The sequence below is a fragment of the Juglans regia genome, chromosome 8 (genome assembly GCF_001411555.2).
Source record: "Juglans regia cultivar Chandler chromosome 8, Walnut 2.0, whole genome shotgun sequence".
NCBI classification, from domain to species: domain Eukaryota; kingdom Viridiplantae; phylum Streptophyta; class Magnoliopsida; order Fagales; family Juglandaceae; genus Juglans; species Juglans regia.
Genome location: NC_049908.1, coordinates 8,272,781 through 8,344,869, shown reverse-complemented (window position 1 = coordinate 8,344,869; position 72,089 = coordinate 8,272,781). Strand labels below are relative to the sequence as shown.

The following is a 72,089-nucleotide window of genomic DNA, read 5'->3' as shown; positions in this document are numbered from 1 at the left end:
GAGAATCAAATTCAACTTTTACTGTATTCAATTTTTTATTATCAGCTGTTTTCCTTGTCTTGATTGCAACTTTCTATCTTCATTTTAGGTATGACCATTGAGTGAAATCTTTGCTGCACAAGTGTACATGCTGTTAACTATTTACATTGTTTACTATTTAGTGTTTATGTAGTTATCTCTAAGTCAGTGTTTAGTGTCGTAATAAACGGGACTGTTATAACTTATGGCTACATATTATTTAGTTTTTGAACTATTATATTTAAGTTTTTTCACTATTTACTCAATATTTTTCTTACAAGTTCGGAATTGGGCTTTGGTGAGCCCAGAAGTCGAAAAAGGGCCTTCAGTTAGCCCAATAAACGATTAGAGCTTCGACCTCTGATTGGGGTCATCTGGAGTCAGAGCGACAATTTTCCTCCGACTCCAACAGGAAATGACTACTTTGAAGTGAAGTACAAAGGCCAGCTGCGAGGGTAGCCACCCTCAACAGATTCTTCTCGAGATCAACCGACAAATGCCTACCTTTCTTCAAAGTCTTGTGGAAAGTGAAGACATGTGGTGACGAGTGCGACCAGGCGTTTGAAGCCCTTAAAAAGTTGCTCACGAGCTTGCCGCTCCTCAGCCAACCCCGATGCAGAGAAACGTTGACCCTGTACTTGGTTGTCTCCCCCCAGGCAGCTTCTACAACATTGGTACGTGAAGAGGAGAGGGGGTCCAAAAGCCAGTTTACTACACCAGCCGGCCATATCGAGGCGCCGAGGCCCGGTACCCCTGCATGGAGCAGTTAACTTTTGCATTAGTGGTAACTACGCACAAGCTGTGCCCATACTTCCAGGCTCACCCAGTACGAGTCCTCACAGAGACTCCCCTAAAGAAAGTATTGCAATGACTGAACGCCTTAGGCACACTTATGAATTGGGCAGTGGAGCTGAGTGAGTTCAATATTGATTACGCACCGTGATACACCATAAAGGGGCAGGTATTAGTGGATTTCATTGCTGAGTTCACCAGTTTCCCGGTAGAGAACGATGATGCAAGTCTTGTACAGCTCTGGCAAGTATTTGTTGACGGCTCATCTTGCTAGGCTGGAGGAGCAGTGGGAGTGCATATTGTGGCATTCAAGGGAGAGAAGTACAATTATGCCATTAAGTTGGCATTCAAAACAACGATTAAGAAGGTAGAGTACAAAGTGCTACTTTCAGGATTACAAGTAGCCAGAGTTCTAGGAGCCACCGAAATCAAAGTATGGGCCGATTCTCAAGTGGTGGTGAATCAAGTGCGAGGGGATTTTGTTGTAAAGAGCGAGAAGTTGAAGAGATATCTAGCATTGGTAGAGGTTGAACGCTCTCATTTCAAATACTTCCAGATCCAGCGAATGCCGAGGATAGAAAATCTGAAAGCAAAAAGTTGGCGCATGCCACGTCCGGACAAGAGAACTCCCCCCACCCTCGCCAAAAAAGATAGTGACTAGGACAATGGAAGTACCCACTGTCGGAATTGAAGTAATGGAAGTACGGCCCAGAGCCCCATATTGGGCAGGGAACATGATCAGGTACTTGGAAACCAACGAGGTACCAATAGACCGACATGAGGCAAGAAAGATCAGAAATAGAGCGGCACACTACACAATAATCGAGGGAGTCCTATATCTGGAAGGTCACTCAGCGTCTCTTTTAAGGTGCATCTCCCAAAAGAAGCACAATACGTGTTAGCAGAAATACACGAGGGAATTTGCAGGAATCATTCAGGACGACAAGCGCTAGCCGGAAAAGTGATGAGAATAGGTTATTACTAGCCACAAGCCCTGTGAGACGCCAAGGATTAAGCATGGAAGTGTCAGAAGTGCCAGGAGTACACCATAGTTCCCCATTGCCCGCCATAGAAGTTGATGTCGATCACATTGCCTTGGCCGTTTGCTGAGTGGGGATTCGATTTGGTTGGACCACTTCCCCTGGACAAAGGAGGAGTGAAGTTCGTGGTGGCAGCCGTGGAGTACTTCACCAATTGGGTCGAAGCTGAGGCCTTAGCTACTATCAATGCGAGCAATATCTCGTAGTTCCTATGGAGGTTAGTAGTTTGCAGATTTGACGTCCTGCATAGCATCATCTCAGATAACAGAAGACAGTTTGATTATGACCATTACTGAAATTAGTGCCAAGAGTTGGGAGTCGAGTTTCGATACTCGTACCAAGGACATCCTCAATCCAATGGACAAGTCGAGGCGACCAACAAGATGCTGATAGGAATGCTCAAAAAGAGACTTGAAGACAGAAAGGGATCGTGGGCAAAAGAGCTTCTCGTAGGGCTGTGGGCATACCTGGCCACGGTGAAAACGCCGACCAGGGAAACTCCCTTCACACTCACATACTGGCACGAGGCAATGCCTCTAGTAGAGATCAGAATCCCCACGTACAGAGTTCAGCACTGAACAAGAATCTAATGATAAAAGGCTAGAAGAACAGCTAGACTTGCTAGAAGAGGTCCGACTAGAAGCCGAGATAAGGACTGCAACCAACAAAAGAAGAGCCGAGAGGTGCTATGAGAAGCGTGTGCGGCCGATGACGTTTAAAGTCAAAGATCTAGTACCAAAAAAAGGGAATTACAACGCGACACAAGGGAAAGCTAGGCCCCTGGTGGGAAGGCCCTTACATTGATTTCTCGGACCCATCTGAAGCAGGATAAGCATAAAATTTCCATCAACGACGAAGATACCACCAAGAATTAGAACATCTCAGGGTTGATTTCTACGTTGAGAACCGCTTACCAAACGAAGGTCATTCACCACTGCAACCAAGCTTGATCGAATTATACTTTCGTGCGAGCAAGAAGCAGAGATCCCCACCACTAAAATATGTCAATAATGCCCGAAGTTACCTCGAAACATCGACATGGATGTAATGAGGCAACTAATTGAGTCGTATGATGATGGCATCATCCGGAAAACTCCCGAGATCGCCCACCGACTGTGGAGAATGGTTTCGAAGTCCAGCCCCGTAAGCAAAAGGGTGAGAAAGAGTAAGGCACAACAAGCAAAATTGCGAGAATGAGAACAAGGGGTCAGGGACCCAGATAGTGAAGGATTAACAAGGAGATCTGCCCAAAAGATCGCCCTCAACAGGCAAGTTCATTCCCCGCAAGGCCATCACCAAGGTTGCTTAGAATCAGACTTTTCCCAAGAATATCCCATTGCCATAGGGACTCCTCGTGCGGAGAAAAATCTCTCATGCTCATAACCTAAGGTCACACTAGGGGTTCTTAAGAATGAAAGTCTTCATCTGCACCAAGCCTTCTGTATAGCCGAAGTCCCACGCTTCGTCTCGTACACCACGGACGTAAGACAACTCCTCCTGCAGGCCTCGATGGTTAAATTCGCAGTCTTTTAAAACTAGCATGTTCACTTCCAGGGCATCCTCATGTCGTTGCCTTTCCTCCTCCAGGGTTTTCCTCCTCCTCGTCACTAACTCGTAAAAATTTTGAACTTGAGTCTCGAGCCAATTGATCGACTGACCATCTATGTCCCGCTGCTGATGCAACTCCCAGATATCGACCTACAACCGCTCAAGCTCTAACTGGCACTTGTCAAGGGATTGCTACAACATGTCCTTCACCTCGCAAGCGAAGGAGGTCTCAATGTGGAGCTCGCCAACTTCCCCCTTGGATTTTATCAAGTTGGCGAGGGGTTCCTCAGCCACCTATTTCTTCTTTCGTTCCAAGGCCGCGCAGTCCAAGGCCACTTGAGCCAGCAAACGAAAGTCCCGGTTCTCTTTCCTCAATTCCACTTGGCTGTCCACAATGAAGGTCACCAGATGCTCCAATCCCTATCACAGAAAAGCCAAGTCAAGACAAAAGGAAAGGAACAAAAGAAAAGTCTAAGGAATTTGCAAGTGAAGTTTTACCCCCGCGAGTGGCCTTTGGAGTCTACCCTCCATCTCGTGGAGTCGGTCAGCATAACCGGGGAAAGCGGTCGTCCAAAGATCCAGCATGACTTCTTCAATGGCTTTCTTGCCATCCCCTTCGTCAGGCACCAGGTGTCGTGACTCCTTTCGCCAGAAAGTCAGTCTCCACTATCTCGACACTGCCCAGGAGGGTGGCTTTGGTCATAGGGGCAACATCAACCGCGACTCTTTGGATCAAGAATGCGGCGTGAGGATGGCTCTCTATCGGCACCACCTTTTCAAGCACTCTTAGGGTTGTTGGGATAAAAAGCACTAGGATAGACAACCCCCCAGAAGGGATGGGGACATTATTAGAGTCGGCAGAGGCAGGTGAGATCCTCCGGGGTTTCTTCCCCCTTCCCTCAGTCGGCGGATTAGGAGAACCGCTATGAGCAAATGGCGTGACGAAGTTCATTGGAATACCTGCATTAGAGTGCAGGTTGGCAGGAGGAGCCAGGTACCGGCGAAGGCTGTCCTTCATCAGCAAAACCTCAGAAGAAACATCGCCTAGATGCGCCTTCACTCAGGGTCAAACGATCCCAAGCCTCCAAGGTCTTTCGGGACGACTGCTTGAGTCGTCGTCTACGGTGCCCCAGTTGTCGCGCCCATAAAATATGTGTTTAAAGGTCTGCCCAGCTGGAACTCCCATCCATCACCCGACAAGAAGAAGAATCTGCAGGTATATCCCTTCACGACCATATGTCGCGCCTCCACCCGGGCCAATTCCTGAACCGGCTAGTAACTATAAATGTGCCGGCCTTTCCGCACAATGTTGTGAGTAATGAAGAACTCGTAGCCATGAGATTAGGGAAGTATGATCCAGCCTCTTCCAAAGCGCAACGCTAGATGATACAGCACAAGACTAAAATCCTCCATGCTAGGGGAGGAAGTTGAGCAGACGCCAACTTAAAGAAGCCCAGTACTTCTCGCACTAGTGGCAAAATGGCAACCTAAGGTCGCAAGAGAACATGGCGGGGTTCACCGCCACCTTGGTGCCATAGCCCTTAGAATCCATTGGTCCATTGGTGGTGGAAGGCACCACGAGCTCCATCTTCGAAGGGATCTTATAAGTCGTCCTCAACTTCTCCAATTCGACAAAGGTCATTACCGATCTCCATGAATACCCTGCAAAATCATCTAGCTAGACGTGAAGATTTCTTCAGAGCCATGAAAGATGGAAGGAAATGCAAAGGAACTTCGAAAGAAAAACAAAGAAGGAACTACAAACTCAAGGAGCAAGAGTCACATAATGAAGGAGAAATGACAAAAGAATGACAAAGTGAGTATAATGGGTTTCTCAAAGTGGCGGGGGTCCTTATATAGGCAGGATTGACGTTTGACCTCTTGAGGGGCCATAACTCCACAAATCAACACGCGTCCCTCCCAAGTACCAAAATCCCTCGATTATGTTGCAGAGTATATTCTTATGTGTGAAATTAATGGCTGCATAACACGAGGTCATGACGTAGAAATAGAAGGATCACCATTCAATGCAAAAACGTAACTGACGTTGTATTGCCACTTGGGTGTAATGCGAACGGTTGCTTGACACATAGCAAAGAGGGCTGGCGGATTTAGAAAAACAAGGGGTTGAAAAATAAAAAAGGAATTGGCTGGGTAACTATAAGGAGATTTTCCCCACTGGGCAAGGCCCAAAACCCGGCCCAAGGGTTTCCATTCCAGCTTAGGGAGCAGAACGTCTACCAAGAAGGGGCGCCAAATAGTTGACAAGACAGATAAGCCTGACATCCTACGGCCATCTTCAAAACTCAGGGACCTGCACAGAGAGCAGCAGGAAATGCGGAGGGCCCTCAATCCATCAACATCATATCATCTACGGCTCGTATAGACCAAACGCGGGGATAGAGAACCACACCGCATTAATGACACTACTGCTAAATTACACGCCACATTTATAATGTCAACGCAGAGCCACGCCGCATTAAAGAAGGTCTGACAGCAGATACTAAAAAGAATGCACAAACTTTATGGAGAAAAAGACTGTTCACACCCTCCCCCAGACCACGATATAAATAGACAGCTCCAAGTACCCAAAAAGCTCTCTCTAATCCCTAGACTCCTGTATTTATTTACAAATTTCCAAGAATATTGGCTAACTTTGGCATTGGTGGTTACCTGGCCGCTAGGCCACCCTCTCAGAGTCGCACTTCTCTCCATCTTTTGCAGGCTCACTATCGAACACCTGAGTTGTCGGAACTTAGCTCAAAGGTGTGCGAAACACGACATTAACACTCTCTATAGCTCATATTTGCAAGGAGGATTGATGATCATGCCCATCTACTTCCTTAATTCATTTTCACACCGTATTAAACTGTTATTTTTCATTATTTTAGATAAGTGAGTGTGGCCCTAAAGTAAGAAGAGATTTAAACCATTGACCTCAGCCTGACAAGTGTGACAAAAGCCAGTTGTGCTTCCTGTAGAAGTTATATATAAAACTTTCCATTTCTCTAAAAAAAAAATTTGATAAAGATAATATCATGTGCTTGGCCCTAATTACACCCAAAGCTAGCCATCTTTACAACAACTTAACCATACCTATATAGTACCAAAAATTTCGTGTATAGATGTTTTATATTCTACAAATAGTTCATATTCAGATCCAAATTTAAATGAGTTAGCACCGTCAACAGTTGTTTCCATTATTGCTCTTTTATCATTTTCTTGGTAAAACTTGGACTCGCACCTCTTGGCATGGCCACATGAGCCACTGTTCTGGCAGTCTCTATGATGCCATGTAAAGCATCCAGTCATCACAAAATTCCTATTTCATCATAGTATAGTGAATTGCATGACGAAAACCAATGAACTGTGGATACTTGTCCCCAACAACTACTAACAGAGAAATGCATTTTAATCAGAAACTTTACATCGTTCAAAACAATGCCGTAAGCTAACACATGCCTTCAGAATGCTCATGCATATATGCTCTGAGCGAGAATGTGTAATACTATGACACCAAATACTCATTCTTATCATTAGAACCGTGAGCGCATCTGATGTAAGCAGAGAGCAAATACATAACTTTTGAGTTTCGTTTGGCCAAGCAGAAAGCATATAAACCCCATCTCCACAACTCGTGGCTTTATTTCTTATTCCCTTGTATATTTTATAAAACAATAAAGATCAACTCGGCAAATGCTCTCCAGAACTCAATCAAAGCATTAATATATAAAGGGAAGCCAAAAAGGGATATTTTATACCGTATTGCATCCTAGAAAAAAAAAATCAAATTAATAATGCACCAACAATCTTAAAGACCCAAATTGTGATATCCTATTCTGATAAACTATAATAGTAGGTGGTATATGGTATATGAGATCCCACATTGCTTGGTGATGAGAAGCTTTTGCCCTTTATAATGTTCCAATGGGGCTCTAACTGTACCATTGACCAGTGTTTTTGGAGTATAGGTCATGTGGCTTGGATCTTCCATTGGGGCGGGGCGTTACAAATAGGGGTGTAAATCAGTTAAGTTTGTTCCGGGGGATGATGGACCAAAATTTTCGGTCCATCATTTTTCCCGGACCAGACCAGTAGTTATCGGTCCGGTTGGTCCGTTCGGTCTGGCCCAATTATTTTTTTTTCTTCTTTTTTTTTTCAAATAAATTAATAAAAAGATTAATTTAAATTACTAAATTAAAATAAGTGAATTATTAATTTATATTATGTAACTAACTCATTAAAAAAATACTTTATATGATCAATGAGAATAAATTAGATGAAAATTACATCATTAACTTATATAATTACTATATAAAAATAACATATTAAATTTTTAAAATATATATAAGAGTTCGGTCCAGTACAGAATTTATAGACACCGGGACCGGATCGAATTTTCTCGATCCATAATTTATGGGACCAAAACCAACGGATCTGGAGGTCGTTCTTGTCCGGTCGGGATTGACCGGCTTATAGCCCTAGTTACAAATGGTATCAGAGCATATTCCAACCAGAAATATGAAACTAGAGCCGTGTTCATTGACTAATCCTTTTGGAATATAGGCAATGTGGCTAACTTATGATCAAATTAACCACAACCCCACAAAGCTAACTTACAAGTATATGATACCTTTCATTCCTCCTTTCTACGAGTTACTTTATTTTTGTTGTAGTATATCAAGCTAGTTTACAAAAAAACAGTTTCCCAATCGAATGAAATTAGGGACTAAGGGCATGTTTGGATGTAAGATAAGCTGAGAAATTGTAAAATGACTATATCAGTCAATTAATCACTGGAACGGTGTTGTGTGGTTGGAACAGATGCGGTGTCGTTTGAAGAAGGAAGAATAAAACAATGTGTTTTGTTATTTTAGTTAAGCTGTGCACTTCACCTTAAGTGATGTGTTTTGTGTCTGTCATTTAGTCTTTATCATTTCAGGTTACTTTAACTTATGTTATTTCGGTTAAATGATTATGTGGTGGTTCTGAGAGGGTATATGGCACAGAGAGATGAAGGAAAGGGGATATCTGAAAAATTATCAATAGTTTTGATCTGTAAGGAGGTTGGGTTCCCTCGAAGAATCTCTTATCAATATACGTGTGACTCTCTTTAGCATTTTCACAAGAGAGCTACTAAAGACATAAATGAATCCCACAAAGAGATTTCACACACTGATGTGGCGCACTACCAATGTACCACGTCTCTCTTTTCTTTCTCTTTTTCTTTTTCTTTTCCTCCCCCTTCTCCCCTTTTCCTCGCCAACAATGTCTACCCCCCAGGGTGGTTCCCGACCACCCCAACCTACAGACAACGACAGTTGGCCACGCAAGCCATGACCTCCCTAGCCAAGACACAGTGGACCACGACACAATGCACAAAATGTGCACGGCAAGCTCATGGCACTGCTTGCCATGTCTTTGTCAGCGGTGCCGCTTGGACCGATAGAGGCACCTGCCCACCCTGAGGTGATCCCCGACCACCATGGCGGGCACAGGGAGTGGGGAGAAAGAGAGGGAAAAGGGAAGGAGGGGAGGGGAGAGGCATAGGGAGAGGCATAGGGAGAGGGGGGAAAAAAAAGGTGGGGGAGAGAGACGTGGCACATTGCACACTAGTGTGTGTGATCCCTTTATAGGATTCCTTTGTGTCTATAGTGTTTTTCTTTTCATAAACACCATTCAACCATCTCTTATTTCCATTATAGCACCCATTATTATAGCTCCATTCTTTTCCTTTGTTACATCACGACAATCACAATAGGTTCTTTATAATTGGTATCTAGAGCCAACGATTCTTCATGGATGAGGTAAGTTTCAACAAACAACAAGCAAATTTGTTGTGGATGGAAAAGATTTTGGACAAAGTGCTAGAGATTAGAGAAATACTCAATCGAATGTTGGTAAATTGTAAAAGGATGCAGCAAAGTTGCAAGGGGATGCAGCAGGCTCTCATGGAGTGGCAAGACGAAGAAGATTCCGTAGATAGGGAGGAAAAAGAGGAAATGAACGACTCTACCCATCTAGTTTCTCTACGTGAAATTGCGAAAGACTTCAACGACATTTCCAACGAAAATGCAGTGGAGGTGGAAGAGATTAGATTTTATCCCAACGATATTCCCATTTTTTCTTTCCATGACCAGATTCTAATAACCCTGGAATAATCCTCCCCAAAGGCAAGAACTGTATATGCCACATTCACGTTCACAAAACCATTTCCGATGATCTAATCCCATTCATTCAATTTTATGAGCCCCCTTGTCTTCCAAGAACCTCCCTAGTCACATAGCCCTCCTCATACTCAACAGCCTTACTCCCACTCTTGGTAGAATTAGTTATTGGGTGGTGGATTTTTTACCAGAGCATTCACACTCTCAACCTCGGCCCCACTCACATCCATGAGCATGTTGATGATTTCTACCAAGACCTTTTTTACGATCTCTCCAAATATGGCCACATCGAGAGTTTGAACATCTACGACAATTTGGTCGATCACATGTTGCGCAATGTGTACGTTCAATTTGGGGGGGGAAGGACAACTCACTTCGAAATTTGACTAGAAGTTTTTACTCTGGGCGCCCCATTATTATGGACTTCTCTTTGGTCACTGATTTTTGTGAAGCTACATGTAGACAATATGAGGAACATGTTTGAAATCGGGGGTGCTACTGCAACTTCATGCATCTAAAGGAAATTAGCAAGGATTTTAGGAGAAAATGGTTTGGGATAAAAAAGGACGACATAGCCACAATCGAAGCATGAATCGCAGTCTTGTTAGGTACCGTGGTTATGAGAAACATCCTCATGGCGGTTATGGTTTTGGTAGAGTTGGAGGACGTGGTTATTACAATTGGGATAGAGTTGCGACATCCATGGAAGTTGATGCCAACGGGATTCTACTTCCATGGATGCCGCAACTCAATCCCCTGCCTCTAGAAGGTCTTTGAAAGTCATATATGATTCTACTAACTCTGTCGCTGCCAATCTAGGAGAGATTGCAAAGGCCTTCAAAGCTACCATCGTGGAAGACGTGAGGCCTACAATTGTGGGCGAGACCCTTCTTCCTCTGGAGAGTCTTTGTTCATGCATGCTAAGATCGACTAGAAGGAGACCCTGACCACTCAAATCTTCAAGGCAGATGTGTCGAGATTAAAGATGGAATATGTGAAGGTGGTGGTTGAGGTCGATGACAAACGGGAACTCCAAATCAGCAACGGAAGCGTTAGTGAGAACGACACCCACAACTACTATGATGACAGCGTCGATATCGTGGGCTTCAGTGACACCCACTCATTCAAGCGAAAGCCATCTGTCATTGTCATTGGCAGGGGTATGGTTGAAAGTGCAATTACGCGAGCTCTTCATGACGCCTCATTTCAAGTTCTCCTGTTGGAATCATGGGATAGGATTGGTGGCCATGTTTGTACAGTTTACTCCATTGGATTCCCAATTGACTTGGGTGCATCATGCTTGCATGAAGAATGCAACGAGAATCCCTTGGCACCATTGATTAGGAGACTGGGGCTACTAGGGGTGTAAATTTAAACTGAAAAATTGAAAAATCGGCCTGGACCAAACCGAACCGAACCAGTTGGTCTGGTTTTGAACCGATCCGGTCAAAACCGGTTCCTATATTGTGAAAACCGGCCAAACCCAGTCCGGTTTCAGTTCCGTAGTTTCCGGGATCGGACCGGTTGGAAATATATATAAGTTAATTTTATATATTATACAAAATATTTATATATATAAGTTCTATATATAATATATAATTATATATTAAATTTTTTTATATAATGTATATAATTATATATCATATATGAAATAGTTTCATATTATAATTTATAAATTATAACATAAAATGTTAATCTTAAATATGAACATTTGTAATTTATTTGATCATATGTTATTAATATAATTATATATAAGATAATATTATTATAATTTATAAAATAAAAGTTTAATCTTAAATATGAGAATTTAATTGATCATATGCTTTAAACATAATATATATATAATTATTAATAACATTTTATCATAAGAAGTAATACTTTATTATATATTTTTTATATTTTAAAAAAAATCGAAAAACTGGACTGGACCGGACCGAAAACACGTAAAACTGGAGGTACCGTTTTAGGAGGGTAACCGGAGCGTAATTGATTTTGAAAAATGTAAAACCGGTACATATCAGTTCGGTCCTAGATTTTGTCCAAAACAGGACCTGTTACACCCCTAGGGGCTACCATTATTTCGTACCAATAGTGATAACTCTGTTTTAGATGATCATGATTTGGAAAGCTATGCCCTCTTTGATATGGATGGGAGTCGAGTATCAGGATTTAGTAATCGCAGTTGGTAAGCATATTTCCCTTATTTCCAATTCTAGTTTTTATCGAGATTCAAGTGCAAAGTATATAATTGAAGGTATGTTTGATATATTTGAATCCCTTTACACTTCTATTGTAATATTTGGTGAAGGGCAATGGGAAATTCTCATAGGGTTGCAAGTTTTGACATATAAGAACTTTGCTGCTCTATTGCTTGATATATTGCCACTTAGGGGTGCTTTTGGGTGGTATAAGGTAAAATTGCTACAACTTTGGGAATACTGATTGATGGAAGAACAAATACTGTGGCCCTTTGATAGAGGAAGGGAAAAATAAATGGGGGAGAAGGCATTTCTTATGCTTCACTATGCCATAGTGGGTTATGTAGGTGGAATGAGATTCGGTATGTTGGCTTTAATGTTGTTTGATACAAACGGGTCCGATCTTATTTTCCAGATAGCAATCATTCCTCTTGCTCTTGTTCTCCTGGTGGGCACAAAGTTGCAGCATATTAGTAAAACCTGGGCATTAGAAAACACGTAATGCAAGGAAGCCTTTACAAGGCAAAAAAATTGAGAGCATGTGTGCTCAGTGTGCCAAGCTCACAGCAGCTGATATTTCTCATTATCACAGGGTGGCAAATAAATGAATTTCAGAGCTAGGCTACACTCAACTTGTCTAGGATTTAGCTGCATGTAGATAGGGATGCTTTTTATGCCCCTATAGAAACATTAAGTAATCCATAGTTAAAGGGCAAACTAATGGCTATTAAGAGCATGTCTATGATCTCTACAGCCAATTATGAGGCACAGAGAGTTGGGGTTCATGCAGCAATGCCAAGTTTCATTGGACGTAAATTATGTCCAGAGTTAATTTTTGTTCCCACAGATTTAAAGGAATATACTTATTTCAGCGATTTATCTAGAAAGGTCTTCCATAGATATGATCCCAACTTCATGGCTACTAGTTTGAATGAACCAGTCTTGGATATAACTGATATCTATAAAGAAAGGGGCATAAACCATGGAGAAATTGTTGAATAACTCCGAACCACTTCTTATGAAGAGACTGGTCTTACATGTAGTGCTAGGGTGGGACCAAACCGCTTACTAAGGTTTGCTCATATCTAAACAAGCCGAGTGGACAATTTGTTTTACCAAATGACCTTGGGTTTTGGGTTTTGCTATTGTGCCTAAGGCTGGTCTTGGGGTTTGCTAGACAGTTTTTAGGCGGCTAGAACAACCTTGTATGGTCTAGAGGATGAGACAATGGTAGAGTGGACTTGCTACAATAGCCATCAATTCACAAGCTATGTTTTAGTTCCTTTATGATAATTGCGGAGTGGATTTGTGTTGAATGGAAAGAGCAGACCCTCAAGTTGTATTAATGCTCTAAAGTTCTAAATTTTGAGGACAATTTTCTTTAAAGGGAGGGAATTTGTTATGAACCTCACTGGAACAGTGTCGTGTGGTTGGAACAGATGTGGTGTCATTTGAAGAGAGAAGAATAATACGATGTGTTTTGTTATTTTAGTGAAGTTGAGCGCTTTAGTGATGCATTTTGTGTCTGTAATTTATGCTTGGATTTGAAAAGTCTTTCATCTCAACTAATCTTATCATTACAATTTTTTAAAATTTTCACACAAAATATAATAAACAATTCAACTTTTTTCAAATTCCAATTTAATTATTTTAAATCTCAAAACAATAATAATATTAAAAAATAAAATTCTAACAATATTTTTTTCAACTTTCATCTAAAACCATCTCATCTCATCTCTGAATCCAATCCAGCCCGTCTTTATCATTTCAAGTTACTTTATCTTATGTTCTTTCGGTTAGACGGTTATGCGGCATGGTTCTGAGCAAGTATATGACAGAGAGAGAGGAAGGAATGGGGGATTTTTGGAAAATTATCAACAGCTTTGATCTGTAAGGAGGTTGGGTTCCCTCAAAGAATCCCTTATCAATATACATGTGACTCTCTTTAGCATTTTTACAAATACATTTTAGCCATCTCTTATTTCCATTACAACACCCATTGTTATTGCCCCATTCTTTTCCTTAGTTACATCTCAACAATCACAGCAGGTTCCTTACGTTATGCCACATTCAGATATTTTTTATCTGAGGGTTGGGAATTTGTTTTTGCTTCTCAACGTAGCGATAAGGATCCTCCAAAGCTGCAAACACTATCGTTTCCTGCAACCAAAGAATACACTAATTGATCATCCACCGAAACGAAAAGAAAACGAAACTGATGTATATGAATGGAGATCAAGAACGGAAAAATGAAACTGTTATAAGTTTATCTTACACTTGATCTAATGAAAACTTATGTATCTTATGCAACGTGAGATGCGTAATACATACATAACTATAATATGTAGAACGAAACGTGATCATGAATTAAAATGAATGATGTGTTTGCAGATATCATGACATGTGTGGTACAGAAATATTGGCTTCCAAATAACTAATTTTAATAATAATATATGTAACTAACTAACGTATGTTAATCCTAATTTATGATCAAGTTACTTACCTTGTAGAACTAATTCAATATTTTTGACACAATCAATCACCTATAAAATAGATACGTAATTTGCATAAATTTTTAATTAAACACTTACTTTGTAATTAAAGACTGAAATACGAAATTAATCTATTTTTCCTAAAATCTGGAATTCTCATTTTAACCCTAAAAATAGGCTAATCTTTTGTGGGCCTGAACCATCATAAATCCATATAACCCATTAACATATCTGCAAGCACATGGTCCATTTCAATTGCTTGGCCCATTACAATTTACTATACCAGCCCGTAACTGAGGGAAATAACTAACTAACGTGAGAGAGTGAGAGAGAAGTGCAAGAAACAGACAGATCGAGAGAGAGAGAGAGAACGTGAGTGAGAGGGAGAGAGAAAGAGTGTAACGTAAGAGAGCAAAAGTGAGAGAAGGCTTAATGTCGGGAGAAGAGAGAGAGATTATCAGGAGAGCTTGAGGGCTACGTACGACGATGGAGGCTTATGGTGCAACAACGACCAAACAGGTCAGTGGGTGTGGCAGCTTCCGTCGTCGGCAGTGGAGGTGTAATGGCTGGTTTAGATGCTCTGTTTTTTTTAGGCTAAAACAGAGACTTGTTCCGTGTAGAAGTGGGTTTGGTTTTACAGCATAAGGGTTGCTATACGGTGCAACCTTGGTGGCTCAAACGTGGAGGAGTGAGGGCGGTTTAGGATGGTTCGAGGCAACTTTGCTCTTGGTTGGGTTACGGTGTATCAACTCGTTTTGCAACGGGAAGGGGGACTTGTGTGTAGAAGGGCCGCTGGACGTGCTATAGGGGCTGAGGGGAGGTGGCTTGTGACACGATTGTGGGAGGGCTACTGGTTCTCGGCGGCATGAAGGGGAGAGGTGGTTTCGCGGTCATGGGGATTGGTCGCGCTTCATGGTGGGGGAGAGGAGGCATGAAGGAGGCTGCGACTGGGAGTAAATCTTTTGTGAAAAATGTGTGGGCGCAGCGCGGCAACCCTATTTCATAGAAGGAATAAGGCTCTGGTTTAACGTGTACGAGGAAGGCTCACAATTGGTTTATAGTGGTTTACGGGTCTGAGTATATAGAAGAGTTCATGGGCCTGGACTTCGTAAATAAACCGAGCCTTACTTCTCATGGATTTGAGTCTAAGGTTACGTTTAGATAGTGAGAATATTTAAAAAATATTTATAAATAGTTATGAGTAGAAGTTGAAGTAAGTTTATGGGTCTTATTGAGAATATTTTGAGTTATTTAGATGTGTAAAATATGTTGAGTTGTTGACTTTTAGATAAATAGTTAAAAAATATATAGATTCTATAAATATTATAATGATTTTATTTTTAGTAATAAATATTATAATGATTTTATTATAGTGATTTTTTAATATTAATAAATATTGTAGTGATTTTATTTTATTTTTATATATAATTATGATAAATATTATAATGATTTTATTTTTATATATATAATAGTGATAAATATTATAGTATTGTTATTTTTTATTTATATATTATAGTGATTTTATTTTTTATTTATATTTAATAGTGATAAATATTGTAGTGATTTTATTTTTTATTTATATTTAATAGCGATAAATATTATAGTGATTTTATTTTTTATGTATATATAATAGTGATAAATATTATATTGATTTTATTTTTTATTTATATATAATAGTGATAAATATTATAGTGATTTCATTTTTTATTTATATTTAATAGTGATAAATATTATTAATTTTATTTTTTATTTATATTTAATAATAATAAATATTATAGAATGTTTGTGAATAGTTATGAATAGAGATTGAAGTGGATTTGTAGGTCCCATTTAGAATATTTTAAGTTGTTTGGCATGTGGAGTATTTTCAATAGTATGAGAATACTTAAAAAATACTTAGGTATGTTGATTATCCAAACGCAGTCTAAGACTTTTGACCCATGATCTATTTAAATTGTATGTTTATATATATATATATATATATACACATGTATATATAATATATATATGTGTGTGTGTGTGTGAGCCTTACTAGATACAAGGGAGTTCATACATCAAATCGCATACCGAAGTTTAGATAAATTTTTTTATTGAAAATAAAAATAAAAGAGGAAAAATTTTGAGAGAAGAAAGAGATAATCTATTTAGAAAAAATTATTTCTATCTTGAATTCGTACTGTTTCATTAAACAAATACCTTATATGTCAACATCGATATAATGCGCGAATTGGTGCAAGAAATCCCTTTCAAGAAGATTTTTCTTATATATATATATATATTATTTTTTTATAAATATTTTTATTTTTTATTATATATTAACTACATATGGGCTAAAACATACTGAGGGAAAAAAAAAAACAGCTATTAGTCAATCCTAAGCTTTAACAGCCCAACGTTGGTCAGACCGCGCCAGTGGGAGACGATCCAATCGGCCGACAGTGGCTGGTCGGTTTGGTCGGTTTCTGATTGCGTGTGAGAAAAATACAGAGGAAGAGATGACGACTAAACTGGAAAAATAAAAAAATAAAAGTGTTATAAATAAATTTATATAATTTTATATAATATGTTAAATTTATTTTACAATATAAATAATTTTATAATCTAATATATTACATTAAATTAATAGATTTAATATAAATAATTTTATAATTTAATATATCAAATTAAATTTTATCAATTTATAAATTTATTGTAACTATTTTCCTCTTTCATATAATCTTGTTTAAGGTATTCCTTGTTAATTTTAAAGTCTTCTTTATTCAAGTAGTAAAAATTATTCAACAGTAATTAAAATAACAATATAACAGGTAGTAAAAATAAAATATATTTCATATATCTCTCCTGTATTATTTACTTCCTCATGCATATGGTCGGTTAAACCACCTACTCTATCTGTTATCATGCATATGACCGGTTATACCGTCTATTATCATTACTATTAATACTATCTGTTTATCTATTTCTATCGATTATCATTTATAAATTGACAAAATGTACAGCAATTTATATTTATATTAATAGATTTAATATAAATAATTTTATAATTTAATGTATCACATCAAATTTTATTAATTTATAAATTTATTGTGATGTAATTTGCTTGTGACTAAAACATTTATTCAAAAGAAAACAAAACAAAAGCGAGGAAATTCAAAGATTCACAGCAAATTCACAATCAAACAACATATCTACGATTAAACAAATGAATACGCGCGAGAGAGATAATGAGTGTGTAACGAGAGATCGAGAAAACTTGGCAACGTTGTTCGTGTTTAATTTTTTGGAAAATGACAGTGCGAAGGTAATGGAAAAAAAATTAATTATGATATTATATCTCCCGAGTTTGTTTCTCAATTTTATTGTTTATGTATTTTATTTTATTTTTTAATTTAATAATTAAAAAAGTAACAATTAATATATTATTATTTTTTAAAAAAATGTTTAAATATATTTAAAATAAAAATAAATAAATAAAATAAACGTATAATTTGGCATACCAAGTAGGCAAACTAATTGTAGAGATAATTATACAACATAAACATTTTTTTACAATTGTATTTTAAATTGATAGCATTGATATAAATCTTGAAGTACTTAAAGTTGGGAACTCAAAACAATGCGTTTTTAAAAAGTGATACATCACATTGACTTATGGTTAAACATTTATATATACATTATCGCTATATCTAACCCTCTCCAAAAATACTTAGAGCACACGTAGAAAAGCATAAACTTACGATCCAATGAGCCAACTAAGCTACATTTTTAAGACGAGAAATGTTTAGTTTACAAATAAATTTTATAAAGTAAATTTATAAATTGATATGACATAATTTATCGCATTAAAAATTTAAATCATCTTTAAAAAAATAAAAAATAACAAAAGAATCCTGACTCAAGGGATAAATAGCAAAGTCTGTTTCGGTGGTCATTTCAATTAAGGCATTGAAATGAAATATTTCGATACCAGTACTATTTCAGATATCGAATAATCTATATATAATAAATTAATTAAATATTTCATAATTATAAATATCATTTTTTCATATTTTTTTTAAGGTATTATACCAAGTTATATCATTTTGAATTATTGAGCGAATGAAGTTGTGAGAGCATTTATATTGGGTTCCCTATAAAATTTCCTATAATTTAGTTAAAAAGTAAATTTTCTAAAAGTTTTTCTTAAATTTTACTCATCTTTTAAAAACTTTCTACATCTCATTCCCTATTAATTTCCTATTCTATTAAAATAATATTTCTCTATTCTTTTTTTTATTAATTTTTTCTCACTTTCATTTATAAATTTAACTACTCAATAATTTTTTTTATGTTTTGAATTATTACTCTAGTGAAGATTTTAAATAAAAATTTAAATTATTTTTAATATTTTTAAAATTATTATTTTTTTATATTTTCGTAACTATTTAAATTATATTTAAAAATATTATTTAAAATTATAATAAATATGAGTATGAAAGAAAGTATAGATAATTGAAAGAAGAATTAATTTAATTGAAATGAATAAAATATTGATAAAAATGATTTAGGAAATGAATAATAATTCTTTATATTTAAGAAATTACTATTCATTTTCTAAATTTTTTCTCTAAAATAAAGATCTAGATGGTGGGAGGTTTTTAGAATATTCTCTCAAATATTCCTCAAATTATAAGAAAATAATGATTTTAAGAAAGTCAATGGGAATGCTTTGATGCAATAGGAGCTGGCAGTGGAGACGAGCACTTGTAATCTTGGCCCATGATAAAATAGTTTAAGAGCATTTCACAAAGGAAAGTAATGATTCGGTGTCCGGACTGACCTTGCATCATCCAAAGTGAGGGTCCCTTTCCTGACTAAATACTTACGTGGACGTCTCCTTCCGCTTTATCCAACTCCGGGTTTGGATTCTCAAAAAATCTACTCAACCTCCTACTATTCACACAACCTTTACACTTCACATTATTTTTAATTTTTATTATTTTTTTCTTTTATTAAATATTTATTATATGAATAATAAATAAAAAATTTGAAATAATTTAAAAAGAATAAACTCAAAAAAAAATTTAAAAAAAATATTAAAAATTTAAAAAATTTAAAAAAGTGTGGAGTGTAGAGTGTGGTGGAGGTTGTGTAGCAAAGCTCTTTGATTCTCCTTCAAAAATTACCCTACAACTATTATTATATACACAATCGATATTATTAAAAATGATTTACTAACAACTCTTCTATAATTCTTTATTAAATAAATAATCATTTTGTAAAATAACTTATCTATTTATATTAATTTATTATAAAATAAATTATAAATATTTCATTATTATTTTCTTTTATAATAGTCTCGCATTCTCTAAAATAAATAGATACACCATTTAAAAGGTATTTAAAATGATTTAAAAAAAATTCAGAAAAAATATATATATAAAATAAAAAAAAGTTACATTTTACACTTATCGATCGAAACTCTCGGGACCCCTCTCGATGGCCCTAATAGTCATCTTCAAATAAATAAAGATGGATGAAGATTCTATGAATTCGTGAAACTATTAAGTAAATCAATCCTAATAATTTTGTGGATTTAAATTCTCAACCATAGATCCAATAGTTATTAAAGATCGTGTGTGTGGTACCATTCGATGAAAATGCTGTTGGTCTATGAATTCATGATTTTCTTTTTGATGAATACTATGAATTTTATTATACAAGGAAAATGATAGTTAATATTTTATTCGGAAACAAAAATTCGAAGGTAGGAAGAAGGTTGTGAGAAAGGAAAGCCGGCAAGATATGATTACAGTGTTAGGTCGGTGCCGGTGTAGAATGTAGGTGGTGGACACCATTTTATCAGTACGTGCAAAAGCAAAAGCCCTCTGATTATTATTAGTTTGAGATGGGAGACAGAGACAGAGACAGAGAGGATAACCCATTTTACAAAGGTTTTTGTTTTTTTTTTTTTTTTCCAAGGTTAGGGGCAAAACCAAAAAGCATGAATGGGTCCCACATTCTGCAGCCTCTCCCGAGCTGTTGTCGGCTAATGTTTTAAGACATAAGTGGGTCCTACCTTCCCCCTTCTCTTTCCTTTTCCCTTTCCTTTTTCTCTTTCAGTGCAAGATCAAATCACTATCTTCCTTCGCCAACGATGAGAAAACCGAAAGAAAAAAGTAGGAGAAAATCAGAATCCATCGTTCTTCTCAGTTCTCCCACTTCTCACTGTCTCTCCTCCTTCCACAGTACCAATACTTCGCTACTGCTACTGCTACTGCTACTGCTACGGCTACGGCTAGTATTACTGATACTCTAAAAAGATTCTTTTACAGTTTTTTTTTTTTTTTCCTATATAGTTTCAACAGAGCCCAGCCCATGCTGTTTCTATGTTCCACCATCCAATCCCACCACCGACCTCTTGGCCCATCATCCCCACCTCTTCTATTCTAGGGTTTCGTTTTTATGTTTTTTCCTTTCTTTTCACTTTTATTTATTTATTTTTGTAATTTCTTTTATCATTGATTTTTTAGGGTTTATTCCCTCCATTACTGTGCTGTCCGATCATTTCCTTCTCATTTAAGCTTAGCCCCGTGTTCTGTTTCTTGGATTCTTTAAAAAGTTCTATATGGATTCTTAGGATATCTCGTCGTCAACATCTAGGGTTTTTCTAGGGTTTTTCCTTTGATATGCGGCTTCGCGTTTCCTGGGTCGACTGTAGTATCACTTAAATATATCGTCTTTTACTCTCGGTCTCTTTTTTCTCTGTGAATTTGAAGTGGTGCTCTCTCTCTCTCTCTCTCTCTCTCTGAGTTGAAAATCTTCATTCATGGCGTACCAGCCGATTACGGGTCCTACTTCGGGTTCCGGCTTTCAGTTCATGAACTCCCCTTTTGGTGATACGACCTTCACCAAGGTCTTTGTTGGGGGACTTGCCTGGGAGACACAGAGCGAAACTATGCGGCGGTATTTCGAGCAGTTCGGTGAGATTCTAGAGGCCGTCGTGATCACTGATAAGAATACTGGTCGATCAAAAGGCTATGGTTTTGTGAGTATTTATTCTTTTCAATTTCTGTGTTTTTCGTTATCTTATATATATATATATATATATATATATTATCTTTCATTTAGAAAAAAAGGAGTATCATGTTATTGTAGAGATGTCAATTATAATCGTTCTTCTTTGATGTTCTTAGAATTGATTAGAACGGTCTGTTTGCTATCAATATGTGTATGATTGAGTTTATTGGTGTTTTGCATCATTTACATTGAGCCATCTAAATGGGGAGAGTACTTTTTTGACTATTGAAATGACTTGGTTTTCGCTCATATTTACATGGAGGGTTTAGGTGACTTTTCGTGAACCCGAGGCTGCTAGGAGAGCCTGCATTGATCCGACTCCAATTATTGATGGCAGGCGGGCAAATTGTAATTTGGCTTCACTCGGGCGGCCTCGGTCTTCTATGCCTTATGGTATGAAATTTTTGCCTGAACTTATCTAATAATTTTCCTGTTCGTGCTTTCATTCTATATATATTTTCTGAAGATTATTCACTATATGTTATGTGGTATGCTCAAAACATCACAAAACTGATTGCTTTTGTGCCAAAGCCGCCTGTGACCTCTCTGTTACGCTCAGCTTAAGTTATAATTTGTTACCGTGGTTTCATTTCTGTGTATCACCTGCTGAGATACTGCTCTCCAGAAATATGATTTTTTTGCCGATAATTCATTTTTGCATAGCTGTTAATGTTAATTTACACTTTTTATTCAAAGAAGCTATGCAGGTGGGTTCTTTCTTTTTTGGTATTGGTGAGCCGATTGATGTGTTGTTGGGAGAACGAATATTACATGCAATTTGTTTTGCCTTGTTAAAGGTGGACTCTGTCCATGTTAACCTTAAGCCACTTTCTAAGCTGCTTATATGTGCAATAAGTAGCAGTTAGTAGTGTGATAATATTGCTCTCCATATTCCTTTGTCTTTTTCTTTTGGTAAAAAATGAATTCACTGAGAAACATGTGAAACTAATGCCTAATTTTTTTTTTATAAGTGAACTAATGCCTAAAATTTAATATAATTGAGCTAGTCTTATTAGTAAAATTCTTATTTACTGATAAAAAGTTAATATAATTGAGCGAGTTTGACTGTTATTATAGGACGTTTGAGACCAGCAACTCCATATTCTGGAAGTGTGCAAGTTGCCCGGGGAGCTTATGTTGGAAATTTTGGCTACCAGCATCCACTTTCTTATAGCTACCAACATGGATTGATGTATCCTTCATATGGGTAAGATGTGAATTTCAAAGCAAATAGTCAACTCAGTGGGTAGTTGTAGTTTCAAATCCAAACTCTTAATTCGGAGATAAAGTATCATTTTTTATTTTTGATTTTTTTCTTTTTATAGAAGGTTAAGGCCTTGTTTTCGCAGATGAGTTGAGATTAAACTTAAAAGTTGATAAAATATTATTAGAATATATATTTTTTAATATTATTTTTGTTTTGGGATTTGAAAAAGTTTAATTTTTTATTTTATTTTGTGTGGAAATTTGGGAAAGTTGTAATGATTAGATGAGATGAGTTGTGAAAACAAACGAGGCCTAAGTGAAATTTAAATTTTAAATTGCATTAGTTGATATTTGAACAAAAATGCTTTGGTTAATAGTTACATGGATTTTTTATTCCCCTCCCCCAAGTAACCTTGCTCAGATGTCTCATTGGAATAGAAAAAGTAAATAAGTTGGGACAGCTCTGGAAAGTGCTGTATTTTCTTTTTTTGGCTAGTTTTGTGAGGTGTGTTTAGTAAACGTAATACTTCACTCATCTTGCGTAGTTGCTCACATAGGTTATGTGCATATGCACTCACAGTTATCACTAATTATAGAATGAGGTGATTGCCCTTGGATTAATTTGCCCAAGAAGCTGAATGTTTTCGACTTGTGCTGAATATATGCTTGTTAGCCCACATTTGTGGTTCAGCAACCTTAAAATAATTTGTCACCACTTTGCTCAATTAAGTACATCCCCTTTGCAAGTGCTTAATGTTTTGTGATTCCTTTTGTGTGCTACATACCAATCACAACATGTGACCTTACTTATGAGTGGAAATAAGAATACAGCCATTCCTTTGTACATAAGGGTTGATTTTGTCCAGTGTGCAGTAATATGCCATGATTGGTAATTGAAGTAATGCAAATTGTGGTAGCTGCAGATAATGTGTTCCAGCCCATTGTTTATTTGACAGGCTAGACATGATAGGGGTTGCTTCTCAAGGACCTCATACTGGGGTTGTTTGTCTCAATATGTTATTGATTTATCCCTCAGGCCTGCCTGAGATGGCTCTTGATAGGACAGGGCTTTAACCTTTTATTTTCTTGGGAGACCTGGGCCATTTCAATCTCGTCATTGGTGTTGTATGTTGGTTGTCTGTTATTCAGCTGGAAGGGTCCTAGCTGCATCATTCATTTGTATCAAGATTTTTGCATGCAGAACCCTGGTCTAGTGCTAATTTTAGAAATTCAATGTTGGTTTTATCCTGCAGGTATCAAACATATGGACCTGAATACGTCTACCCACAGGTCAGCATTGCTCTGAAATTGTGGCAGTAATCAAAACCTGCATGTAATGACGGTTACACCGCCCGATTTCACCACGACTTTTTTGTAATAATTTCTTGTGTTCTATTTCTTCCTGCAGGGTGTTTACAACCCTTATGCTGGTCAGCATTACCTTCAGATATATGGAGTACCTGGGACGGTTAACACTGCTGTTTATCCTTATGGACAATTGGGTCAAACTCTTCCCGGTGGTCATGGTTATACGGCAGTGCCCAGTTATCCTGTACCGGGTGCTCAGGTAGTACAGTTTGGTGGACCAAGTGTTAGTGCAATGGCAACTTCGCCTATGCCTACAATTCAGTCACCATATCCCACAGGTAGTTTCTGTCCTCAAAACTATGGCTTACAACATCAATAGCCACTTGCACCTGGAAAATAGGATTGTACTATGACTTTATGCACTGAATGTTCTAGAAAGAACACCTTTGGACTTTTTTCTTTGCAAAGAAATTGTTTACCGATAGTTCCAACAATTATATGTTAGACGAGCCTTCTTGAACGACCTAACAGTTATAAAGTCCAGCTTTTAACGTTTAATTTGGCATTCTACCCTAGAAACCAAACAGCTCAACAAATATATTCAAAACAAGCTAGAACATATCTTGTATTGTAGTGTATGTATCAGTACCAGCCCATAAGATTGGCAAATGAGCATGGAAAAAGTAGTGAAACACCTGAATTGAGATTTTTTGTCATCTTGAGAGTCTGCTTGGAATCTGTTTCGGAAGACTCGGGATAAAGTTGTGTTTCTGAGTAAATGATGATGGAACCACTCTAATTAGACTTAATATGAATAGATGCTTGTTGAGAAGAATGAATGATTAAAAGGGTATATGGTTAGTTACATCTGGGAAAGGAGTGTACCTTTTATTTTATCTTTTAAGTTGAAAGTGTTTGCTAAAAACAATGCCACGAAGCAAGTCTTCCACTCACACATAAAGGGAGAGAGACACTCAACATAAAACCTGCTTAGTAAATTTCTCATCGAGATCAATGCAACTTGGGAAGTACATTTGTTTTGTCAGGTATGGCAGCACCTGTTGCACCACAACCACAATTTATGGTTCCTGCTCCTTCTCCTCAGTACATGCAAGGTAGCGGTTCTGACCAAACGGCTGGGTGAGGATTGATCAAGGTGAGTGCCACATTATGCGGTTGGTACTGCACCTGAGCTTGCCTATCTTTGCCACCTGTATGATATTATTGTTGGAGACTCTTGTTCTCCTTCAGGTATCCTTAGATTGCAGCAGGACTAAGAGCAGCGGAACTGCTACTTGAGTGGCGGGCTTCGGATCTAGCCTTGCAAATTATATATTTTGCATTCTAGAGGTACAAATTTCAATTTTATTTTTGTTAATTTTTTCTTCGACATGAAATAAATTATAATGGAGAAATAGAATGTATGACTTGGGGGTGGTGGATTTGGTTGCGCCTTTTCTAATTAGATTCTGATTTTGGTTTTCTGGTTCATACCTTGATTTGAAGGAGGTTCTCTCAGCCCAATTGCAGTTTGAGACTACAAGAATTCATATCTCATATTATTTCTAATTTAAGTATTTATGGCTCAGGGTGGTCTTATATCAATTTCATGCTGTGCAGGTTATACGTAGTCATGCTCACCAGAGAAATCATTTGTCTTGAGTCGCTCCAGATGGTGGAGAATGGGGGGATGTGGAAGATGCGGACTGCTCTTCCTTTGGGATCTTTACCCTAGTGTACTTAAAACCTGGTATAGCCTCTGCTCGGGATGAGTAGCAGGCAATCATGGATTGATGGGTTCTGGAATCGGTTTCTAGCAGCCATGTAGGAATAAACCTGTGTAAAAATCTTCACTTAGAATCAACATATGATTCTTTTGTAGTCTAGTCCCTGCATTTTGGGTGTATAGATAGTCTCTGGTGTTCTGTTTGTTGTTGGGTCCATTGTATTAAATGTGATTTTGAGTTTTGTGCATATTAGTTCTAGGTTTTTTTTCTGAAAATTCAACACCTGCATCTTGGATAATATTGAAAGCCTGGCTTCAAAACAAGACCTGCAGGTATCTATCTTATTTGAGAAGAAACATTTGTGTTTCCTAATACCCATTTCTTGCTCTTATCTGAAAGCCAGCTCTGAAGCAAGATCTTCTATATACTAAAGTAATGGTCATGCGATGGTACCTTTTAATGATCATATTTTTTTTTTTCCCAATTGAGCGAAGTTTACTTGAGCCCGCCTGGTTAATTGACTGCCAGTAAAGTTGCCACTGGTGAAGCATCAGGGTTCTGATTCGAGGTCTGTATTGGCCTGTCATATAAAAGCATAAAGATAGGACTTGTATTTTTCTTATGGGCCTGTGTCTAGATTGATAGTCTTTAAACTTCTCTTGTACCGGTGGCCTTACATTGCTGTAGAAGTCCCTTTTAACGAGGGATGTGAAGTTGTGTCCCATATTTCTTCCCTTTGTTTACTATATTTGGGGATTTTTGTTCAGGCGCTTCATTGCCTTGTTTAACAAGTTCCTCATTACTTCTCTGTCCTCTTAAGAGGCATTGGAGATCATGCATATCTTCCCTTGAATTTGCACCAGTGTCTTGGTGATTTTATGTAATAGCCCGGATTGAGTATAAAAATGTACTGAATGAGATCTCATATTCTTTGGTCTGAAATTTTTTGCCCTTTCTAATGTATCAAAGGGGCTTAACTGTAAATTGGGTCATTACATTATTATCGTATAAAGTTTGATACTTTACAATATGTTATGGACACTTCATAAACGTGCTTGAGAACAGATTACTCTACACTGTTATTCTGCAACAGACTAGCTGTACTTGGTGAATTTTGTACAGGCGGCATCATTACTCTGCACCCAAACTGAAGAACACACAAATGGGACAAGAGAACATGAGAACAGAGTGATGTTTCATGATTCATGATTGCGTCTATTAGTTGGCAATAGAGCCTGCCAATCTTTCAGAATCGAATTCATTTGATTTTGAAGAAGTTGAAATATTTCTCTTCTTTTTTTTTTCTTTTATTATGTCAGAAAACCTCTCCAAGGAGGGCCTACTAGGGTTGGCAAAGTTTCAACCGCCTGAAAAGTGGAAACAAAACCAACTAGAGATGCATTTCATTAGTTGATGAATCTACTGAATCTAAATGCTTAGAACTTTATGGACCCAATATTTGAGAACATCTTAGCTTCAAACCCGTTTGGCATCCACCTTTTTTTGTCTTTCATTTTTCAAAATTCAATAACTCAAAATATCTCAATATTATTTACAAATCATCTTATTACTATTCTTTAAGATGTTACATACTATTCTCAATTTATCTCATTTCTAAGCATCTCCTTAAAATCTTGCATTAATGTGAGCACACGTGTGTCGAGGCGTGGTCTTTTAAGACCATTAGCCAGAAGTAGTGTGACACATAAACTAACCTTTTAGATTGGAACTAAAGGGATCCCAACTTTAGTTTTTATCAAAAGGATTGGAAATTGTTAGGGGCCGCTCAGCATGTATCCTTCGACACGGGCGTGTCCCTAATGCATTTCAACTTTTTAAATTTTTTTGAAAAATATTTTTTTAACATCCTTAACTAAAAAAAAATAATAATAATAACATAATTTCACTAATACTAATAGTCATTTCTTTCATTATTAAAAATAAATAAAATATTCGAACCGTAATTTTGAAAGGTAAAGTATCATTTTCATTTTAACAATTACCGTTTGCAGCTTTAGCCAAAGAACATCACGGGGATAAAGAATATGGAAAATAAGGGTCCGTTTGGATACAGAGGTGACATCATCTCATCTCATTTAATTTCAACTAATAATTTAATTATTAATCACATATAATCTCAATTTATTTCATCTCACTATCCAAAAGGGTCATAAGTTTGCCTATTTTACGTCATAAGTGACTTGTTTTTAATACACAATGGTATACTGATCACAGACTTGGACCTTTGATTCTCATGAGTTTATTTTGGTCCAGGTTTGGTTTTTTCCTACTTTGAGCTTTAGATTGAACACATAGTTCATATTAGACAATAATATTGTTCTTATGTCATGAGTGATAAATTATTATTTAAGGCTAATGATACTCTTACTACTTTCTATTATCCCTTTACCATTCAAACATACGTGGCTTTATTTTTTTTTCTTCTCCCTTCTGCTTTGCACTGTCTTTTGCTTTGCTCTATCCAAGATTTAACATGAAGTTGCCTGTCAGAAGCTTTCCTAGTTCAAGATTGAAATTGAAGCTTAAGCAACATGCCCCACATTTTTCCCTCTTGCCCAAAATAACCCACCTTAGCTTAGCGCGAACTCCCCTCCCCGTTGACGGCGCGCTACTATAAATGGCACCCTCTACTCTAGCACACGAACTCTCTCTCTCTCTCTCTCTCTCTCTCTCTCACACACACACACACACAAGCCCCCTTTGGGTCACTTTCTTTTTTTGGTGGCTCGAGTGATCATCGCCAATAGTACCAAAATATATGAAGGATCAAAGTTAGAAATCAAGATTGTTTATCTGGAGTGAGATTGTGGTTTTGAATTTCAAAAAGAAAAAACGAATGAGTCTTTTAGAGTCTCAACTGTCAAAAACTCGAGGACATTCAAATCCAAATTTGGGAGCCAATCCTGGAGGCCTCTGCTAACTTCTATCCAATGTATTAACCTGTTGAGAGACAAAATTCTAAATGGATGGATCCTTCATAAAGTCTAGAGTAATGTTTTGAATATCGTACCGGTGATCGTTTCAGTCGAGGCATTGAAACGAGATATTTCGGTACTGATACAGTTTTGAAATAGTCTATATATGAATAAATTATATTCTAAAATAATAGTTTATATATGAATAAATTATATATATAAATTATAAATAGTCTAATCTGAATTGGGGGTCAAAAAATGAGCTTGCAATTTGAAGAAAAAAAAAGTAAAGGCCAAAATGTCGGCTGAAATATTGGTTGGTACAAATCGAAACTGCCAAAATTCTGACCGGTATGAAACTATACCCTTTTCTGTATCGACTACACCATAGAAACAAAATATTTCGACCATATCGACTGATACGGTATGAAATTCAAAACCTTAGTCTAGAGGCCTCCTCTGGGTAGAAACCTGTCATTGATTTAAATCCTTTAGGCTCTCAAGCACCAACTTGCCATTCTACATAGAAAATTAAGTCATTTACCACTATGCTAAAATTTATTGTGATTGCATTAACAATCGAATGTTTTACCATTTTGTCTATTTTGTTTTAATTTCATTTGGATTTATATTTCTATATTATTATTTTATTTATTTCTAATATTTAGTCTAGAATGGATTAAATATACTAGGCCTAAAGTAGTTTCCAAGGCCCATTCCAATGGGAGATCTCATCAAGAAGGAAGTGAGAAAGGAAAGAGGAAGAAACAAAAGGCTGAGAAATGTCTTAGGGACCCTTGTGTGGACGTAGGTTTTACGCCGAATCAAGTAAATCTGTGTCTCTATCTTTGTATTTTCTATGCATTTATTTACTGCTTATCGCCATGTATGTACGCACTGACGCCATACAATCACATAGAACCATCGCCGAGGGCTCCATATAACACCGATCGAGGTCCGGACAACTTCAGCGGGCCGGGAATTGATCTTCCTCCCCTTTTAGCTTGTTGCGTTATTTTTAAGCGTTAACACAATGTTGAGATCCAACTTCTATAAAATTCACTTCATACTAATTTAAGAGATGAAAAATTATTCTAATCAGTCACTATTCACCATCCCACACCCTGCACCTTATAAAAAATTATAGGTGTGGTATGTAATGTGAACAGTAGTTAATTTATAGTAAAACTCTTTAGGAGATACCACCGCAGTTTTGGAGTGAGACACCACCCTTCATTTTTTTTTTCCTTTCAATTTAGACATTTTTATCTGTAGATTTGATTTAATAATCCATCAATAATCTCGTTATCTTGTTGCTAGGATCAGACCATCACATTCACTTCTCGCCACTCTTTAAGGTGGCTAGACCATTCCACTGTCGGAATAAGATGTCAACCTTGTGTTTATTTTTTTTCTTAGTTTAGACAGTTTTATTTTTATTTTTGTAGATTTGATTTATTCTCATTTAGTTATATAAATGAAATGAGATTATATAAAATGATATGAGATAAAAAAATCTGTTAATAATAATGAGATAATTTGTAAATGATAGTAAAATAATTTGAATTAAGATTTTTATGAAATTTTGATAAATAAAATAGGAAAAATTTAATAAACTTAAAAGAAAATTATAATATAATTTTTATTTTAAAATTTAAAAAAATTGAATTGAATTTTATGTTTGTTTTCTCAACTTCATCAATAAAAGGCTGATTTTTCAGTCTTGACTGAAGCGTGCAAATAAATTAATTTTTATGAGGTCTAATGATTTTTTTTTTTTTTTTTTAAAAAAAAAAAACCACATTTCCTACCAAAAGTAGAGTCAAGCCGAAAGAATAATTAAAAGTGATTTGTCCATTACTTGTGTCTTTTTCTTGTCAAATAAAAAGATTCGACAGTAATGATGGCATAAACAAAATAAAATAATGTAGCCGACCAGAATTGTGGTCGAAATTGTGACCTCGCATTCATGCTTAAAGTTTGTTCAACTCGTATTAATTGCAGGATAATATCACTTTATTTTATCCCTCCATTTTATCGTTTTGATTTTTGATTTTTTTTATTTAATAATTAAAAAAATATTTTTTTATACTATTATAATATTTTTTTATTTTTTTTAAAATATTATAAAATACATATATAAAAAAGCAAAAAAAAAAAAAATTCCTATAACTAACGGTAGCCGGAAGCAGTGACTGTAAGAGTGAGCTTGGATCCCAAACTCATCTCAATTCATTATTACAATTTTTTTAAATTCTAATATAAAATGTAATAAACAATTCAACTTTTTCAAAATTTAAAATAATAATAATATTAAAAAATAATATTCTAACAATATTTTATCATCTCAACTCAATTCAATTCAACTTACTTCAACATCCAAACACAATCTAACAATCTTTAATTGAACTTCCACAATAAATGCATTTTCAAAAACATTTACTTCTAAGTTTGATTTACGCTTTATTTTAATAGTAAAAATATCTTATTTTATTATTATAATTTTTTAAAATTTTTAACTAAAATATATCAAATAATTTATTATTTTTAAAATTTTAAATAATAATAATATTAAAAAATAATATTTTATTCAACTTTTAATTTTTATTTAAAATCATTCAATTTCATTTCATAATCCAAAACGCACATAAAAAAAAAAAAAAAGTAGGAGTAGAAGTTGGGTCAAAACTTCAAAGACTTTACGTGTGTCAGAAATATAGTAATTAGGATTATTTATCTTTGATGAGGATTGTACTTGTACCGCATCCGCTTCCGTTCCATTTTAGACGTATTTTGAAATTAACCCGATGTAAATCAGTTTTAAAAATCTAATAATTGATACGTATTGATTCATAATCGAAATTAAAATATAAGTTTTGTTAGGAATAAGTAAGTTTGCGTATCCATTTATGTATTAATATTATTGTCTTAAGGAGACGTTTAGATTTAAAGATGACTTGAGATGAGTTGAGATGAGTTGAGATGAATTGTGAATAATAAAGAGATGAGTTGTGAATAGTAGTGAAATTTGTGAGTTAAGGTTGCTGAATAATAATGAATAGTAATGAAATGAGTTGAGATGAGCTGAGATGACTTGCGAATTAGTGCGTATAATCACTTACAATTAGATTTTCCCTTGAAGTATGAGTTTTGTTATGTACAAGCAAGTTTGCATATCAATTTGTGTACTAATGTTACTGCCTTGATATTCTAAATTCAAATTAACATTGTTTTCAATAAAATCTATTTTTTGACCAATCATATTTAGTAGGTGCGCGTATTAGTGCGCATAATCGCTTACAATTAGATATATAATTTTCATCTCATCCAATTTTATCATTATAATTTTTTTAAACTCTCACATAAAATATCATAAACAATTCAACTTTTTCAAATCTCAATTAAATTTTTTCAAATTCTAAAATAATAATAATATTTTAAATTTTCATCTAAAACAAAAAATTATCATCTCACTCTCCAAACTATTTGGTTTTGATCTAGTTCGGTTTGGTTTAACCGATTTTTCTCAATTTTTTTACTCTTTATTAGTGTTTAATTTATTTTTATACTAGATTTATATTATAGTATCTAATAACATGTTATTATATTAGTATCTAATTTATTTTTATACTTGATTGTGTATAGTAATAATATTATGATATTTTTATACACACTAAATTATTAGTCTATTTATATGATAGTATAAGCATATTATTTTATAATAATTAACACGAGTTTAACTATAGTTTATATAAGTTATAGACTTTTATAAGAGTATATATCATCAAATGTGTAAAAATGTATTTATAAATATATATTATAATTTATTATATCATAAATGTATTTTTTCTTAATATATATATCAAAAGTAAGTTTATATTAATAACTTAATATTAATATTCATTTTATATTAATGTTATATTATAAAATTAATAGACATAAATAATAAAATTAAAATTTAATGTTATATTAATTAATATATAATATACATATATATAATATAATATAAAAAGTTAGTACATATATAAATATTCCGATTTAGTTCGGTCCAAATCAATTTTCAAAAGAACTAAATCGGAATATACCATTTGAGTTCAAACGATACTCAATGTTATGTTTTAATTCCATATACAAACTTGAGCAATGATCCAATAATTTTTTTTTCACCCCTACCTTTCATGGTATGTTATTCTTTTAAGTTAAAAAAATAGATAGGCATACCATTCGAGTTCAAACCATACTTAATGCCCCTACCTTTCATGGTAATCTTATTCTTTTAGGTTAGAAAATAGATAGATATACCACTTGAGTCCAAACAATAGATACGCTTTGTGCATATATTTGTCTCTTGTTATATATATATATATATATATATATATATATATATATATAAGAAGATTATAATAACAAAAAAGTTAATTTTATAATTCTTAACAAAATAAAGAATGAATTATTTGTAGATAACCCTAGATGCTAATGCAAGTATGCAGTCTCGTTTGTTTTCAGAAGAGATCTCATCTTATCATTATAGCTTTTTCAAATTTTCACACAAAATAAAATAAACAATTCAATTTTTTCAAATCTTAAAATAAAAATAATATTAAAAAATATATTTTAACAATATTTTCTTCAACTTTTTAACTTTAATCTTAACTCATCTCATTTTATCTCTAAAAACAATCGAGTCGTGCCGGGTTTATTTTGGTTTTTAAGATTTTCAACTGAATTTCAGTATTTATAATTGCTAGAGTGAATTATTCTAAAGAATTTATTATGTATTAGTCACCAGTTACTATTCACTCTTATGATAAATAATAGTTGATGAGAATAATTTTTTTTATTATAATAATATTAAATAATAATAAAATAACTTATGTTTGAAAAATTATTAAATAACTACAAGCAAAAATATTTTTTTTATAATTGGAAAACTTGAAGGAAAAGAAAAATAAATTGACAGAAATCACCAATTATTATAATTTAAGTAAATGGGATTAATAATTATTATGATAACTTAAAAGGAAAAGCAGAACAACTCAGAGAAAAGAAAAAAGATGTACAAGAGTCAAATAGAAACCACGACACAACATCTACTAAAACGTTAGAACTCGCTCGGATTGGATGACACGTACAGTTTTATATAGTAGTTAGAACTTATCCAATACGTGGATTTGGATAAAAGCGAGTATCGGAAAGGAATAACCGATCTCGAAGGTGAAAGAAGGGTTGGAGTAAAATGAATTTTTCGTAGAACAAAATAGAGACTGCTTTTTACCTGCCCGTTTTAAATAGAAATGATATGAGCGAGGCTAAGACATGAAAATGAAAAAATAAATTCAAATAAATAAATAAATATTCAGAATTCTAGCATTTCCTTTTAGAAAAAGCCCTCCGGTGCTCCTCCTCTTCGTTTCCGTTCCGAAACCCTGGGATTTTATGCTCTCTGTAATTTTCGATCCGGTGCCAGTTTATTTTTCTCCGAATTATTGGTGAGTTTCAGTGATTTTTTCCCGTGATTTTTCGATTTATTATTAATTTTCGCTGTATTTTCTGGACTCTTTTACTCGGAATTTGGAAAATAGTGTTTTTTTCTTTTTTTTTTCGTTTTCGTTTTCTATTTCTCTGAAAATAGCTTCTTCGCTTATAATGTTCAGCTTTTCTTTGCTTTAATCTTTAATTAAAAATTAAATTTTCCCGATCCATGTCGAAGAAACTCGGTTTTTCATGGTGTTTCTAAGATTCTGTTCCAGGGCTTTGATGCGAAGCTCACCTTCAACTTTCAAGCTCGAAATTCTTAATCTTACAATTAAAGATCAGTGTTTTAACTTCCCAAACGAATTTCCCTACTTCAAATTCACTCATAGAAGTGTGAATTTTGTTTATTTTCTTTTTCTTATTAATATTCTTATTATTATTATTATCAGTGTGACTCCTCCTTCTCAGTGGCTTTGGGCTTGTTTGATAATCTAAATATAATCTGTGAAGTTCTTCCATTTTTCTTTGTTTTGTAGATTAGTGTTTGCAGACATTGTTGTATGGAAAGATGTCAGGTTCAGAGGCCGGAGTGATGACGAGTAGGGATGCTTTCAACTTGGGGCTTCGGCAGAATACTCAGCCGCTCGCCCAGAACATGCGCTTGGCTTTTAGCACCGATGCCGCCGCTTTCAACCCCTCCGGCGCCGCCACTTCAGCCTCACCCTCAGTCTCAGTCTCAGCCTCGACCTCGCCTGCTTACCAACCCTCCTCCGGGAACGGTGGCTCCACCACTGCTGGTGGGGCCATGTTGAGTGTGAACGTGAGCAGCATGGTTGGGAGTGGTGAGCCCGTGAAGAGGAAGAGAGGGAGGCCCAGGAAGTACGGGCCAGATGGCACCATGTCAATGAGTGTCGCCCCTGCGCCTCAATCTGTCGCCGGAAACCAGTCAAGCGGAGGCTTTTCTCCTCTTTCTACTCCACCTCTGTCTGCCTCACCCGCTTCGTTCAAGAAAGTTAGGGGTAGACCGCCTGGTTCTAGCAAGAAGAAACAACTGGATGCTCTGGGTATGCTTTATTTTACCTTCAATCCCTTTAAGGCTTCTGCTTTAAAGTTATATGCAGGATTGCTGGGTATGCTTTCTTTTGCAATATGTTGGTCTGTCACGTGGTCGTGTTTACTTGTTACTTAATTTTATTATCTGAGAGTGGAATGAAATGGGTGCTGTTATTTTATAAAAGTTATACGACTCTAGAAAAAAGAATAGGATTCCGATTTGGTTGGAGCTTTGGATCCGTTCGATCTGCGTTTTTAGATACTTAATTCCAAAATTACTTATCTGCCCCTTTTGTTATGTGCATTTGCTACCCTGGCCTTGGCTATTGGAGATTTCTTGATTTTCCTGTTAATTTTCAAGTATATATGTGAAATATTTAGTTATATGGATCTTTTACATAGTAAAATAACTTGTATTTAATAAAATCTTCGATTACTTATAAAAAAATTGTTCTTTTGATTGCAAACTTTTCTGTTAGATCATTTCTTTGATTGTCTTTAAACATGTTCAACGTATTGAGTTCAATCTGAATTTTCTTCTCTGAAAATCTTCTTTCTCCAATGAAATGGAAAACTTTTTATCACATAAGCAAGTACCCCCAGCCCCATTACCCAACCATAATAATAATAATAATAATAATAATGAAGTAAAAAAATTAAGATGACATCTAATACTTAGACAGGAATGTACTATAAAAAAGAAAGGAATCTCTATCTAAAAAAAAAAGAAAGAAAGAAAGAAAGGGATCTTTGTCCAATTGGTTCTTTCGTTCAATTTATTGGAATTCCTCTTTATTGCCTTCCTATTTATAGCAATGTAGTTTTCATGTACTATTGGGCTGTTATATTATGGTATCATATTAATTATTTTACAGCGGTTTCTGTTTGCAGGATCAGCAGGTGTTGGGTTTACACCCCATGTTATCAATGTGAAAGCTGGAGAGGTCTAATTACTTACTTTAATCTTTCCTACGTTTTCATTGATCTTTACTGTTTTTTTCTGTCTCATTTGAGCATCACTAAAGTTTGGTCTTCAATAATTCTTATCTTGCATTGGTGCATATATCTTTGTTGCAAGGGTAATTATTTTTACATCTCAAAAGGTATTATGTGCCATCTAAATAACTTTTATATGCATGTTGGGATGTCTTCTATCAGCTGTGTCATATAAATTACACGATGGATGATATCTTCAACCTCCGAGTTGTAGTCTTCCTTCACTTTATGTGGATGGTGTCTTTATTTATTTATTTATTATTTGAATTTCTGATAAAAAAAAAATACTTATTTATTTTTTTATTTGAATTAACGAGAATTATATACAAACAAGGTATTGTGGTTAATTGTTTACTTCTTGTTGTCTTATATAAGACAGTGGGTGAGGTTGTGAGGATGATGGTATTTCTGTGGAACTGAGTCAATTTGCTTTGTCCAAGTACCAAAACAAAAAAAATTAAGGAAACAATTTTAAAAAATACTGGAACACCTAATAATCTAATGTATTTAGGGATAATGCAATTTCAGTGTATATTTCATCTCTTCTTTAACGAAAGGATTCGAAGTCAGACTTGTCTAATTTGACCCTTTTGTATATATAGCTTTTATAGACTAGGTATGCTATATACTGCACTCTTTTCCCACTCTGATCACACTTTGCTGATGAGGCATAGGCCATCAACCACTAGATGGACTCTTGTTTCTTAAAATTAATAAATCCAAGAGTTAATGGACAATACTATATCAATACAGTACGACAGGAGTTGGATGATGGTATAGTACATTAATTTTTTATTTTTTATTTATAAATATGTGATTACCCAGGTTGGGATGGTTGAAAAGTTAGATCGATTAAGGAAAGATGTATCTTTGGAAAATTCTTTCACATGCGAAGAGGCATCTGTATCACCAAATATCCACCCAACTAATGGTCAAAGAATTATAATGAAGAAGCTGCTACAAGTCATGTTACGAGCACTAAACTTTCCTAAGCAAGCTAACATCTTTACCCTTTTCGTATATTTATGATAAAGGGGGCTTTGAGTTTGTTCAATAACAACTTTTCCACAAGAAAATAAAGTTTGTTCACTCACAGGCTTCTATCCTTATACATGAAGTGCTTTATTTATGTTTGTTATTTGATGGTCTACATTGAAGATATAGTTATGAATCTTTCACAAGATGCCAAGTGTGTGGATTAGGTTTGTTTCTGAAGTGGGTACAAAATTCTTTCTAATCCTAAAGTTCATGGAGCGTAATCCCCAATATATCATATTCTTACCTGGATAGGACTTTTTTCTCTGGGAAACATGTCTTATGAGACTAATCAAGCAAATCTTAAACTTAAACTCGTATTAGTAATTTTTAATTGACTTGCCAAAAGTAGAAGGTAAATCATAGACAAATAATCAATTGTAAAAAATCTAGGATTGATTTCCTGGAATTATAAGATATTTACCAGGTAGAATTCTCTAAAATCCCAACCGCTACTTCCCAATTAAATGGCTGGGAGTTTGCCACATTTGTCATTTTTAAGAATTTTTAAGATAATAGGTCTACTAAGGGATCGTTAGGATCTTCAGCTGAGATAAGAAATCACCTCTCATCTCATCTCAATGTCCAAACATCATTCAAACATAAATACTTTTCAATTTCAAATCTTCAATTTTTTCATCTAATCATTACAACTTTTCCAAACTTCCAAACAAAATACAAAAAATAATTAAACCTTTTCAAATTTCAAAAAATAATATAAAAAAATTATATTCTAATAATATTTTAACTTTATAATATTTTTATTCAACTTTTTCTCTCTCATTTTCCAAAACTCAATAACACATCTTAACTCAAAATATTTCATTACTATTCACAAGTCATTTCACTACTATTCACAGATTTAATTCTTTTTTATTGTAAAGTAGTCAGTTGTAAGCTTGCTTTTTGCAACTTCACTTTGTGGGTATGGTAACTAATAAGATGATAAATGTTTGGCATGTAGAAGTATTAAATGCTGATGTGGCAAAAGCCCTGATTTGAACGAATAATTCTACAAGTCTGGGTTACGCACGCCTTCATATAATTGAATTTTTTATGGGACCCACCTGTGGGTATAGCCCAAGTGGTAAGGGTGAACTTTTCTGCATGAGCCCATGTCACAGGTTCGATTCCCCCTAGGATCAAACTGCGATTTAAGTAGGAGGCCATGGCGGTGGGTTGTTGTGCTAGTCTCCCCGGAGGTTTAGATTCCATGGATGAGTGCTAAGGGCTCTGCCGTGGGGTAGTTCCCCCATCATAAAAAAAACAAAAAGTTAATATTTAAGTATTCTGTATGGTATTATCCCAAAGACTACTATCATTTTTCCTACCAATAAGGGCATGGTCTTTGCGATGTGATAGCATGATCTCGGTGACAATTTCTGTGGTATAAGTTCTAGGTGCTAGATATTAATGGATTTCCCCTATTATGTTATTCTTCTTAAATTGTTGTTGATAGTGGGGTACATTTAAGAAATTCTGTACTTTTAATTTCGTATGCTGTTGAAGTCAATCATGATCATACTTCCTTATTTATTCCGACTTTTATGGTGCTTGCATTTTGTGGATCTGTATATGAAAGATTAGTCAATTAGGGAATTATACGTTTCTTTCTTTTTTTGTCTCCAGGATGTATCATCGAGAATAATGTCATTTTCTCAGCATGGTCGAAGGGCTATCTGCATCCTGTCAGCAATTGGAGCCATATCCAATGTGACTCTACGCCAACCAGCCACTTCAGGTGGAACTGTAACTTATGAGGTTTGTGAGATGTATTTAACAACTTTTCCTCTGGCCTTGCCCTTAATACGGGGTGAACTTGTAATTTATGAGGTGTCAGCATCTAGCAACTATTTTCTGAAGTGTCATAAATTGTTTTTTTTTTTTTTTTTTTTGGGGGGGGGGGGGGGGGTGATAACTCACTTGGTACTTGAGATGAGAGGAGATGGTTATAGATATAATACATCTTTAAGGGCAGTTGTATTATCAAGACCGTTGCTTCTATAAACAAGCATGTCTTATCTGGTAACAATTCTTTGAAATACCTTTTTATGTGTGTGCCATGTATATTAATATGAAAAAGAATTAAGAACAAATACAATTACATGGTAAAGGAAACTCCTTGAGTGCTGCAGTGTTGGAAAAGTTCATGATACATGTAGATTTTCTGGAAAGTCTTGAATACCGTTAAAATGTAAATAGAGAACCAACTTTTTTCTTTGTTTTCTTTCCCCCTCAAAAGATTTTTTCCTTCATTTTTGGGTCTTTCTAGTCCAGGGAAATACTGTATTGGGTCATAGAATTTTTGCATAGATGGGTTTAAATGCTGTATGTTGAGCTGAACATACCTGTATGTTTAGGCCAAAAGTAGGATTAATATTTAGCTTTTATGCCCCTTGTCCTTGGCATAGCTTTTTTTCTTTTTCTTTTTTTGACAAGAAAAAAAACTATATTCCCTTGGCTTAGCTTCACATGGATATTGCCCTTCTGGTCAGTGGTCACATGACCTATTTGTCACCATATGCAGTTATGATGGGGTTTTTGGACTCATTGTATGTATATGGCAACATGTATTGCTTCCCTTCTCTTGAATATGCTATTTTGTGTTATGCAGGGAAGATTTGACATTCTGGCGCTTTCTGGTTCTTTCCAGCTATCTGAAAATGGTAGTCAGCAGAGCAGAACTGGTTGTTTAAGTCTATCTTTAGCTGGCCCTGATGGGCGTGTTTTGGGTGGTGGTGTGGCAGGCGTTCTTACAGCTGCATCCCCTGTTCAGGTTATTTTTTTATGTTTTTGTTTTCAATTCTGCTACATAGCGTCACTTTTGCGTACTCTTTGCGCCCTCCACTGATATGGCAGAACTCAGCATTTATTTTATATTAAAAAAAAAGTGACGCAGCCAATCAGATCAGCGGAGTATGCAAAGAATATGTAAAAGTGACTGCACATAGAGTTTTTGATATTCTTAATCTCCTCTTGCAAATTATGTGAAACACCAATAAGGTAGAGTTGTTTTTATGTTCTAGTATTTTGAACAATTCGTACCAAGAATATTTTCAGTAGGAGAATGTTTAATAATTCTCAGAATACACATCAATCACAGCATTTAAATGTTTGCTGTTTTTCTTCTCCCTTTGCTTTGTGTGGATTTTTTTTTTTCCTGGAAAAGGAAAAAGCAACTCAGTCAGATTTTTAATATAGCCCAGTTTGCCCTGTGTTCACCTGTGGCTCCATTCTTTTGAAAAAAATGAATAAACATGGGATCCACATGAAAAAATTAATTTTTTAATGGTGGACCCTATTATTTTTCTAAAGGAGTGTGCGGCGCTTGCACATTCTATCACTGCAAATATCATTTCGCAATATTTAGCCTTCTTTATTTACTGCACTTGCAATTATAACTTAATTATAACTTATTATTAAATAATCTGCTCCAATTTACCTTATTTTTTCAAGAAGCCTTTGATTTTTTGAAATCCATAGGGGAGAATACTTGAGATTCCTCTCTCCGTGCTATTGGGTAGTTTAAGCCTACTCATTCAATATACTGGAACCAATGATCTTGATCCATTCTCATTGCAGGTAGTTGTGGCGAGTTTTATAGCAGATGGTCGCAAGGAATCAAAATCGTCATACCGGATGGAACCCTCAACTGCCCCACCAAAGCTTGCCCCTGGTGGTGGGCCTGCAGGGGTCAGCGGCCCACCGTCACGTGGAACTCTTAGTGACTCCTCAGGCGGACCCGGTACGGCCGGTAGCCCTCATAACCATAGTACAGGAGCTTGCAATAACAGTAACCCACAAGGGATGCCATGGCATTAAAGCCCCTTGTAAGTGTAGTCTTTTGACTGATTTGTGTTGTGGGAATGCACTCTAATGTTGTGTTTTATTTTCTTTTAGGCCTTTCAAGTCTTTTATCATTTCTAATTCAGGGCCTTTGTATAAGTTCAGTAGAATAAAGGACTACAGGATTGTTTCCAGCTTGGCAATATTGGCTCTTGCCAGTGCCAACCAATTAGTGACAGGTGCCCGCTGCACTTTGAGGTTGTAACTTAGAAATTAGAAGGAAGCTTCTGCTTTTAGGAAATTCTAAGTCAAGATAGGCTTACAGCTTGTTATGTACTGGCTTACTGTAATAGCTGCTTCTTGTTGGCCATCCGATTCCGGTATGCTAGACTTTCACCTTGTTTCGTTATTGATTTTAAGTTGGAAAACAGTTCTGAAGTTGCCATGGACTGCTTTGCCTGTTTTTTGTTTGTGGGTGGGGCATGCTTGACACGTGAGATGCCTCCATCTCCTTACAGAAAATTCCGTTTTATTTTGTCGTAAATAAAATCAAGACCCGTGAGAGAATTCAAACCTACGTGCAGCAGCTATTTGAGGATAACTTCTGTTTCCATTATCCTTAAAACTAGAGGTACTCCGCGAGGCACGGCCATGATTTGGGCGCTTCATAAAAGATCACGTGGGGAGGGCCATGTAAAAGTCTTCAGTGAAGAGCTAAGAGATAAGCACTTGGAAAAAAACTCGAGGTTGGAGATAGGAAAGAAGCAATGAATTGAAATGACATGACAGGTTGGAATGAATGAGAGAGACGGGGAAAGTCGGGCGAATATGTGTGTTGTTGTAAGTAAAATACGTTGATTGTGATTATCAAAAGCTAAGCCATAAAATGGAGACAAAATCATGATATGGCAAGACGAAAGCTTTAGATACAAGATAATGACTATAGGCTGACAAAACATAAGACTAGGAGACGTTTGGATTTGAAGATGATTTGAGATGAGTTGAAATGGATTGTGAATAGTAATGAGATGAGCTGTGAATAGTAGTGAGATTTGTGAGTTAAAGTTACTGAATAGTAATGAATAGTAGTGAGATGAGTTGAGATGAGCTGAGATGACTTGCGAATCCAAACAACCCCTAAAGGGAGAGAGGCCAGCTTGAAAAGGGTAACAACAAGAGATAGGAGAGAGAGAGAGAGAGACTATGAAATTATAACAGATTTCACCTCTAAGACTCTAGACATAGACATTTTATATTTTAATGACGAACCGTGTAAATCATTGTTTTTTCCTCTCTATTAATATTTCGCGCATTTATTTTTTTTTCACGACCAAAGTACATTGGAACCATCAAAGAACAACTGAGTTATGCGACCATACTATTTCAAGGATAGGTTTAGCAAGTGGGATGAGATACAAAATTTTCATCTCATCTCATCATTATAATTTTTTTAAATTTTCAAACAAAATATAATAAAAAATTCAACTTTTTCAAATTTCAAAATAATAATAATAATATTCAAAAATAATATTTTAAACTTCTATCTAAAAAAAAAAATTCTCTTTTCACCGTCTAAACCTATCTCGACATCCTGAAAAATGCATCAACATGTTTGGAGCAGAGAGGACAAAAGAAGTTAAACTAAACGTCAAGTTTGGTATAATGGCACAAGTTTGCAGATTATGTATTCAATTTAAATTTAAACATGTGACCAACCATAGGAAGGGGTGGTGGCGCAGTTGGCTAGCGCGTAGGTCTCATAGCTTTCTGAGTAATCCTGAGGTCGAGAGTTCGAGCCTCTCTCACCCCACCTTTATTATTTTTCAGTCATTTTTACAAGAAGAGTTGCTGCTACCACTCTCGACCAGAATTGCGACCAAATTATGTCATTTCCAGCTCAGAAAAGATGCATCGATAGGTCCCGACGAAGATTGACCAAAATCCCCAGTTCTGTTAACAAATCAGAGCAGAAATCTCAAATCATCAAGTTCAATTACATTTTCATACGAATATTGGTAGAGAATACATCGAAATACCTCAAGCTAACACAACTTATTGAGTTGCTCTATAAGTTTATTAAACTTGAACAAATAATCCAACAAGTCTCAAGTGTCTCATCTTGATGGTGAAGTATACTACGTAGAATAAATTAGAATAATACTCAACAAATTTACAGTCTAAATACTTTCATAAGAGAACGAAAAGAGAGAGATTATGTATTTTTTGTAAAATTTTTTGATAACCATTTGTGGGGGGTTACATATAGCCTTTCCTATGCATCTCATACGACCGACTTTTAAGCCATACAATAGAGTGGCCTAACGGCCACTTTAATTCTTAAGCATGTAAAGCATGGCCATGCTGGCGCATAAGGGATTTGCCCATGTGGGTTCCCCTCCATCTTACAACCACTTTTTAGCAACTTTTTTAGACCCATTGAGGTGATCATTGCACAAAATACCATAGTCTTGTAGCAATTTTATAGGACCACTTGATAATCAGGGAGTTTAGTCAATATTTGGTTGGAAATTTGACAGTTTTAAGACATAATAAACTCAACTTCTGCAGTTGAAGAATCCGTAAATTTCTCAAACTCAACATGATTTCAAAGGAGTAGGAAATTTTAGGAGGCGCCAAACATCTCATTGTCCTGTTAGTAAATTGACTCAATGCTACTGGACAGAGATTTTGTAGGAAAATAGGTAACAAACACAAGCACATGATGTTGAAGTTCAATTCAACAAAGACGGCAACGCATAAGGATCACATTCTCTTTCCGAAGACGAACAAAAAAAAAAATAAAAATAAAAATAAAAAAAAAGTTTTGTCCTTTGTACGGTAAGTTGACATTCCTTCCCATTCTTTTGTTTATAAACCAATTTTTTAACCCATCCTTTCTCGTATGTAATCTAGAAAGTATAATAAATAATTTAATTTTTTTAAATTTTAAAATAATAATAATATTAAAAAATAATATTTAATAATATTTTATCATCTCAACTCAATTTAACTCAGTCTAATATTCAAATACAATTTTATATACTTTAAAATTATATTTAAATTATTATTTATGAAACTTTTAAAACTTTTTTTCTCTTTATAAAAAGTATTCAACCACCATAAAAAAGGGTTATTAATAAAAGTAGGGAGTGCGTCCCTCTTGTTAAAAAAATATATCATTATCCCCATTAGGGAGAGAGACGGCACATCAACATTCTATCATTCATGTATTCTATCATACAAGATGCCGTGACGACCTAAGATTTAGGGTGCGTTTGGAACTTAAAATACTCTCAACTCATCTCAACTCATCATTACAATTTTTTTCAAATTTCAACACAAAATATAATAAATAATTCAACTTTTTCAAATTTTAAAATAATAATAATATTAAAAAATAATATTCTAACAATATTTTATCATCTCAACTCAACTCAACTCACTTCAACATCCAAACACAATCTTAGAATTTACTGAGAATTATTCGTGTCACCCTACGAACTTCCAACCCTTTCAACAAATAGAAGCAAAGCATGTACTACAAGCGACATGATCTACCATAATAAATACACACACACAAAAAAAAGATATTTTTATTTTCGGAATGATATACGAGGATACTGTTGAAAGTCCATAGTCCACGCCCCCATCGCCATCGACGAAACTACCCCAACACGATCATCATCTTATTCCAACATTGAATTTTTCTTCCATGCATGCATCGTATAATATTATTGTCCACAAGCACCCCCCACGCAGGAATTTTCAGCAGCCTCTTGCGTCATTTTTTTGTTGTTTTTCTGGCACTCTCTTACTAATTAAAAAAATAATAATCAAATATTATTTATATATATAAAGGATAAAAAAATGATGGATGCAATCGGCCTAAAGAACTCCCGCAGCATCGCGTCTAATGTGGCATTAATAAAAAACGATGTCGTTTCGGTTTTGTTTGAAAGTATAAAGGCCTCTATCCCACGAGTCTTTGTCTGTACTCTTTTTGAAATTCTCCATTGATGAAAGCAACGCCCTCACGTTTGTCAAAGACGATGACGTTTGAGGTTTCTCTCCATATTGTCCATACACTAACTCCTCCACACGTTGCCTCCACCAAGAACACAAAAAATCACCGCAATTCGACACCTGTATTCACATCTCCTCGAAGTTCAATTCGGTGAAAGTTTGAGCTCGGATTTGAGCTAACTCCCAGTGAAAAATGGAAGATGAGCTCCGCAAAAGACTCCACTTCAAAGAAAACTATGAGCAACGGCAGTGAAAAAGGCTAAGTTTTTGGAAGCAAATTGATTTTTATTTTTCTTTTGTTCTGTGCATGTGGCAGAGAAAAAATAAATAAAACGGGAAAAATCCTCAGCACCGACGAGATCTATGAGCCTCCACCTCCACCCTTCTTGAAGCACCGAATCTGATAGTAGAATCTCAGGAACCGAGTGTGAATCTCAAGAACCGAGTAGAATCTCAAAAGAAGAATCAAAAGATGACCCAAAGCTCTGATTTGTCTCCTACCCACGAACAAGCACAGAGTTGAGACCCACGAAGATGACCCCTATGCTAATTTCATTTGGGCATCCGTTGGTCTTCTTCATGTCCATTTGCTTTTTTCTTTTTACATTTTTGCAGCTTTTTAACTTCTTTTTTTTTTTTTTTTTTTCACATAAGTTTTGCCACGTACAACCGGTTGCCTCCCGTTTGCGCAAGTCGGTTGTCCGTAGCAAAATTGATAAATGATATATGGAGAAGGATTGCCCCTCCCACACCAGAAAGCCTCAACATATATCCAAGCATAGGGGTCGTGGGGTCCCCCCGACCTCTCGACAGATGTGAAAGGTCGAGGGCAGTGCCCCTCCTTAATAAACGGTGGTGCGGCACCTTGAAGAGAGTTGAGGGTGTTGGAAATATTTTCAAAATAATATATATTATATTTATTACTTATAATATGTTGGGATTTATTTTTGGAAGTTATGAATTATTTTAGAAAGAGAGAAGTAAGGAAATTTTTGGTTATAATAAAGTGGGTCCTTATGTATAACACAAGTCATTCACCGATTAGTGGTATTGACTATTGATGGCTTTGGTTAACCAAATGATGGACTCTCCACACAGACTAGGGCGTCCAGTGTTTAGCCCAAGGCGAAGGCCAACCGCAGCCCCATAGGGCGTGCGGCCCACGAGCCCAAGCGTTCCAGGAAAATGATGTAAAAATTGTTACCGAAGGAGCACATTTGCTGGGACTCGAACCGGTGTTAGCCAGTTGGTGGAGAACGTGGTGACCATTGGACTTAATGTTTGTGTCACTTGGTAACGAGCACGATAAATATACCTGTTCGTATCAGGTTACAAAAAAATGAAAAGTTACAACTTTTCATTCACATCCTTTAATCCTCTATAAATAGACTCATTGACCTACAAATTTGATGTGATAATGATGGAGTTCAAGAAGACAATTTCGAAATTCTTTCTCTCCCAAAAGTTTTCATTTCTTCAAAACTTGTTATTAGGATCTGTTAATTCTGCAGATAACATATTTCTAATCTTTTGGTTGAATAGCAAAATCTGATGGTATTCGGGTTCTAATTTCGTGTGTGTATAACGTAGTTAGAAAAATAGACTTGTTATGAGTTTCATTGTATATTGGAGGCAAGTTCGCTTGTAACCCTTGTGCATACCGTTATTGGTGGAGGCGAATATTATCTTAAGGAAAGCGACATTGTAACAGGTTTTGAAGCAAACTTTTCTCTTACTATTTTCTGTTTTGCAGCCCCTTTGTACCAACAGAGGGGGCGACGCTCGTACGTGTTTTGACTCTTTCCAATTTTTAAAGTAACTTCCTCTTTATACGGTGGATGTGTCATCCCATGTAGGGCGGGATAATAAATATAATTTTTCATAATATATTTATAATTTTTTATAATATACAAAATTAAAAATAGTGGTGCGTCTCCTTTAGGAGAGTTTGGGGGTGACGCCCGTGACTTGACCTTTTCTAATTTTTGGAATAATTTTTCCTTTATACTAGTGGCTTTGTCGTTCCTTTTGGTTGTAGAGCAAACTCGGATATAGGGCGAGATAATGATATACGTACAATTCTTTTACAATAATTATGATATTTCATTAAAAAAATAATTTTAATTTTACATAATTATATTACCTTCATTCTAAGTAGAGTGATAAAATAATTGTAAGAGGTTTATCATTTTCTTGCAGGGCTACCCCCTCTCAACTCGGTCCAAGTAGATTGTGATGTGTACACCATTTTGTTGCATGAAATACCAACTTTGAGATACATTGTAAGTCTATATCCACCATTTTCTTATAGGGAAAAACTCAAGGTCGGTCGAGTATAAAACTCATTTTCACATCAACCAATAACTATTGGCCACGTAGGAGGTGCAGCCTCCAAACACCTACACTCGACCCTTCAGAATCATTCATTTCCCCTTCCATTTGCAACCACCTTTTGAAGAGTTCTCCCCTTCAATTCGCAGCCCCAACCCGTTTTCTAAGCTTTCTCCCATTCTCAACCCCCTTTCGTTTGTCATCCAATACGATTTCGACGAAATCAACTCATCTCACGTAGCGGATCAAGTCATCTCACGCAACCAATTTCCTCACCCCGTCCCTCTCACGCATCGCCTTTTCCCCACCCCTCCCTCTCGCATAGCACCTTTTCCCCACCCTCTCCCTTTCTCGCAGCACCTATTTCACCACCCCCTCCTTCTTGCAATGCCGAAATTCCATATTTGCCATAATAGAAATCGTTGTTAATAGTACTTTATTGCGGCGCAAGCAAAGTTGCCTTAGCAAATTCGGCTTTTATTTTGTTGTGAACAGCTCCCAAACTTTTTGAGTTGATATTTTGATCTTTTATGATGATTTTAGTGTATTTAGGGCTAAATTCATTTTCAGCGATAGAAATTTAGTCATAAGAAGTGAATTTTACTATAGTGGTGTTTTCTTTTCTGCGAACAAAGGGAAAACGCCACAAATTTGACTTTTTGCGGTGACTTTTTGTAGCCCAGCAAAACCCGCTAGGTAAGGGACGAAAAATAATAACAAATTTTGCGGCGGTAGAATTGTCGCCAAAACTTATTATGGCAATTTTTAAGCTTTTACAGCAATAAGTTTCTTTCCAAAGGGAAAGACTCAAAACTACGTAGTTTTGAGACAAAATCCTAATCCCTCTCTTTCTCCCCCCAATGTCGTCCCCTCCCGTGACACCCCGAGTAAGCCTCCCAGCCAGCCCGCACTGTCGCCGTCGATAAAATCACGACATCATCGCGCCTCACCAGCGACAAACCCCTCCTCCCTCTTGCTCTCACTCTCAAATCCTCTCATCATCTCCCTCTCGATCTCTCTCACCCTTCCATGTGGTAAGCTGCCAGCCGTTGTGAATGGGTAGCAACGAAGTCGCACCACGAACGAGCCACCATACCTCACTAGCCGACTACCCCCTCATTTCTCTCGATCCACCGTCATGCGTCCCAACCCTGACTCTACTCCCTCTCTATTTCTCTGTTTTCTCCCATCCCTTGCCGTCGTGCACTATTGCAAGCCCAGCCATCAGTGTAGATTTCCTCACCGTCGTGCAAGAAGCTCTCTTATGTCCACCCTCTGAGTTTCTCCCTTTCCCAGCCCCAATACCCCTCGGTCTCTCTCTTATTTCTCTGTTTCTCTCATCTCACAGCCGTCAGCCACTGTCCCTGACCAACCACCACCCCTCACCATCCACGACCAACCACACCCCACTTCAGAGCCCAACTCCAACGCCTTCCTCCCTCTTGAGTTCCCTCCTGATCATCCTTCTCCCTCTCAAATTCTCACATCTCTGGCAGCCACTCATGCCAGCAGCCACCAAGCACTGCCCAGACCTCAGATAGCCACCAACTGATGGCCATGGGACTACCTTGCAAATAACCATCACCTCATGTAGGAAAACACTAAGCCCACCGTCATAGCAGCCATGAAGCTCAACCCCTACATTTTGGTATAACCCCTATTTCCTTAGCACCTAGATTAATAAGCTTACTTGATTAAATGATGTTATGTTTGAATATATGGACATATTTGTATGTATTGTGTGTGTTGGTCTGTGATTGGGTTATGTGAAGTTGTGAAGTGATGGGGATAATTGTATAGTTTTGATATGATGTGGTTGGGTGTCATGTGAAGTGTCGGGATGAACCATGTAGTTTTGGAGTACTGTGTGAAGTGTTATTTTGGTTTGAGTTTGTATAATTAGTGATTGGTGTGCAAGAAGCTATAAAGTTTTATGATTTCAATTGTGATTGGTGTATCAATGATATAGACATAATATATATTGAATGTGTAAGTTTCAATAAACTATGAAGAATTGATGTGGTGATTGAAAACTTATTATGGAGTATGTGTGATTATGAGTTTAAATGGATGATGGATTGAATGTGTTATATTCATTGTTAATAGGCTTATTGATTGAAAATAGTGTTTGTGAAGGTTGAGATATTGGGGAGCCATGTGATTGTGTTGTTTGTTGTTTATTGGATTTAAATAGGTAATGGGTTTAAGCGATGTGTGTCTATTAATTTAGTTGAAGAGGTGGCTTGATTTACTTGAATGCAATGGTATATCGATTTGAATTACACTAGAACCATGAGGTGCAAGAATTGGACGAATTGTAATGTTAATCTTTAGTTTTATTTGTAGTTGATGATCGAGTATAGAAATTGTTTGTAATTGGATGATTATGATTGTTTTGAAAAAATGCTACCTAATTGATTGTATTGAGATGTTGGCTATAAATGTATGAAGTATGAGTATCTCAGATTATCTTAAAGTGGTGAGATTAAATGTGAATTGTATTGGGTTGTGATGTGACTGTGTAGTGTCAAGTGTTGGGAATAAATGTGAAGTTGTGATTTGGTTGTGAACTGTGTAAAGTAATGGGATTTAAGTATGTAGTTGTGTTCTAGGGTTGGACTTCATAGATCAAGGGACGTCAAGGTTAAGATTTTGAAGCGATTGTGTTGAGTCCATGCACCATACTTATGTTAGAAAATCAAACGAAGATACGATGTTTCTACAAAATAGTAAAAAGATTAAAATTTAAATGATCTTGAAGTCTTTAAAAAAAATTTTTAAGTGTTTTTTTTTTTAAAAAACAAATGATTAAATTATGAGAAAAAATAAAATAAAATAAAAGGTGGTGCGCCAGGGTGGATCTTTTTTTTCTTTAGTTATAAATTTATAATCTTTATAACTCCAAAATAACCGATTTTGTATTTTAAAATTATAAAACCACTTTTTTCAGTTTTATTGTTTTAAAAATTCTTAACTTATATTTTAGATTTTAAATATTTATTTTAATTTTTATTATATTGTAGCCACGTGGCATGTCACGTTAATTTTTCTATATATATTTTTAACGAATATATGACAGAGAAAGAAATCTCAAAAAAATTTTAAACTTGAACATTAAAATAAGAAAATTAAAAATATTAAGAACAAAAAGACAACTTAAAAAACTCAAGGCGTACTTAACCCTTTAAGTAGTTTAAACAAACGTTAATGTTACTTGCTAATAGCTTAATCAAGTAAGAATGGTTTAGATAGTAAGATGAGATAAAATTGTATAGTTTAGATGAAAGTTAAAAATTAAATAAAATATTATTTTTTAATATTATTATTATTTTAAAATTTAAAAAATTTATATTATTTATTATATTTTTTATGAGAATTTTAAAAAATTATAATAATAAGATAAGATGAGATGAAAAGATCTTTTAATTTTATGATAATATTCTTTAATGAGACATAGTAGACGACAAAAAATATTATCATTCATTGTGGAAAAATATATTAACACGGACATTATTTTTTTCAGAATATACGACAGCTTCCCTTTCGCCTTTACTAACTACATTAATCTTCTGTAGGATTAGCAAATAGCTCGTTAGTAGAATATTTGCAATTTGACAATACATCACTGATACTCAATATAAATTTAAGAGTAATGTTATATATAATTATTAAATATATAAGTACCGTACAATCGTTTTAAAGAATAGTAAGATTTATTATTAAGAAAATATTATCTTTTTCATGTGAGTTTCGTATTTACTTACTTTTTTTAAGATATTGTGCAATACTTATATATTCTATGACTGTAAATATCATTTTTTTAAATTTAAAAAGTGAAAATTTCGTAAAAATATTTTATAAAAAAAATGGGTTCCACTTCCAGTAGAAAAAAAATTATTTTTTCATTTTTTCACAAAAAGAATTGTGTGAAATTTGTAAATCTGGAATTTATACAAATCATTACTCTTGAAACAGTCACTCAAAAATTTAAACGGATTACTTAAATTTCTAAGTGTTCTCTTAATTACAATTTATCCTTAAGTTATCACTTAATTCTATAATAATAAATATAAACTGCAATATATACATCAAATTTCGATTTTTTTAAAGGATAAAAAATTTTGAGTTATAATATTGATATCAATTTGATTTTAATAAACGAAAAAGAAATTATAGTTCGTGTTTCAAATGGAATGTTGAATGATCATTTAAAGAGATAGATACAATTAATCTATTATTAAATATTAATTATTAATAGGGGAATCTGTATTTATATCTATAGAAAATTCATCATTGCATGTTCCAGCTGTTACCCACTCACCACCACAACTTCTATTTCGTGATTCCAGACCCAACTTGGAGTCAACTTTGACTAAAAAATTAATGACGGCCAAGTTCAAGTGCTTTACATATTTCTTATATATTTTATTGATATTATTAACATTATATTTCGTAAATTCGAATCTTGAATCTTTCATATATACATTTAAAAAAACATAGAGAGTGAGGGTCTTGGTAGAGGCCGGAGAGTGCCTAATATTAAAGTCAATATATTTCTTTAATAGTTTGTGCGTGAGCTTAGAATGACTTAGAGAAAGTTCTTCGTACCTGAAGATCGACTTTTATAAGAGTGGGAGCTCGTATCTAACTTTGGGGAGCTCATGTCTCTTTAGCTGTTCGCTTAGTTAGAATTTTTTAATACGACGTGACTTCTGAGACGGTATCATTAATGTGGTGTAGAGTATGGGGAGTGGTGCTATTGATGCGGCGTGACTCCCTAACTCACTTTACCCTACAGACGTTCCTTATTAAGCTCCTCCATACATGCTGTCAGGAGATTAAGGGTTCCCCATATTTCCCGCTCGCCTACTTGCACAGGTTCCCTAGGGTAAGGTGTCATCAAGGAGGTGTCAGGGAGCGAGTCTCATTTGCTCCTACCGTCCGCTTTCTCCACGCGTGGGTTGCTTCATGGGTGGATTTTGCTCATTGGTCTAGTACTCTGCAGAGGCCCACTGACTCCTTTTAGAGGAGGGTTGTTGGGTTTGGTCGGGCTTTCTGGCTTAATTCCTCTGTAGTCCCTCGTGGGCTTGCTATACGGACTGATAGGAGGGAAAACCCCCTTACAGTTACCCCGCCAATTTTTATCGGATTGGTCCAATGAAAATTCTTCGTTGCCTTCGTCTTCATGCTATTATTTTCCCGTAGTCACTACCATGGAGACTTTCTTCCCTAGAAATGGGCGGTTATTACTCTCCCGGCTCTTCTACATGTTAGGTTTTGGGCTTTAGATTATGCCCGTATGGTTTTTTTCTTCATTTAACTATGTCAGGCGATGGTTCCTCACCCGAATATATTGGCATGTTTTCTGACAGTTGAATTTTGCACTCGATTGTGTCCTTCTAGTTCCCTCAACATTGATGATGTTAGGCGGTCTTCTTCACATCGCATTGTATAGTACATGCCGCGAGATTCATGCACGTCTTGCCAACGTCATGGGGCGCATGTGTTCCCACGACTTTGAGATGCTAATCATCGATGTGGTCTATTTAAATTCCTTTCCCCTTGATCGTTGTAGCCCACTTTACCTTATCTTCATTTCTCAGAGTTCTCCACAATTCCTTTTTTTTTAAACATCTATATGCGTGTATTCAGTCTTTCATTCTTCTATCTTTACATTCACATGGCTCCAAAGAAATCTTCACGTCTTACCCCTATAAACCCTAAGCCTGCCAAGCCTTCTGGTTCTACGAATGCTTTTAGGGGCCTAGATTATTCTGAGGTCCACATCAAGTCATAAAGATTCGATAGGTTCTCATGGCAGTCAAGGCCCAAAGTGTGTCATCGGCGTTAATAAAGTTGTTAGTTTGATCCATGAACTCTTGTAGCGTGGCGAGAGTTCTGCTTGCTAATTCTGCCATGAACTTGGATCAAGGCCACATTCCTCTTAAAAGTGTTGCCAAAGTCATCTTCTTATCTTGTTCGTCTATAGTTATGTGTTCTTTGTTGAACCTGGATAGATATGTCTTCACACTTTCGTCTTCCCTTTGCTTGATGGTGAGGTTCTTCTCTTTCTTGCTATAAACTGTGTGAGGAACAAGCAAACCAGCTCTCCAAAGCTGTCTATGGACCCGGGTGCCAAGGATTCAAACCATACTCTTCCCGGCCCTTTCAAGATCAATGAGAAAGTTTTGCAAGCCACTTCTCCTTAGAAGTCGTGTAGGGTCATGTGAGTTTTGAATGTTTTCAGTTGTTTGAGGGAGTCTCTGGCCCCATCATACATGTCCATGAGGGGAACCCGGAACTTCGGTGGTAGGAGCACAGCCATCACCTTCTCCCTGTAGGGTAGGCCCGTGCTGGTGAGCAGTTGGTCTATTGATGACAATATGCCCATCTTCTTTGTCATTTTTTTGTATTTTCCTTTGAGGTTACGCAACTCGTCCTGCATGTTTTTTCTCTCTTCCTCCGCACCACCTTCCCCTCCTACGTTTCCGGACTTTACGTGCTAGTTGTTGCTTGGTCTTGCTTCATTTTCTGGTTCGTTGTTGGCTACTCTAAGTGTCTCGTTCTCTTTTCGGAGGGTCTCCACTTATGTAGTTAACTTTCCTACTAGTTGTTCCATTACGGCCAGCCTTGCTTTCATGTTTGTTGATGTTGTTTCTTCTTATCCCTGAGTTGTTTGAGAATATATTGTTGTAGGCATACGAATGACACGTGAAGTCTATAGAGATCCCACATACGGAGCAACTATTAATGTCATGTTTCGTATGCCTTTGAGCTGAGTTCAGTAACTCAGGTCTTGAGTCTTTCACCTGCACACTTAAGAAAATACGAAGAGTGGGGGGCCTTGGTGGAGACCAGAGTCTCCGATACTAAAGTCAATATATCTCTTTAGTAGTTTGTGCATGAGTTTAGAGGAATTAGAGAGAGTTCTTCATACATTGGGGTCAACTTTTATACTAAAATTTTTGGGTGGAGACAACTCGTACCTGACTTCAGGGAGCCCATGTCCCTTTAACTGTTCGCTTAGTTATAATCCTTTAATGCGGCATGGCTTCTGATGTGGCATCATTAATGCGGCATAGAGTCCGGAGAGTGGCACCATTAATGCGGTGTGGCTCCCTGACTCACTTTACCACATAGACATTCCTTGTTAAGTCCCTTCATGCCTGCTGTCTAAGAGATCAAGGATTCTCTGTATTTTTCGCCCACTGCCTGCGTAAGTTCTTGAGAGTAGGGTGTCATCGGGGAAGTGTCAGGGCGACGAGTCCCATCTGCCCCTACCGTCCGCTTTCTCCATGCGTGGGTTGCTTCTTAGGTGGGTTTTGCTCATGAGCCGAGTACTCTGCAGAGGCCCACTGACTCCTTTTAAAAAATGATCGTTGGGCTTGGCTGGACTCTTTGAGTTACTTCCCCAGTGGTCCCTCATGGGCTTGTTATATGGGCCGATGAGAGGAAAAATCTTATTATATATGTGATTGGTCAAAATAATTATTTTATATTAAAAAGATGATGCAGCCAATCATAGTAGTGGACTGCACAAAGAGTACGTAAAAATGACTGTACATAGAGTTTTTCGTATTTTAGGGTGATGATATTTACTTCCTTTAAAAAAAATATATTGAGGTCTACTATTAAAATGTAGATATTTTTATGTAAGTTCTAGATTCGAATACTTGTTTTAAAAAGAGTGTGTGAGATTTATATATTCTAAAATTGTACAAATTATTTATCTAAATATTAAGAGTAATGCTAGTTGTAGTCCTAAAATATGCAAGTTGAACTTTCTTTAAAGATTAAAAAATAATTTTTTATGTAAGTTTAAAATAGATTCATTTTTTATCAAAAGGAATACTCGAGACTTGTAAATATTAAATTTGTAAATATTATTTCATAAAATATTAATGGTATAGGTAAGAGTCATACAAATAATATTTCCAAATTTTTTTAATTTACATCCTTAAAACTGTCGTCGCGTCACTCTTAATGTGTACCCAAACCATATAACTTTTTAAAATTTAACGGATTCGTCTCATAAACTATGATTTTTCACCAAATGGTACATCTCAACTAAATGTGTTCATTAAAATGGACAAAATATAAATAATATGATATAATTGATTTATCCAGGAAATAAAAAGTCACCAAAGTGGAACCCCCAAAACGCAAGCACCAATGGAAGAAAGAGAAGGGCGGGCTAAGCTGCCGTCTTTGATTGGATGCGCATCTTCACGGAATCATCTCAGCAGAGAGTCAATAGAGTTGAGAGTCATGGGTCACCATCAACGAAACTGCGGGGAGGGGGCACCAACTTCCTCTAAGTTTTCTTGCAATCCCGTCCAAAACAAAAACCACCACTGCTGTTGACCATTGGAGGTCAGGTCAAGAAGTTTCAGTCTCCTATTCAGCTGCTGCTGCAGCCTGCAGAACGAGATAAAAGGGAAAAGGGGGGAAGCCACTTGAACGTAATTTGTGAAAATCTCACCCAAGTATGGCGTTGAAAGTTCTTTCAGCTCTCGACAGCGCGAAAACTCAGGTCTACCATTTCAAGGCAATCATCATCGCCGGCATGGGGCTATTCACCGACGCCTACGACCTCTTCTGCATCCCTCCCATCATGATTCTCATCGGACGGGTTTACTACGACGATAAAGAGGTCGATAAGTATCGGGTCCCACCCGGCGTGGTCTCGACCTTGGTGGCCATCGCTCTGCTGGGAACTGCGATCGGTCAAGTGGTCTTCGGCAGGCTCGGAGACCAAATCGGTAGGCGGCGCGTGTACGGAACCGCATTGCTAATTATGGTGGTGAGCTCCCTCGCGTGCGGGTTCTCGATATGCAGGAAGAGGGGTTGCGTTCTGGCGAGCCTGGGGCTGTTCAGGTTCGCACTGGGTCTGGGAATCGGTGGGGACTACCCGTTATCGGCAGTCATCATGTCTGAGTTCGCGAACAAGACGACACGTGGAGCGTTCATAGCGGCTGTCTTCTCGATGCAGGGATTTGGAATTTTGGCCGCTTCAACGGTCACGATGGTGGTGTGCGCAATCTTTGACCGTGCATCGAAAGTATCCCCAACTGCTGCAACGCCTGATGAGGCTGATATCGCATGGAGGCTGATACTGATGCTGGGTGCGATTCCCGCTGCCTTAACATTTTATTGGCGAATGATGATGCCCGAAACTGCCAGGTAATCATTACTAATTTACTTGCTTACATTTCGTGTTGTTATTATGCAAAGTCTCTGTATATACATACAAGAAATACAAGGATCAGTGGAGGCAGTAGGACTTTTGGGGCGGCGCCGGGGGGTGGCGGCGCACTCTTTCTTCGTGTAGCTCATCAACTTAACCTTCCAAATATAACTAGCTCAACATCATCCAAATCAGTCCAAATTGCCAAAAAACTCGAATCCAAACCAAGAACAAAGCTCAAATCAAGAGTCTCCTAGGCCATTCAGCTATCAAATTTCCAAAAGAAGTGCTCGTGCATCGTGGGTCTCTGAACATTTCTGCCGACGCACGCACGCTCCCCACCTCCAGTGATTTTTTTTTTTTGCACCAGTTTCCACCATTTTTTACACTGATGAAGGAAACCCAACGTACTTACTTGTACCACATTTATACTGTCTAAAAGACTCGGTAAAAAGAAAAATACAGCAAACCCTTAATGGAAAAAGGTAAAGCTTATTGGCTCAATCAACAAAGGAAAGTACAGATGCAATTTAACTTAAAGAAGATCAAGCCAAACTAGCAGCAAAGTAGGAGCAGATATAGAACAGCATTTTATCAAATTGTTTGTGTGCGTTATTTGTTTAAAACTGCCGCACTGCTAAAAGCTCCTTCGCAGCACATTCCCCATTCCCAAAAAGCGATTCCTCTATATATAGTAGCAAAGACACCATGATCAATCTGGGTTTTTCTTCTTTACCGAGCCTTTTAGCTAGACAGTATTATATATGTGGGACATAAAAGCATGTCCACATTTGACTAAACGGTTCGAAACACACCACTATCACAGTTTCCACCTTCCTTCTCTCATCCTCAGGGCCTCAAGAAAGCCATAGTGCCCTCAAGGATGGTTATCAATGATTGAGATGGGCGTCAAAAGGAGCTCTCGCCGGCACTTCCATTTGTTCCTGCTGACCCTTTCCTTCCCTTTGCAGATCCTCTAGCTCCGACTCCGGACCTTGTGAACCATTGTATCACCCATACATGTGTATTCATTTTCAAGTTTTTAATTTTTGCAAATTTAATTCTTCAAGTTTAAAGAACTCGCAACTAAATAGGGCATAATAAGCTACGTGGCAAATATGTTAAATGTTGTTAACGTTGTGTTTCATACGTCTTTGAGTCTGGTTCCAACAATTCAAGTCTTCAGAAGAAGGCAACTGGGAGAGTGTGGCTTTGGGGCCGGGAGTCTCCGATGACAAAGTTAGTATCGCTTTTGAAAGTTTGTAAATAAGTGAGAGAGTCTAGGGATAAGAGAGCGTTTCTCATACTTGGAAGTTGCTATTTATATCGGTAGTCGGGGAGGGGGACATATTATGTCTGCCTCTGTGGAGTCCATGTCCTTTGCACTGTTCTTTTTGCCAGAACTATTTAATGCGGCGTGCCTTTGCGACGACATCATTAATGTGACGTGTAGTTCGGGTAATGATGTCATTAATGCGGCATGATTTCTTGATTTGTTTTATTTTCAATGGTCCGTCGATGTCCCCATATTAGAAGATCAAGAGTTTTCCGTCTTTCCCATTCTACCCTATACAAGTCCTCATGATTGGAATGTGGCCGAGCAATATCAGGCTTGTCTGTCCCATCCGCCATCATTATTTACTTTTTCTTGTAGGCGCTTTGCTTCATGGGTAAGCTTGGATCTTGGAGCTAGGTATCAGGTCAAAGCCCAGTGGGCTTGTGAAGTGAAGAAAATCCCCTTACAACAATAAAAAATACTTGCGTAGATCATATTTATTACAAATTGACTGGTATACTTGAAAGCCAATACAATTTCTTTTATTGAATAAATCCAAAAAACAAAACATTAAATTAATTTTAAAAAATATGATTTGGGAAGAGTCTCGAGGAAAAGGAACTATTCCTCCTCCCCTCCTTGCAAGGTGGCCCATGATGCCAAATCTGATCACACGGTGGATGAGCCAGCTTGCAAAGCCAAGATCCACTTTGGCAGGTCAGCGGCTCCTAGCTACTTCGTGTAGAGTGGGGAGGAAGAGTCCGTCTCTCCCATGGCCATGGGTGGTTGCCAGTTGCCACCCACGGGAAGGGGCTCCTAGACTTATTTTTTAATTATTTTTAAATTTTAATTTAATTTTAATTTTTTTAATGATTTCGGCTTATTTAATTTTAAAATATGTTATATATTTTTATTTTGATTCTTAAATATATTTAGTTAGTGTGTAATAAATATAACATCGGTAGTGTTTTTTTTACTAACACGTTATATAATTTACGAAAGAGTTCTACTCAGTAATCTTATACCACATATTTGTTGATAAAAAAATATAAAAAAAATAAAAAACATGTATGTAGTGTAGGACTGCTGGATATAATTTTTCTAATTTAGTTAAAAAACTAATAGGTGTTGGATGTAGATTATTGCAGAAGGAACCAGAATTAAAACTAGAATATACTCATCTCTTCTCCATCGCGCAAGCTAGCTAGCTTAGAGATCAAACACAATACTCATGCCCGCCGGAGCTGACCATTCTCCCTTTTTTATCATTTAAGTTTTAGGACCATATATGTGATTCGGTGCTTCCTTATATATGGTGTACAATCTACTTATTTTTATCAGTTTAAGCTCGTAATTTCACTATATATATATATATTTATATATTATGCGCATATAAGGTTGAGGGTTGGCATATATTAACCCAGAATACACATCAGGGTCACTTTAGTCTTTCTCTAGAAATAGATTTTACTCTCTTTATTTTATTCTTGTAACAGAAAAGATTCCTCACGTTGTGTATAAAAGGAATGCTTGTTCAGACTATCAATATAATAAGAATTCAGAAATTGTGCCTCTGTTAACATGGTATCAGAGCTGCTCGACTAGCAGTCTCATTGATCCATGGCCACGCACTCAGGTTCTTCATCCTCCATTCTCTCATCTTTCTCTCATGTCGTCTCTATCAAGCTTTCTTCCGATAATTTTCTACTCTGGAAGGTTCAAATCACAGCATACCTTAGAGGGCAAGATCTCTACTGCTATGTTGATGGTTCCCTTCCAAGTCCTCCAAAATTTCTTGAACCAACTAAGCCAAATCCAGAATTTCTTACCTGGACTAGAGTTGATCAACTGGTTCTTAGTGTTCTTTTTTCTTCATTGTCAGATTCTATCCTTGGCCATGTGTTATCTTCATCCACTGCCCGAGCACTATGGCTCACACTAAACTCCATGTTTACCTCTCACTCTCAAGCCAAGGAATTCCAAGTTCGTTTCCAACTTACTAATCTCTCTCGTGGAGATCAGTCAATATCCGATTATTTTGGAAAAGTTAGATCACTAGTCGATACTTTGGCAACTATTGGAAGTACTCTTCCTGATAAAGAAATAGTTACATACCTGCTTTCAGGACTTGGACCCGCCTATGAGTCTTTTGTTACCTCAGTGACCACTCGGTCCAATCCCCTTACCACACATGAACTTTATCAGCTTTTACTTATTCATGAGAATCGCATGAGTCATAACTCAAAAAATATCTTTGATCCCTCTATCAACTACACCACTAGTGCAAATCGAGATCAACGTGGTGGGAGATCTTATTTTCGTGGTGGTAGACAAGGCAGGGGTCGAGGTCGCTCTTCGGGTCACAATGGCAGAAATTCATCAGGTTCCTCAGGAGCATTTCAACAAACATCTGGTGGCACACGCCCAACATGTCAAGTATGCAACAAAAGTGGTCATCGAGCCTTACAGTGCAGGTACCGATTTGATCATTCTTACCAAACAGAGCCACCTCAATCCTTTACCAACAACTATACTCCATCAAACCCCACCTTCTCAGCCAACTATACATCTAACTCACCCAATCCCTTTACCGACCCCTCTTGGTACCCTGACTCCGGCGCCACTCATCACATCACAAATGACTTGAGTAATTTGAATCTCTCGTCAGAACAGTACCAGGGTAATGAAGCAATTCGTGTTGGAGACGGTTCATGCTTACCGATTCATCATCTCGGTGATTCTACTCTTCTCTCAAACTCCTCCTTCTTTCATTTACGTAATTTGCTTCATGTTCCTCACATTACAAAAAATCTTGTCTCTGTTCTCAAGTTTTGTACTGACAACAATTGCTTTTTTGAATTCCACTCCACTCATTTCACTGTAAAGGACAATCGGACCAAGAGCACTCTTCTCACAGGGCAAACGCGTGATGGCTTGTACGTGTTTCCCACCTCTGGCTCTTCCTCTTCGCATCCGTCTGCTCATACTGGTGAACGAGTCTCCTTCCCTCAGTGGCACCGCCGACTGGGTCATCCATCTCTAGCCATCGTGTCTCAGATCTTGAATAAACATCGTTTGAGTTCTTTTCCGAGTGATATTTCCTTTACTTGTTCTGAATGTAAGATGGCCAAAAGCCATCAATTACCTTTCTCTGCAAGTCGGGCCGTGTATACTAGGCCCTTAGAATTAGTCAGTGCTGATGTTTGGGGTCCAGCCCCTGTTTTGTCCAGACAAGGATATAAATACTATATATCTTTTGTTGATCATTTCACTCGGTATTCTTGGTTCTTTCCTTTAAAACTCAAATCTGATGTTTTTTCTGTTTTCTCTCAATTTCTCCCATATGTGGAACGTTTGTTTAATACCAAATTAATAACACTTCAAACCGATGGAGGTGGAGAGTTTGTATCTCTCACTCCTCTATGTCAAAAACTTGGTATTACTCATCGATTCTCTTGTTCACATACACATCAACAAAATGGTGTTGTTGAACGCAAACACAGACATATTGTCGAAACTGGTCTTGCACTCCTTGCTCATTCTTTTCTCCCAACAAAATTTTGGTCAGAGGCATTTGAGACCGCAGTCTATCTCATTAATCTTCTTCCCTCCAAATCCATCCAAAACAAATCACCACATTTTTTGGTCCATCAAAGAGAGCCTGATTTTAATTTTCTTAAAGTATTTGGATGTGAATGTTGGCCTAATCTTAGGCCATACAACAGAAATAAATTCATGCCTAGATCCATTCCTTGTCTTTTTCTGGGCTACAGTCCAATTCACAAGGGATACAAATGTTTGGACTTAAAATCCAACCGATTGTATATCTCTAGAGATGTCCTATTTAATGAGGCCATCTTTCCCTTTCAGTCCAATAGCTTGTCTGGGCCCGTTTCTTCCGCTCCCACGTCCACGGTTCAACTTCCTCTTTTTCCTACTTCTATTCTCGGGCCTGGCCCAGGCCCATCCTCTCCAACTCTCATATCTAGTCCACATTCATCTAACCCTAACCCTAATTCTCCATCTGCTTCGACTGAACACATTTCATCTTCTCCTTCTGTGCCGCCGCCTCCTATCTCCTCTCACAATCCTATACCGCTGCAACAACTTCCTTCATCTCCTTCTCCTATTCAGACACAGCCCCTTTCGCTACCTTCATCCTCAACTATACTTCGGCCTCCTCGCTCCCCTGTCATCACTCGAAGCCATACTCAATCTTCTAGACCCCGAATCCCGACGGATGGTACTGTTCCTTACCCTCAACGACATTGTCTTCTTACAACTGGTACTGTTCCTGATGAGCCTTCCAGTTATTCGGTCGCCTCCAAATTTCCAGAGTGGTGCACGGCTATGTCCCTCGAACATCAAGCTCTACTTCAGAACAATACCTGGACACTGGTACCCTCTAACCCTTCTTTGAATATTCTTGGTTGTCGTTGGGTGTTTCGTACAAAGCATAACTCGGATGGTACTTTTGAAAGACGAAAAGCACGGTTGGTAGCCAAGGGCTACCACCAACAGTCTGGATTGGACTATAATGAGACCTTTAGTCCTGTTGTCAAACCCTCTACCATCCGTTTGATTATCTCTATTGCAGTAAACTCTAGTTGGCCTCTGCGACAGTTAGATATTCAGAATGCTTTTTTGCATGGTGAATTAACTGATACTGTTTACATGCAACAACCACAAGGTTTTATTGATTCGAAATTTCCTCATCATGTGTGTAAATTGCATAAGGCCATATATGGCCTCAAACAAGCACCGAGGGCTTGGTTTGCTCAATTGACTTCGTGGTTAAATACTTATGGCTTTACAGCTTCTCAATCTGATCCTTCCTTGTTTATCTTCAATAGTGATGATCTGAAAATTTTTGTCTTGATCTATGTTGATGACATTGTAATAACGTCATCCAAACCAAGTGCTATTGATGAATTTATTCATGCCTTGGGAAAGGATTTTCCCGTCAAAGATCTTGGTCCCTTATCATATTTTTTGGGACTTGAAATTGATTACTGTAAGTCTGGTCTTATACTGTCTCAACGGAAATACATTAAGGACTTACTTGCTCGAAGCAACATGCTTCAAGCCAAGCCAGTGACATCCCCTATGGCCGCATCAATCAAACTTTCTCAGTTTGATTCTCCCACTTTTGATGATCCTACACTGTTTAGGAGTATTGTTGGGGGATTACAATATTTGTCTTTTACAAGACCTGATATATCTTTTGCTGTGAACAAAGTGTGTCAGTTCATGCACTGTCCAAAACTCTCACACTGGTCTGCAGTTAAAAGAATATTAAGGTATCTGAAGTTCTCTATCAACTTTGGATTGTTATTCAAGTATTCATCATCTTTTAATCTTCAAGCCTACTCGGATTCAGACTGGGCAGGATGTGTAGATGATAGACGATCTACTAGTGGTTTTTGTTTATATCTTGGTCGTCACCTCATCTCTTGGAGTTCTAAGAAGCAGAAAACAGTAGCAAGATCCAGCACTGAAGCTGAATACAAAGCCCTTTCTCAGACAGCTGCTGAACTTATCTGGCTTCAAACTATGCTTCGGGAGTTAGGTATTTTTCTGTCCAAACCTCCAGTTTTATGGTGTGACAATATTGGAGCTACCTACCTCTCAGCCAACCCAGTCTTTCACACAAGAACAAAGCATATGGACATCGACTACCACTTTGTCCGAGACGGAGTTGCTGCCAAAACTTTGCAAGTATCATTTTGTAGCTCAAAAGATCAGATTGCTGACATCTTCACCAAGCCTTTGGTTTCAGAAAAATTCTCCAATCTTTGTTCGAGTCTCAATGTTGGTGATACCCCCATGGACTCGCGGGGACGTATTAACCCAGAATACACATCAGGGTCACTTTAGTCTTTCTCTAGAAATAGATTTTACTCTCTTTATTTTATTCTTGTAATAGAAAAGATTCCTCACGTTGTGTATAAAAGGAATGCTTGTTCAGACTATCAATATAATGAGAATTCAGAAATTGTGCCTCTGTTAACAGCATAGACGTAGAGTGTGGGTGTAATTCTAATGAAAAAAAGTGGATGATATTGGACGGAAGAACGTAAAATCTGATGGCCGGTAACGTACGTGTATCAATTTGTATATTGTAGGTAAGGGTAAAATCTATGTGCAAAACAGAGTGGAATTTCCGCTTTATGGATATTGTGCGATCGTTTTCATTATTTACTTATTGTAGTTCTTGTTGAATTCAGAATCAATGCTTATCAAAACATAGTACTGACTAAATGACATTCTTTTTATATTACTTTGCTTATACCAATGAACAAGTGGTCATCTTGTTTAGTTATGTTTTATGTATATTTTCCCAGATATACAGCTTTGGTGGCTCAAAATGTTCCCCAAGCGGCTATAGATGTGCAGAAAGTGTTGGAAGTTCCAATGAGTGAGATTACCGAGGAGAACCCAGTGCCTCTAAATCCACTAACCTATCCCCTATTCTCCAAGCAATTCTTTTATCGCCATGGCCGTGATTTATTAGCTTGCTCCTGCACATGGTTTCTTCTCGACATTGTCTTCTACAGCAGCAACCTCTTCCAGTCCCAGATATACGAACACTATCTCCCGAAAAGAGAAGAGGTGAATGCCTATAAAGATGCTTTTGAAGTTGCAAAAATCCAAGCAATTGTTGCAGCCTGTTCTACCATTCCAGGCTACTGGTTTACTGTCTATTTTATTGATGTCGTTGGAAGAGTCAGAATCCAAGCAATGGGTTTTCTCTGCATGGCACTGGTTTATCTAGCAATTGGGATACCCTACGAAATTCATTGGGAGCATAATACAAATGCAGGGTTCATGGTCCTCTATGGCCTCACCTTTTTCTTTGCAAATTTCGGACCAAACACAACCACCTTCATAGTGCCCGCGGAGCTTTTTCCAGCAAAATTTAGAACAACATGCCATGGGATTTCTGGTGCTGCAGGGAAGGTGGGGGCAATCATTGGTTCTGTTGGATTTTTGTGGGCTTCACATAAAGGTAAAGAATGGGAGGGCTATCCCGATGCAATTGGAATGACTGCATCATTGATATTGCTTGCCGGAGTTTGTCTTGCGGGAATGGTGGTGACATTGCTTTTCACGCGTGAGACCATGGGGAGATCATTGGAGGAGAATGAGAATGATCAAGATGGACCTAGGGAGCTGCGTTTGGGTAGTAGATATTCGTCCATGACTGAAGCTGGTGCTGCATAGTGGGATTCAGATCTCTTACGGTAATTATCCGAACTCTAAGCCTAAAGGCCTAAAGTGAAATAGATCAGATAAATACTTGATGTGAGCCATACGGTTACAATGAAAAAGGAAGAGAGATTCATATTCACATATATGAGATTTATAGAGGAATAACAATAATGTTGTAAGGTTCACGTCCGTCTCGTGTTTATCTCTCTTCCACTATAGGCCTTAAGAGTCTAGAAACTCCAAATCTTTTCTGGAGAGCAATCTCCTCCCTAACCATGCATATTTAGGACTCTTATCTTTTGCATTGGAAGAGTGAATTATGTGATTAGGATATCATGGAACTTGAAAATCTCTTCGAAATGAAATTTCCTGTAGTTTGTATACCATTAATTTGGCGTTTGTTACTTGCCGAAGAAGATATACCTTTGTAGAAACAATAGTCATTCAGTTCTGCTCCAATTCACTCTAGCATGTAATTTTTGGTACATTTATTTAAAAACAGTTGTGTTCCAATGCATCCATCTAATCCTTAAGGCTTGGAAATGGGCTATGGTGCAAGCCGTCAAGTACTCGTGCCGGCTGACCAATTCTGAAAAGTGAAAGCTCTCAGGCCTACGTTATTTTTTGTGAAATAGCATATTGAGTAATGCAACGTATATTCATATAATGTGTAAACGTCGTATAATTGTATAGTACGTAAGTGTCGTTCAGTCATTTTAAAAAAAAAATGAGATCTACTATTAAAACATTAATTTTTTTCTTGTGAGTTTCGTATTTATTCATTTTTTTTAAAGTGATTACACAATGCTTGCATACTCCACGATTATAAAAGAGAAATGACATTTGAAGTTTTAGAGCGTATAAATTTTACGTATTTATTTTTTGAAAAAAATGAATAAATGTACGACTCACATAAAAATTATTTTTTTAATAGCATATGCAAAATTTGTGATCTTAATTTACCATTATTATTAGTATACAAAATTAACTTAGGGACATATGTGTCAAAATTCAAAAGAGGTGATTGTACGGTTGTCGTTTTCAGAATGACAACATGCCTTCACTGGCTATATAAGTTTTTTAAGGGATTAGCTAGAATTAGTAGCATACGTGATATTTGAAAGGTTCTTTTATAAATGAAAGACGGTATATTGTATTGTAAAATTATTTTTATTATAAAGTAGAATGAACAGATTTTATAAAGTTATATTAATTTGTGAGTTTATTTTATATAATTTTTTTATAGTATATATTTCGCGGGGTTAATCGCACAATTTCAAATCTGCCATGTGGCATCAGGGATACCGATATTATCTTCCCAAACTAGTCGAAATTACTATACACAAAAGGCCAGACTCTTAAAAAGACGAGCTGGGCCGATAGTTTAGTCCACTAATAACATTAGACAAAGCAAAACCAGTTACAAGAATACCAACATTTCGACATGAAATTTAAGTTATTAATTACAGATGATCAAGAGGAAAGTAAAAGAAACGACAGGGGCATTTTAGACCGGATAATCACAAGTACAAAACCTATGCTATAGGGTATATACTCTCCGATGTCATCACATTGTCAAATTATAATAATTCGAGATTATCGAGGCTACAAAATGTATATTTTTCTTAGTAATCTTCCAATTAAGTTCTGTTATAAAATGTTTGGCCACGTGTCCATGTTAAAAGAGGAGATCATATATATATATATATATATATAAATTTGCAAAGTTAATTAGCAATTTATTATGTTATATAATTTGGTTTGATGATTAAAGGGAAGTATTTATTTTTTTTAAAAAAAAATATGAATAATATTAAATACAATTTTAAGATGTCTAAATTTCATACCTTTCATTTAAAAAAAATTGAGATATATTATTAAAAAATAATTTTTGACTTAAATTTATCTAATTTCTTCGAATAAAAATTAAATACATGACTTACTAAAATTGTAAATATAATTTTTCTTAGCAAACAAGTCGAAGGGTATAACAGGTGGCGTCTTTGATTGGATGTTCATCTTCATGAAATCATCGACATGGGGACTGGGGAGTCAATCCTCACGAGCTCAGGGGCCATGGTCACAATCAACGAAACTTCGGGATCACTTCCTTCCCCCCTAAAATTCCCCGCCAACGGTACAAATCCAAAATGGAGTTCAATAAGTTTCTGTTTCCGCTTCAGCTGCGTAGTCGCATGCCTACCTACAGAGTGATCACTAGACCAAGATCAAGATAAAAGGGAACAAGGGTAGCCACTGGAGGCTGAAGCTAGCTAATTTGTGAAAACCCCAACCAAGTATGGCGTTAAAAGTTCTTTCGGCTCTCGATAACGCAAGAATTCAGCTATACCATTTCAAGGCAATCATCATCGCCGGCATGGGGCTCTTTACCGACGCCTACGACTTATTCTGCATCCAACCCGTCATGATTCTCATTGGACGGGTCTACTACGAGCACGGGGCCGATAAGTATCGGGCCCCACCCGACGTGGTGTCGGCCATGGTGGCCATCGCTCTTATGGGAACTGCGATCGGCCAAGTGGTTTTCGGCTGGCTGGGCGACCGAGTCGGTAGGCGGCGCGTCTACGGGATCGCTTTGATGATCATGGTCCTAAGCTCTTTCGGTTGCGGGTTCTCCTTCTGCAAGGAGAGGGGCTGCGTTCTGGCGAGCCTGGGACTATTCAGGTTCGCACTGGGCCTGGGGATTGGCGGGGACTACCCTCTGTCGGCAGTCATAATGTCGGAGTTAGCGAACAAGATGACACGCGGAGCTTTCATAGCGGCCGTGTTCTCGATGCAGGGATTTGGGATTTTGGCCGCTTCGACGGTCACGATGGTAGTGTGCGCTATCTTTGATCGTACATCGAAAATACTGCCAAAGGATCCAACACCTCTCGAGCCCGATATCGCATGGAGGGTGATCTTAATGGTTGGTGCGATTCCAGCTGCGTTAACATTTTATTGGCGAATGATGATGCCCGAAACTGCCAGGTAATCATAATTTACTTACTTACATTTCGTATGAATTCTTATTTTAAAAGGAAAAAAAAAAAATCTTTAGCTTATTACATTCAATGGATAGCAATTGGTTATCTCGATCGTTTAGTTATGTTTTGAAAATGTCCATGCATGCATGTAGATATACAGCTTTGGTGGAGCAAAATGTCAACCAAGCGGCTAGGGACATGCAGAAAGTGTTGGAAGTTCCAATGAGGGAGCTTATCGATCAGAACCCAGTGCATCAAAATCCACAGACCTATCCCCTATTTTCCAAGCAATTCTTTCATCGCCATGGCCGTGATTTATTATCTTGCTCCGTCACTTGGTTTCTTCTCGACATTGTCTTTTACAGCAGCAACCTCTTCCAGTCTCAGATATACGAGCCCTATCTTATGGACAAAGAGCATACAAATGCCTATAAAGAAGCTTTCGAAGCAGCAAAACTCCAAGCAATCATCGCAGCCTGTTCCACCATTCCTGGCTACTGGTTCGCTGTCTGGTTTATTGATATCATTGGAAGAGTCAGAATCCAAGCAATGGGTTTTCTCTGCATGGCACTGGTTTATCTTGCAATTGGAATACCCTACGACATATATTGGAAGAAGAGCAAAAACCAAGGTTTCATGGTCCTCTATGGCCTCACCTTTTTCTTTGCAAATTTCGGACCAAACACAACCACCTTCATAGTGCCCGCGGAGCTCTTCCCAGCAAGATTTAGAACAACATGCAATGGAATTTCTGGGGCCGCAGGGAAGCTGGGGGCAATCATTGGTTCTGTTGGATTTTTGTGGGCTTCACATAAAAATGATAAAAGTAGATCAGGATCACCAGGCCGAGGAGTAAAAGAACATGATGATTATAATGGCTATCCAGATGCAATTGGAATGACTGCGTCATTGGTATTGCTTGGCGGAGTTTGTCTGGTGGGAATGGTGGTGACATTGCTTTTCACGCGCGAGACAATGGGGAGATCATTGGAGGAGAATGAGAACGATCATGATGACGATGACGAACCTAGAGAGCTGCGTTTCGGCAGATATCATTCGGGTACACGCATACTGATAGCTAGCTGTTGCCCGAACTTGAGGTAAATGAAATAAACATATAAACTGGATCTATAAATTTTGAAGTAGTTTTAAATATATGAATGATAAAATATTATAGGGACCGCTTCATATGTAGTACTAATTTATTTCTTTTCCGCTTGCAACTCATGAGATCCTCAAATTAATTCAAGCAAAGACTGAATTTAACAGAATCTTTATCCCACAGAATTGGTCTTGAATTGGAGCTGCTGTTGGCTAGAGAGTAAACTCTCCCCCTCATCTTTATCCCACATATATAATTGGTCTTGAAATGAATCATGTGTTATGTCACTACAAAAAAACTGTTTATTTGTGGTCAGGTATTTCTTGTGAAAATGACTATTTCTTATTCAAATTAGTTTGTTTTCGTCGCAATTAGTCATTCTTGTAATAGATAATCTGTCACAAATATTTTTTTTTTTGTAGTATGTATGCAGTTTAATGATAATTAATAATTAATAGTTATATAAGAATAATTTCAAGTTATTTATTATAAGTTTATAGTATCCAATATTTGAGGAGTAATGATAGACACAATTTTTCACAACTATGTTTGGTTTAAATTGGAGTAATTTTGTAAAACAATTATACTTTTCTAAGTTATTTTACAAGTTGATTGTCCTTCAATATTTAAAATATGATTGCAAATTAATGATTGTATAAAAGAGTAGTGTGTTTATCATTTTTCTTATTTGAAAATGGAAAGAGATTAATATTAGGAGTTTTAAGATAATTAAGTTCGGTAGTATTTGATTTTTTGTTAATCTTTTTGTAAGCCTTTGTAAGACCATTTGTGTTACTAATAAAGGTATTGTTATGGACGTGTTTCACCACCACCACTTCACGATCACCTACAACCAAAGTGTAGAGAGAACAGGGGTTCGAGGGAACGCCTTCGATGCCTAAGTCAGTAATTTGAGGATAATAATACTAATAATAATCATTCCTGCATCCCTTTACTTACCTGGATTTTTTCTTTATATAGAGCTCCGTGATCTATCTTTGTTCCCTCATGGATAGTGGTTATCTTTTATTCAAATTCAAATTTAGAGATGATGATTCATCTCTTAGCAAATTCGAATAATAACCTCATTTATCTTTTACCATTGACTGGATAGCTATCCCGTCGATATTAGCTTATCCAGTCGTTATTGGCCATGGGCTGGTTTCTTTTGTATTGGGCTGGGCTCCCCGGTTACGATATGGGCTTTAGTCGTTGGTAAGGGCCCAGGTCCATCTTAGGGGCTAACCGGTTGGAACATCCTCTCCAGTTACCCAGCGAAGTCTCATTGCGCATGGTGTGATGGGAGTTAATTATTAGGCCTCGTTTCTTTCTTCGAGATGTGTTAGTACGCCGTTTCGTTTCCTCTTCGCGGGCATGTCAACCGTTACTTCATTTCAACTCCTATTTATTGCCTATTTTCCCTCTTCTTTTGATCTTTTGTCACGTTTCTTCCTTTCCTCTTCTTCTCTGCGTTCTTGTATTTCTCTTCTTTGGGTTCTTGCATTCCCCTTCTCTCTCCTAGTTCTTGCCTCTTTGTGATTTCTTTCAATCTTTCCATGGCTTCCTTCTCTTCCAAGGATAAGGTAGTTGCTACTTCGAACTCTTCTCTACCCCACGACTCCCCTCCCCGACTCCTCATTACTTCATCCGCTTCCATTTTTGTGGGTTCTCGTTGGTCCTTCGTTGTCACTTTGCATAAGTTGGAGAATGCTCATAATAATTTCAACATCCCTAATTCCGTCGAGTTGAAAGCCCCAGCTCCCAACCAAAAACCTATCGACGCCAAAGGTATGACTGTCTCTGTTGCTCTTCACCTTGCTATGTTCACCAAGGGGCTTCATCTGCCGCTTGTGCACCCTGTTAGCAACGTGTTAGATGTCTTAAGGCTTGCTCCTGCTCAATTGGTGCCCAACGCCTTGAGGATCTTGATGGCTTGTTGCGTTTTGTGGCGACGGGTGCTGGAACCCATGGGTGATGAATACCCAGACTTAACAGCCTGCGAGCTTTTGTCCCTTCACGGGTTTATCACCACTGAAGCTGCCTTTCCCCAAAGGGAATTTTGCAAATGTTTCCTCGCCGGCTATCAAACCGAGAGGTTCCTTTAGCTCCCATCCGGTGGCTTCCCCAGTCTCCTTACCTACTTGCCGAACAAAGGTTATTAATGCCTTTGTTCAACAGATTCGTAACGTTTTTATGCCGGTATTGTTACGTTCTCCCTAATGCTTTGGTTAATAATTCCAAATACATATTTTTAATCATTTCATTCTCTCTATTTTTTTAGGGGGTTGATCGTCTTACTGCTGACTTGGTGGATGATTGGATGCATTTGGAGGGCGAGAAGAACCAACTAGCTGACGAGTTGGCTCTCTTTTAGGCTCGCTTCCATTCTTCTGATGATGAGTTGGCCACTCTTCGCGCTCTAGTTGCTTCACTCTAGGATGAGCTGGTGACTTCTGCTGCGGATGCTGACCACTACCGTCAGGAGGTGGTAGCAATTTGGAAAGAACGAGATGACCTTGCTACTCACCTTAATGAAGCAAAGAGAGTTGTGCGGGAGAGGGACAACTTAATTGCCCAGGCAGAGGCTTTCAAGAAAGAATGTGATGAGTTGGCTGCCCAGGTGGAGCGTGTTTTGAAGGAGCAGGATGGCTTCGCCGCTAGCTTTGATCGTGCGAACTTGGAAATCGAAGGATTGGCTAAATCCAAATCTGAATATGCTTCTCGCCTGGCTTCGATTGGAGACAAAAAAATGGAGTTGCTTATAAAGCTGGGGGCAGCTGAAGGGATGAAAACTGAAACCTAGAAAAAATTAGTTGAGTGAAGGGCCTCCTTAAGAACAGCAACCGTCAATACCTTCAGCTTGACGAAGTTGTTAAATCTGCCAAGAAAACAATTTCTATCATGGAGTGTCGATTAGCTGAGATGGCATCTGCCTTGGAGAGTTCTCATAATGATCTTAATTGGGTCCTTCCCCAGCTAGCTGCTACCCCCAAGATTCGATTACGAGCTTGGGGTATAGGCTTCAGGTTGGGGGTAAAATAGCTTCGTGAGCTCCTTCTTCGGGAACCCACAACGAATCTGCATACCTTGGAATGGAAGTCTATTCAGGCTAGTGAGGTTGCCCTTCATTTCTGT

At 37.0% G+C, this 72,089-nt stretch overlaps 3 protein-coding genes and 1 non-coding gene across 7 annotated transcripts; all 4 read left to right on the top strand.

Moving 5' to 3' along the window:
- Positions 1 to 20,378: 20,378 nt before the first annotated feature.
- On the top strand, positions 20,379 to 25,712 carry LOC109005368 (RNA-binding protein 38-like). Its single transcript, XM_035693161.1, has 8 exons — positions 20,379 to 21,282; positions 21,584 to 21,707; positions 22,392 to 22,521; positions 23,774 to 23,810; positions 23,929 to 24,166; positions 24,875 to 24,984; positions 25,080 to 25,178; positions 25,449 to 25,712. The coding sequence occupies exons 1-6, from the start codon at positions 21,064 to 21,066 to the stop codon at positions 24,970 to 24,972; spliced, it is 846 nt and encodes a 281-aa protein (XP_035549054.1). The 5' UTR covers positions 20,379 to 21,063; the 3' UTR covers positions 24,973 to 24,984; positions 25,080 to 25,178; positions 25,449 to 25,712.
- Positions 25,713 to 33,790: 8,078 nt separating this feature from the next.
- On the top strand, positions 33,791 to 41,281 carry LOC109022225 (AT-hook motif nuclear-localized protein 10-like). Of its 2 annotated transcripts, XM_035693160.1 has the most exons (7): positions 33,815 to 33,980; positions 34,503 to 35,030; positions 35,911 to 35,963; positions 38,680 to 38,811; positions 39,665 to 39,826; positions 40,633 to 40,880; positions 40,951 to 41,281. In XM_035693160.1, exons 2-6 carry the CDS (start codon positions 34,535 to 34,537, stop codon positions 40,870 to 40,872), a joined length of 1,083 nt encoding a protein of 360 aa, XP_035549053.1. In that variant the 5' UTR covers positions 33,815 to 33,980; positions 34,503 to 34,534; the 3' UTR covers positions 40,873 to 40,880; positions 40,951 to 41,281. The 2 variants fall into 2 exon arrangements, with proteins under 2 accessions (XP_035549052.1, XP_035549053.1); XM_035693159.1 differs by having other exon boundaries at positions 33,791 to 33,980; positions 40,633 to 41,277.
- Positions 41,282 to 42,560: 1,279 nt separating this feature from the next.
- Positions 42,561 to 42,646, top strand: TRNAM-CAU. The gene is given in 2 exon segments: positions 42,561 to 42,598; positions 42,611 to 42,646. It is a non-coding gene; the product is annotated as a tRNA-Met (tRNA).
- Positions 42,647 to 55,250: 12,604 nt separating this feature from the next.
- On the top strand, positions 55,251 to 69,015 carry LOC109022240 (probable inorganic phosphate transporter 1-8). 3 transcript variants are annotated; one of them, XM_035693155.1, is made up of 3 exons: positions 55,251 to 56,373; positions 63,998 to 64,484; positions 68,492 to 68,971. In XM_035693155.1, the coding sequence occupies exons 1-3, from the start codon at positions 55,679 to 55,681 to the stop codon at positions 68,954 to 68,956; spliced, it is 1,647 nt and encodes a 548-aa protein (XP_035549048.1). In that variant the 5' UTR covers positions 55,251 to 55,678; the 3' UTR covers positions 68,957 to 68,971. The 3 variants fall into 3 exon arrangements, with proteins under 3 accessions (XP_035549048.1, XP_018860631.1, XP_018860630.1); XM_019005086.2 differs by lacking the exon at positions 68,492 to 68,971 and having other exon boundaries at positions 63,998 to 65,378; XM_019005085.2 differs by lacking the exons at positions 55,251 to 56,373; positions 63,998 to 64,484 and adding an exon at positions 67,162 to 67,856 and having other exon boundaries at positions 68,005 to 69,015.
- The last annotated feature ends 3,074 nt before the right edge of the window (positions 69,016 to 72,089 follow it).

Bases quoted from the DNA above. Each gene is read 5' to 3' on its own strand.
- LOC109005368 (XM_035693161.1), top strand. From the start codon at position 21,064: ATGGCGTACCAGCCGATTACGGGTCCTACTTCGGGTTCCGGCTTTCAG. The intron at 23,811-23,928 runs GTCAGCATTGCT...TTCTTCCTGCAG, and splicing joins CTGAATACGTCTACCCACAG to GGTGTTTACAACCCTTATGC. The intron at 24,167-24,874 runs GTAGTTTCTGTC...TTGTTTTGTCAG, and splicing joins TCAGTCACCATATCCCACAG to GTATGGCAGCACCTGTTGCA.
- LOC109022225 (XM_035693160.1), top strand. From the start codon at position 34,535: ATGTCAGGTTCAGAGGCCGGAGTGATGACGAGTAGGGATGCTTTCAAC. The intron at 35,964-38,679 runs GTCTAATTACTT...TTTTGTCTCCAG, and splicing joins TCAATGTGAAAGCTGGAGAG to GATGTATCATCGAGAATAAT. The intron at 38,812-39,664 runs GTTTGTGAGATG...TGTGTTATGCAG, and splicing joins GTGGAACTGTAACTTATGAG to GGAAGATTTGACATTCTGGC.
- LOC109022240 (XM_035693155.1), top strand. From the start codon at position 55,679: ATGGCGTTGAAAGTTCTTTCAGCTCTCGACAGCGCGAAAACTCAGGTC. The intron at 56,374-63,997 runs GTAATCATTACT...ATATTTTCCCAG, and splicing joins ATGATGCCCGAAACTGCCAG to ATATACAGCTTTGGTGGCTC. The intron at 64,485-68,491 runs GTCCTCTATGGC...CAAGGTTTCATG, and splicing joins ATACAAATGCAGGGTTCATG to GTCCTCTATGGCCTCACCTT.